The 60,948-nt window shown below is 42.8% G+C and overlaps 1 protein-coding gene across 1 annotated transcript; it reads left to right on the top strand.

Annotated features, from left to right (window-relative positions):
• Positions 1 to 7,167: 7,167 nt before the first annotated feature.
• On the top strand, positions 7,168 to 32,587 carry ACE2 (angiotensin converting enzyme 2). Its single transcript, XM_058018447.1, has 18 exons — positions 7,168 to 7,350; positions 10,731 to 10,889; positions 12,788 to 12,881; positions 13,522 to 13,665; positions 14,983 to 15,095; positions 15,590 to 15,698; positions 16,421 to 16,518; positions 18,030 to 18,199; positions 19,246 to 19,472; positions 20,251 to 20,395; positions 21,873 to 21,971; positions 22,610 to 22,732; positions 23,069 to 23,241; positions 24,117 to 24,175; positions 29,233 to 29,333; positions 30,284 to 30,400; positions 31,646 to 31,840; positions 32,467 to 32,587. The coding sequence occupies exons 1-18, from the start codon at positions 7,168 to 7,170 to the stop codon at positions 32,585 to 32,587; spliced, it is 2,430 nt and encodes an 809-aa protein (XP_057874430.1).
• The last annotated feature ends 28,361 nt before the right edge of the window (positions 32,588 to 60,948 follow it).

The following is a 60,948-nucleotide window of genomic DNA, read 5'->3' as shown; positions in this document are numbered from 1 at the left end:
TCCTGTTTGTCCAGGTGCAACATTTGCTTCTGTCATACTGATCTTCTTGGACAACTCTTTCCTAGCTGAGCCTTCATAAAGTAGCACCTTTATTGTACATTTTGAGGGAAGTCAGTCCATTGTTGCTGCTATTATTCACTAAAAGGATGTGTGAAATGGGCTCAAGAAATCTCAGGGCAGTCTCAAGCTGTGAAGGAACTCACAGTTCCTTCATCACTGCGAGTACAAAATAATTCCCAAATTAATACAAATCACATTTTAGCACAAGAGCTTTTGGTTTGATAATTTCTTTCAATAACTGGATTCCAGTTTTGACCAACCAAGGAGAGTTACCACACCTTGACAGAAAGAGTTTTTCATGAGTAAACTCCCACATTTGGGAAAACAAAAAAATTTACTTTTGAGGTCAGGGAAGAAGTGCAACAAAGACATGAAACAACTCAGTGAAAAGTGAAAGTTTATGATTCTAGATACTCTTAAAACATGGCTCAGATGCTCTCAGAAATTTGGTCGGTTCATCAGTGCAGTAACCTGTGACTCATTAAATAAGCTTCTTTAAATATGCTGGGTTTTTATAGAAATGCATGACCAAATGTCTGCAATCCATTAGCAATGAACAATCTGTGCTTGGCTTTCTATGAGCGGCTCCTTTTGGCCTCTCATGGTTTTTGTTTCCTTTTAATGTGTCATGCAAGAAGGGAGGTGTGCAGTGGAGTGACACCACAGCTTCCTACAAACAGACAATTGCTAATGAAAAATTTGCACAGTTAGATATGCCTAATTCGATGGACTGAACTTGCTGTTTTTCAAACCACATTAAACTAAAGTACATCGACAGTGATGAGTGGGTCACTCTTGCCAGCACAAACACATCGGTATGTTCAGTTTTGTGAATACGTTAAGCACTGTGGATGCACTTCACATGAAAGCCTTGTGTTTTAACTGGATGTTTTGTGTCTGCATTGATGTTTGCATCAGTCCAGAGTAATTCTGCACTTATAGCCCAGATCCAGCTTTGTTCTGAGTAAAGTAAGCAGGTTCAGTAGGAACTGAATTTGATCTAAGATGAAAAAGTAAAATCTGATTTTGTTAGTCTGTCCTCTTCCTTCCTACCACGTTTCCCTTTCCCTTAGAGGTGGGAATTTGAAGCTGTCAAAGCATCTTGCTAGCTACAGCAATGACTAAATGGAAAGCATTTTTCTAGCTACAGCAATGACTAAATGGAAAGCATTTAATTTTGGAAAAACTGCAAGAGTGTTCTTGCATTATTTCTCCATCACCTTTGCTTTTCTCATATAATTTGAATTATACTTACTACAAATGACAGTATGTAGCTTTTATCAGTTGTGGACCAACAGGAATTTTAGACTTTGGACTAACATTCTTGACATTCTTGATGACATTGTATCTAAACAACTTTGCAGGTGCTGATGTGTGAGCACATGCTCACTGTAAAATGAACTGGGACCACTTGCTTAGTAAAACTGAAGTGAGAAACACACATTACCTGGATGCAAAGCCATGCTTCAGAGGATCAATACCTTTCCCTTCATTGTTGGGGCGAGGGTTTTTTTTGTAAAGGGCAATGTGTAGGGGATGTAGAGTATTGTGCACCTGAGTGGTTGCCTCTCCTCTGCCTTTATAGTGTATGGTTTTGATTTTTACTGTAGCCTTCAAAGTAACATGTTATGAAACCCTGATTTATCCTGACAGTTTGTACACTCATCTTCCTAAAAATCATTCATCTTCTAAGCTTTCTCCTAAACTTTGCAAACACACTTTGGTTTCCTGATGCTTCAGGAAACTGACAGCATCTTTACACAGCTCCTGATGTGCCCAGATCTGAGGCTGGCCCCTGTGCACAGGGCACTGTCCTTTGGCAATGCTGAGCACTCTGACTTGGGAAACAACCATCAGCCTGTGACAGCCTGGGAGTGCAATGGAGCTGAGTGGAGGTGGCAGCTTTTTTAGGTCTGAGAAAGAGAAGCAGGGAGCAAATGGGAGAGGAGGTTATGGAGAGGTATGCATTAGTTGTCCAAGGCATCGGTCCCAGGCTCGGAGCAGTGGGGTGCAAAGCCCCCTGTGCCCCAGGAGGTCACTGGGCGGTGGCTGGCAGTCGAACCAGGTGGGTGCTCTCCAGGTAGCAGCTTCCCCTGGCTTCCTCTCCTCACAGACAGAGATTCTGACTGTGGTGCAGCAGGTGGGGAGTCTCTGGCTGCCTTTACCTCCGTTGCTGCTGGGCAACAGGGAATTAATCCAGCCTCCCACTCATCTGCCCTTCCTCGTTCCTGCAGAGGACGAGCCAGCTAAGCCCAAACTGCTGATGCTCAGGCTGAGGTTTGGTGCTGGGATGGGCCCTTGGTGGCTGGGATGGAGCTGGACAGGGGGTGTGTGCCTGCAGAGGGGGAGAGATGTCCCCATCCCTGTCACACAGCTCCGGTCCCCTGAGAGAGTAGACACGGGGATCTCATGAAAGCCTCCTCTTGCAGACAGGGATGTGTCCCTGTGTGGGGACACATCCCTGTATGGGCAAAGCCACTGTGGCATGGGCTGAAGCTCACAGCTGGAGAGCCAGGGAGTCAGGGAGCTGGGAGCAGGGGAGTTAGGGAGTCAGGGAGTTGGGGAGCCAGGGAGTCAGGGAGCTGGGGAGTCAGGGAACAAGGGAGTCAGGGAGCCAGGGAGTCAGGGAGCAGGGAACAGGGAGCCTGGGAACAAGGGAGCCAGGGAGCAGGGAGCCAGGGAGCTGGGAAGTCAGGGAGCAGGGAGCCAGGGAGTCAGGGAGTTAAGGAGTCAGGGAGCCAGGGAGCAGGGAGCTGGGAAGTCAGGGAGCAGGGAGTTAAGGAGTCAGGGAGCCAGGGAGCAGGGAGCCAGGGAGTCAGGGAGTTTAGGAGTCAGGGAGCCAGGGAGCAGGGAGCCAGCATCCCAGTGCCAGCACTTTCATCTGAGAGGAGGCGGATGGCACGCATGCAGAAGGGTTAGTCATGTGGGAAGAAGGCTGCCCAGGGGATTAAAAGGACAATTTGCCCAGCCCCCTGTTCAAAGCACGAGGAGGAGGAGAGGATGGGGGATTGCTGCCCAGGTGCAGCCGGGGCAGCACGGCTCCTCGCCAGGCGCTGCTGCAGGGACCTGTGCGGAGGGGCTGAAGCCACCCCTGGGCTGTTCACTGCCTCCCCAAAGCCACTTTATGGGAGACCTCAGAGCAGGGATCTGCCAGGATTCCACTGAAGCGAGCTGCTCTTTGGCAGAGGAGGAGCAGCCACAGCCTTGTGCAGGTGGTGAGGGGGCCCTGGCACGGCAGCTCGGTCTCCCTGGGGATGCTCCAGGACAGGCAATCCCTGTGCAGCCACAGCCTTTCAGAGCCCTTCTGCACAAAGTGGCCGCTGAGTAACGCTTCTGTCTGTCTTTTATGCACTAGGCAGAATGACAAAGTGTAACAGAGAGCTTAAACAGTGCTCCTGTGTGGAAAAATTGCCCTGATAATGGTATTTAAAGCCATTTTAAGGGTGTGTGGTGCCCAATACACAACACAGGGGTTTTTATTGAGGCATGTCCTAAATGCAATTCTCTGTTATTGCAGTCCTAGTTTCATAGCACAGCTCAGCCAACAACATGAGTGGTGAGGCAGAAAACTGCTCTAACAGAGCCAGAGGACAGATGAACATCGGTGGGCAGCTCTCTCAGCAGATGTCAGCCAGCTCGAACCCTGGGGACAGGACTGGGAGCACCAGGTAGGAGCTGGGAGCCACAGCTCTGCTGCAGACGGGAGGGCTGGAGGGGAGAATGGCACTGGGAGGAGAAGGAGCCTGTGCCAGCATGCCAGGCTACAGCAGCCTTTGTGCTGTGGCAGTGGCAAACTCACTCAGCCCTTTGCTCCTGCCAAGCAGGCTGGCTGCCATCACACACAGCAGGATTCCACTGAGACACGGTTTAAACCTCCAGCTGCTCCTCTCTCACCCAAACCCATGGCTGCTGCCTTGCTGCCCTTGGAGGTTTGAATTTCCTGAAAAGGCTCGAGGTACTTCCCTTCCTCAGCTGTTTACTGTGTCCTTTTTGCTGTGGTACAACTGTCTTCCTGCTCTCAGCAGCCTTCCAGGCCAGCATAAAGGTCCACCACAAGAAATGCCCCTCATCCAAGTGTGGATGTCCATCCCCATCTCTGGCTATATAAACCACTCCCAGCTGAGAGCCTGGCTGCTCTGCAGCAAGCCTGCTGTGCTAGTAAGGCTGACACAATTGAGTCTCCATCACCCCGGGGGTGGCTGGGCACTGGAACAGGCTCTCCAGGGAAATGATCACAGTACCAACCCTGTCAGAGTTCACAGGGGACTCAGATAACACTCTCAGGCACATGATGTGAGCCTTGGAGCTGTCCTGTGCAGGGGCAGGACCTGGACTTTGATAATCCTTGTGAATCCCTTCCAACTCAGGATATTCTAGGATTCATAGATTCTACAAATCTAGTGTCTCCCATATGTCTTCTCAAGGGGAGAAAATGCATCCATGAAGGTTTGATGTGCTTGAGGCTCGGTGACTCCTCACTGTTCCAACACAGTTTTTCAAAATGTAGCTTTGTGCTAATTCATCTCACAGTTTAATTTTTCTCTTGTGCAAAGGCAATGGCAAGAAAGGTGGAGTGTAATTATTTCATTATTCCTCATGTATGATATCAAGGTTTGCATTTAGGTATGCAATAGAAAAGAACTTAGAAATAGGGCTGAGAACTTGCAGCATAACTCAGTGTCACTCTGCCTGCTCCATTTCCAGCTCACTACAGTGCTTGCACACACATTTAAATGCAGGTGCAGAGGCAAGCCCTATACAGCTGCACCCGGGGGTATCCCCCAGAATTATTCCTGCTATCTGGGGGCTCCTGGGCCGTGCATGTATCCCTTGGGGCTCCAGGCTGTGCACGGACAGGTGGCTGCAGCAGGTGGGAGTGAGGAGCAGAGGTGACTCCTGCACCACAGCTACCAGGGCTGCCTCTGGACAGGCAGAGCACTGTAAAGGGGGGAAAATGACACCTGCATGTAAAAATGGAGTTTTGAATCAGCCAGCCCTGTTTCAGGACCCTAAAAATACCCAGTTCAGTGATTGTGCAATTAACTTGCCAGCACAGAAGAGAAAATAGGAGAGTTGAAGTGAAGGGTCAACATAGTTCCTGTTCTCTGCTGAAGAAGAAGAAATCAAGGTAATAATAGGCATAATTCTCTGCTCTGACAGGCAGCAGCTGAAACAACAGCACATAAACCTTTCATCATTTCACCATGTGACAGTCTCACTGGCAAACTGAGAAGCGATGAGCAAGACAAGAATCACAAAAGGCACATAATTACTTAGAAAACAGGCTTTGTGGTTCTCAGTCAAGAATAGGGGCATTTTAATACCTCTCCTGGGCCTTACTGCATGCCATATCATCTGGATGTGGGAAGAGAAAATCCATCTATTAACAGGTTTTTGGGCATTGCCAAGCACTGCCAAGGGAGTCCTTCAAAGGATTACAATTCCAAATGATCATAAAATTTTGAAAAATGGACTGAAATCACTGTGATGCACTCCAGCCCAGACAAATTGACAATGCAGTAATTGGTGCCACCCTGGAGCCAGATGTACAGAGACAAAAAAGGGAATGGCTGAGCAAGTAGCACTACCAGGAAGGTCTCAGCTGGAATATGAACTGATGTTGGCTGATGTCACGAGAAGGAAGGTGTGTATCAGAGAGGCTCTGTGTGTAAAGTGTCCCAGTGATTGGATTCCTGGTCACTGACACAGTTTCAGTTGTTTGCAGATATGGACACCATCACTAAGGAAGCACAAGGCTTGGCAAGTCTGGATGACACCAAGAAGGGTGACACGAAATTCAGGGAACATGACCTCTGGGAAAGGGTTGAGTGAATGTTGTTAACTTTCACCCAAAACAACCAATTGTTAGAGGATTTCACATGGACGAGAGAGATCAGTCACCCCTGGCCCACAGGACGTGGCTACCACAGCATATTGAAGCTGGCTGTTCCCTCAAGCTCCCTGGTTTTGGGCTGTGCTTGCCAGGTGCTTGTTGCTGGTGTTGCTGCTGAGGCTGTGCTGGGCTCCCAAGGGCTCCTGAGGGCTGCACCTCCTCCCCATGGTTGGGCTATGAAGGGCCAATTCCTGCTGCTCCCCTGGAGGCAGGCTCATGGTGGTTTCAGAGAACTCTCCTGGGAATGGGAGATGAAGCCTGTGGATGTGGCTTCAGAGTTCCATCTCAAAACAAGCCCTGACAAGACCCAAAACAAAACCATCCAAGTGATCCTGAACAGAAATACGCTAATTTAAAAAATACTAAGGCATTGTCTGATCGATAACACTCAACCCAACCTGCATTTCCAGAGCTAATTCATGCATTGATTTTCCCATTGATTTGCAGTAACTGCTGGGTTCCTAGCTAGATTAGCAAAGGTATTTAAATATTAAGATGGAGTTATTTCAGTAGCCTTAGTCACCTTACTACTCAAATCCAGTTGATTTATAGCTCAGATTAGGTCTCTACACAAGATGCTGTGATCCTACAGTCTCTTGCTGCTCTTTGATGGCTCAGTGAACACATTTAAAATTCAGGTTTTATATACCCCCATTACTTCGAAAATGAGGTCTTTTCCCCAAATCACCTGGGCTTTCAAAGCCTTTAAAAACATGTCCCTGAACACCCAACCAGCTACCCTATCTCAGACTCACTGGGGTTTCTTCCTGCCTGGGAGTTAAGGTTCTTGGCTTGGTGTTTCAGTGAAGTTTCTAAATATTTTTACAGCTTATCGCCAACCTGTTAAAGGATTGACAGATTCTGAGCTACCAGAGACACGGGTAGGCTATAGATAAAGTGACCAGCTGTATCATTGACAGCACATTTGGGAAACATTAACCAAAAGTAAAAGCCTTTTATAAGAAGGCCATAAAATGGCAGGAGTAATTATGTTTTTCCAAAGTTAATCATTGACTTTTGTTTATTTGGCTTTTTATAAAAAACTTTTTCCTTTCTCTCCTATAATGAATAAAACCTATAAAAGGTCCAGCAAATTGGATTCAGCCTTTCTTCTTCACGGTGGCCATGCTTGAAGGCTGATGAGGCAGAGGCCAACAGAGAAGCTTGCCTGAGGAAACCTACTTCACTGAGAGGTTTTCATCCTGAACATGAATATGTTGGTTCACTTCTGGCTTCTTTGCAGCCTGAGTGCTGTTGTGACCCCTCAGGATGTCACACAACAAGCCCAAACGTTTTTAGTAGAGTTTAACAGGAGGGCAGAAGATATCAGCTATGAGAACTCCATTGCCTCATGGAACTACAACACCAACATCACTGAGGAGAATGCCAATAAAATGGTGAGTGCTCCCTCCTGCATCCTTACTGTTCTCTTAGGAATCTGACACTTTCTGGTTTGTTTTGGTTCCGCCAAGCTTGTCTGAAATTGGAGTGTTACTTCTCTGGTAGCTGTGCTTCATTTTGGGGACGGTAGAGGAGCTTGCTTTAGTGTAGCAATGCTCACTGGATGTGCCTGGGCCCCTTCCAGCTCTACAGCCTTGGGGTAGCACCTGGAGCGCCTGCACTGCGGAGGGATGTCCAGAAGCTGCACTGTCCCTAGCCATCCCTTCAGGTCACTCCAGTGAATGGAGGGAAAAGGCAGGGGAGCACTGCATGTTCATCCTGAGAATCTGTGTTGGATGGAGAGAGATGCTTCCTTCTGCTGAGTGCAACACCACCAGTGCCTCCTGGTGTAGTGTTTCCCTGTGGGGTTTCCCTTTCCAAGAGCAAAGCATTTCCCTTTCCTCTGGGAGAGGGCATATCCTGAGGGTGAAGATCCTCTCCAAGGGCCTGGGGTAGAAGCTGTCTGTGGTGCAAGGAAACAGGATCTGAACCTTGCACTCGCATGAGCTCAGGTCTCCCACTTTCCCTAAAAGCAGACAAGCACTGGGCTTTTTACTGACACAGGCAGTTGTTTCACTTCTCAGCGAGTATGCAAGTATTTCCTGGATGCAGGCATTCTGTTAAAAGTTTGCTGATGGATTTATAGGCCCACACCAGTTACTCAGTGGTGGACATTTCCCCCTGCCCCCATCACTCTTCTCATGGTCAGGGCTGTTGGTGGATTGCCTGGAGGTATTAGACCAGGAAAAATGAAGTGAGATCACAGACTAGCAAATGCCAACAGTGGAGGTTCTATTACAGTGGTCTTGTGTGTTGGTTTGAAAGTCCATTTCCATCTCAGAGCACTTTTATTTATGCTGTCTTCCAACACAGTTCTTGCTTCTCAACACCAGCCTCTGTCTGCCCCAGCCCTGGGGGTCTCAAGCAGGAGCTTGTCAAGAGCAGCCTGCCATGGTCTGGCTGGTTACTGATACTGCCAAGCCTCAGCTCAGTATCTGTAAGCTCAAAGCCTTTCAAAATGAACAAAACCACCTTGAGTTTTGCTTTGTTTTGAAGCATCACAATTTTTAAAGTTAACTCAAGCCTTAGAGAAAACAATTCAGAGCATAAAAATGAAGCTGGACATCCTACATCTATTTTGCGTAATGGCCGGTCTTTCACTTTGTGGTCATATAACTTAATTAAAACATGTTTTAATTATCATATTTCTCAATTAAAGCAAGGAGACTGGTTGCTGGAAGAAATCCTAATGACTAGTCATTGTCAATCTGGAATTTTTTCTGAGGCACCAGACACTTAAACTGTAATGCTTCCAAATACATAAAATGAAAGCCCTATATAGTATTTTCAGCATTAATGAGATGATAATAAAATACATGAGGAGATACCAGTAATAAAACCAATTAGTCTAGTGTTCAGAGAGAACTTTTTCTCTCTCTTGATCTCTTCAGCAGTGCTGGCAATAAACCCACTGATTCCCCTCCTCCCGTTCTGCTGGAGGAGAGTTAATGAATACTGTCCCTTCTGGCTCCTTCACATCCATTTGCCTTCTAAATTGTGTCACAAACCCTACAACTATTCCTCTGACTTACCAACCAATTTCTCTAATTGTGGAAATATCAGACAGCAAGATAACTGCTTTCCCCTGGCTTTTGTGGCCAGCGAGCCCCCTCTTCTGCCCTGCCCCTCCTGAGGCCCCTCTGTTCCTGCTCAGGACAGGGAGCTCAGGAGCACGCTGGCACAGCAATGCTCCTCTCTGGGTGCTTATCAGGCTCTTTCCCACTGGGCTCTGCAAGCTGCTGAGTAGAGTCAGGAGTGTACCATGAAGGGGAGAGTTTGGAAAGCTGTCACAGACATCTTTTATGAGAAATCCTTTCCTTAGGATTTTTTCCTCCTGAGAAGTTCAGAGGCCTCAGGAACAAAATGTAAACAAATGGTTATCTTCTGCTGTGGAATGCAACAGGTGCATCTGTGATTGGTCCATGTTGGTTATTTCTAATTAATGGCCAATCACAGTCAGCTGGCTCGAACTCTCTGTCTGAGACGCAAGCCTTTGTTATCATTCTTTCTTTTTCTATTCTTAGCTAGCCTTCAGATGAAATCCTTTCCTCTATTCTTTTAGTATAGTTTTAATGCAATATATATCCTAGAATAATAAATCAAGCCTTCTGAAACATGGAGTCAGATCCTCTTCTCTTCCTTCATCCTAAGACCCCTGTGAACACCGTCACAGAAAGCCTCCCAGTGAGGGCTGCCCTCCTGCAGCTAGGATGGAGGAGATGTGGGGCTGGGATCACCATGGGTTTACACCTGCCAGCACCCCTCTGTGCTGGAGCCTGGAGCAGTGGGTGCTGTGCCCCTGTCACACATGGGGCTGAACAACTTGGGCACAGCCCTGCAGAGAGTGTTGGTCCTGCTGTGTGTCTGCCAGGGGTGGAGGGTGCCTGAGAGAGCTCCCCAGGCACAATATGGCGTTGGAGTTCCCTGATGCCTCAGCACCAGAGATGGGTGTTACAGGTGCCCTGTCCACAACCTGGGAAGCTCTGCTGTAAGCACAATTAAATAAACTCTCGCAAGGACCCAGGTTAATTAGTACTGTTCTTGTTGCCATTTGGAGTTGCTGCTGATGTGTTAAACTTTGTACAAACACATTAGAAAAAGGTGAATAAGACAGTCCCAACTCTGAACTGTGCTCTAATGCTGCTACTTTGTGAACTGAAATTAGGGGGTTTCACATATCATGCTCTGTAATTGCAGAAGTGTTAAAAGCAATCTCATGCAAAATGTTGAGATTTTGCACACCCAATTTGGGCACCAGTTTAGACCCTCCTTTGCCCAAGTATAATTTTTTATTTGCCAGCATTTCAGAAGAAAGTGATATTTGCCTTAAAAACAGACTCAGTATCACTATCTTGGCAGCTGAGTGTTCCTGCTACTGCAGCAGAAATGGGGACTGACATCTGGGTCACAGATCTCTTTGTGCCCTGGCTTATTTCTTCACAGGTGGGTGAAGAAAAGCATTAAGGGAAGAAAACGTGATTTAGAATAGCAGGAGACACAGCCAAGTGATGCTGGATCAATTATAACAACCAAGGTGTGAGTAGACAGTCATGCTTTTTGCTGTTCCCAAAGAAAATGGCTATCTGGATGTGTGAATAAAACAAAGCCAGAAAGCTCTCTGGCCATTTCACCAGGTGCTTTAAGTGCTCAGCCCTCAGTCCAGGGGTGTTTTTCACAAATGAAGTTCTTCCCAGAAGTGATGTTTTTGTTCACTGAGTGCATCAGGCCACTCCAGTGCCCTGGAGGGACTAACTGAGGGTTGTGTGACCCCTTGCAGAGCGAGGCGGGCGCCAGGTGGGCCGCGTTTTACGACGAGGCCTCCAGGAATGCCAGCAAATTCCCAGTGGACAGCATCACGGATGAACTCACCAAGCTCCAGATCCAGATTCTCCAGGAAAAAGGATCATCTGTGCTATCACCAGAAAAGTATAACAGAGTAAGTTGTTGAACCTAGTTCATCATTTTGGGGGGTGAGTTCAGCTGCCTCTCACAACACCCCCGAGCCAGGGCATGGTGCTGTCACCACCGTGCTTGTTTTGGGATGATGCAGTGGATGGTAGGGGAGTGTACCTGTTCTAGGTGTTCACAGCAGTACAGGACTGGGGCTAGTCTGGCCTAGGAAGCTGTTGCCACTTCTGTCAGCAGTTTTGCCATGGAATAAATTTCAAACACGCCTCAGAGCAGTCCTTGCACTTATAGCTGGATTAGCCATAAAACCAAGAAAGGACATGTGGTAAGTGCTTGATGAAGTCCAGACCTAGGGCAATGAGCAGAAAGAGATGGGTACAAGGCCATTCAATGAGTCAAAAAGGTGGAGATGGAGGAAGTCTTTCTTTCTCTGAACATGGTACTTTATCACACTGGGAAAAAGAAGGAATGTTTCATTGCACTGGGCACCCTGGGGAGGTGAAAATGGGGAGGGTTCCACAGAAACCTGCGGAAGGCCAGCAAGATTTGACAAGAACCATAATGAGATTTGACATTTGCACTGACAAGCTCACCTAAGAGGCAGATATATGAATAATGACGATATATGAAATTGGAGTGAGCAGCTATGCAGACTCAAAAGGGATTTATATCCAAAGACCTGAGAGTTAAATTACTTTCCTTTGGCTGAAGATCAAATTGAAACATAGCACTGAGTCATGGGTACCTACAGTCCAGGATCCTACAGTCCTAATTACAGAAGAATCCTGAGATTTCTCTGCTCAGGTCAGCAGTGCTAATCACCATGCAAGGGAAGCAGCAGATTGGCTGGATCTCTTGTCTGATCCAAATCAGATGCATTTCTGAAAACCAGATTGTGTTGGTGGGAATGCTGGCAGTTCATACAAACAAATATTTATTTTGGATCACAACAGTGCACTAATGGAAATGTTGTCTCTGTTGAGGAGATATGTTCTTCAGTATCCTCCTTGTTTAGACATTTAGAATTTCCTAGATAATGGCCTTTGGGGCTGAAGTTGTTGATTCATGTTTGAAAAGTGATTTTTTTATACAGCCTGATGGGGTTCCATAGGAATATCCAAGTCTTCTTCACTGGCACAAAAATTTGCCTGGGCACTGATTGATTTTAATGCTGACAGAGGTAAAGTTAGAGGTACTCACTAATTACCCCTCCCACTTACAGCTCTTCAGAGTTCTGATTTAAACCTCTAAGTGAGAACTTGCATAGTCCTGAAGGGACAGATAAAAGTGGTACATGTTATCCTTGAGGCATGAAGATGTGGAAATATTAAAAAATATTTAAAACAAAGCCATGTAGCATAGGTTCTGAGATGCAGCTGAATTATTTCAGGTGCATTTTGCCTTTCAACTGGCCCAAGGCATGAGCCATGGCTTCTCTGTGGTGGAGTCCAAGCAGATCCATGCCATCAGTGTGATGTGAACACCCACAGGCAGCAGTCAGCCTGGCAGCACTTCCAGAGGGGCCCTTTGTGCTGCCACTCAAAGCCACAGCCTCCCTGCAGAGTCTGTGTGGGTCCATGCTTTTGGAAGCACATTGATAAACTTTATGTTTTTATTGCTGCTGTGTAGCGACAGCTCTCTCATGGCAGTCAGTGCTCACTGAATCCAGAGCTCTGTCTCACTGGATATTATGAACCTGTATGTTATAATCATATATTTGGGAGATTATCTGTCTTTTCCAGCTAGATCTGGTTCAGTAATGCATTTAGGCAAATTCTTTCATTAATCTCTCCTGAGCTCAAACATATGCTTAAATATTAAGCTGGTGGGTGAAGTGTTGATTCTAGCTTTTAAGGAATTAGCATAATTGGCTGTTATTTTGCACAGAGTGGGTTTCTAACAGGCTGTCTTGCATCTAACTTGCAGCTGGGCACTGTGCTCAATACAATGAGTACCATCTACAGCACTGGGACCGTCTGTAAAATCAACAATCCATCGGAGTGCTTGGTGCTGGAGCCAGGTATGACACCAACCACTGCCCTACCGTGTTCTTTACCCTGAGGGTGCAGAAAGAGAAAGCCAAAGGGTGGCCTCTGACTGCAAAAGAACAGGCTGTAATTTCAACAGATACTTCCTGCTATCTAAAGCTTAGTCATAATTTAATTGCACCTTGCAGTTCAGGCACTTCCATTGGACCTTCTGCCCACGAGACATAGTGTCTCCTGTTTGCAGCAAAAAAAAAAATAAATTGTGGAGGGCTGCTCAGCTTGTTTGGCAGCCTGCCTGTCACCTGGGGTTTGCCTACATCACAGAAAATCTATTTTTTATTCCCTGCCTTCAGTGGTGTTGGACTTAATGTTGCATTGAGGCCAGTCCTGAGAATTCTACCAACTTAAGGGAAGCTAATGTGGAGAGGGCATTTGAGACACTATGAGTCTATGAGGCTATGGATGTGCTCCATGCTTCTTAAAGACAAGGGGGAAATCTTAAATTAGGAAAGGATGCACTGAAATAATGGGATCTTTATATACTTTCAGTATATCAAGTACAAAGTGTTTTTTTCTCTGTCCATGTATTTCTTTCACTTTGGTTTGTTTGCCTGTTATGAAAGAAAAATTCTGCTTTTTCAAAGGCTAGCACCTATTTTTTTGTTCTGACAGGTCTGGATGCTATTATGGCTGACAGCACTGATTATAATGAGAGACTGTGGGCCTGGGAAGGCTGGAGAGCTGATGTTGGCAAAATGATGAGACCATTATATGAAGAGTATGTTGAACTTGAAAATGAGGTTGCAAGGCTTAATGGTAAGTCAATTTTTGTTTTCTTTCTGTTTCTTTTTATTTTCTCCTTCTGGCTTCCAGAAACTAGTAAATATACTGCAGTATACCAAATTTTCCCAGGAATTCAAAACACATACATAATTTGCACATAATTTGCTCTTGGTGTGCATGTCTCAAAGTAAGAGGCAATGCAGACAGCTGCCATTGACCAGTTCTTCCCAGCCTGGAACAAGAGGCACCTTTTTGGCCAAGTTGGTGCCCTTCTTGGTTGGCACTTTTCCCAAAAGCCATAATGTATCAGTGCCCCTCATTACATAGCACCCAGAACTGCACCATTTGTGATTTATGGACAAGCACGCTCCATCTAAACAGCTTCTGAGTGTTGCTGAGTTTTGGCAACATCTCTTTCCTATGGGCCTTGACCTTCTTGCAGCAGCACAGTACATTTATAAGCATTATTCCCTAGCTGGAATGATCAGGTTTGGTAGGCCTGGGACAGCAGGTGCAGCTGGGTGTTCAAAAAGGATTTTGTACTGAGGGAACTGTGCTTCCAGCCTGAAATCTCCACACAAATCATATGGAACTCTTTTCAAGGAACAGTAGCAGCTGCCTTCTGATTTTCTTTTGAGGTCTTCTAAGGTAACTTCTGAACTAGCTTCTGTCTCTTGGCCAGACTGCAGCTGTATCAGCTGCTTTCCCATCCTCCTTGTTTTGCAAAAACTGTCAGGCTGCAGCTGGATAAGAAAATATGGCCCAAATAGTAAGACAGGGAAAAAAGCCAAACATTAAGAAATGGTCATTATGGCCTTCCTCTGTAGCACTAAGGAAGAGATTCAGCTAGGAGCCATTTTTACTCCAGGCTTGATGGAGCTGGGTGGACTGTAAGATGTCCTGGAAGTGGGAGCTGAATTTCCCTGCTGGTGTCTGCATCTGTCCTGGTGGAAGAGGGGGGCCCATATTCAATGTGCACCAGTTTATTCATTCTGTGAGAGCCTGCTAGCATCCAGCCCGAGCAGAGGCTGCTGTCCCTCATAGCCCAGGAGCTCCAGTCAGGATTCCTGATTTCCTTTGACTTCCATCTCTGGGCTGAATGACCCTAACTAGCAGATAACCATGACATCAATTTCTGAATTTCTTGGAAATCTCCCATACCTGCATGTTCATGAGGGACACCCTCAGGGAGGCTTTTTCCTCTCTGCTAAACCCAAACTATCTAGAATTTTGCTGCTTTGCTTTGGGGAAAGGCTGCAGATGTGCATGGGATCTGCAGGGAGCTGCACTTTTGCAGACCCAAGCAGTGCCACTTGTGGGGTCCTCATGTGATGCATCCGTGCTTTACAGGTTATTCTGACTACGGAGACTACTGGAGAGCAAATTATGAAGCAACGTCTCCAGAAAATTACAAATACAGCCGTGACCAGCTGATTGAAGATGTGGAGAAGACATTTGAGCAGGTAGAGGCAGGAAGAGCTCTCATCTGAGTTGCAGGGTTGTGTTTTGAAATGGGCTCATGTGCTGATGTTATGAATGAAGATGAAACCTGCTTTAAACTGGCTGATCTCAGTCTTTGTGGGTTTAACAGAAACAGATGTGAGGAGACACACACGACTTTTCTACCTCTGCATCTGTTCAAGGACCAGCTTGGTCCCCAAAGCTGGGAAAGAGGGAGCTCTGCAGCTCCATGGGGTAGATGGCATCCTTGATACTCCAGCTCGAAAGTCAGCAATGCTCCCTCCCTCATACCTGAGCAGGACTTCTGTGGCTGGAATCTGGATTCAGTGCCTGAGTCCTGAGGCAGGGGGCAAAGCTAAGCTGCAGGTTTGGGGTGCAGTTACCTGCCAGGAGCTTTTTGTGAGAGAGAGCTTCAAGGCTCTCTGTTTAAGAGTAATGAGCGGAATAGAGCTAAGTGAAAAATAAAAATGGTTTCCTTTTCCTCCTCTGCCTCCAGATAAAACCTCTGTATGAGCAGCTGCATGCCTATGTGAGATACAAGCTGGAGCAAGTGTATGGCCCTGAGCACATCAGCTCCACTGGAGGCCTGCCTGCTCACTTGCTGGGTATGTCAATGCATCCATGGCGTGCAAGCCTGGCTTTATACACAGGACTGTCACCTACAAGGCACATGGGTGGAGAACAACCTGACTGTTTAATCAAGATATTAACAAAAAGGTTGCAGATAAAAGAAGGGTAGAGGAGAAATGGATAAATTCCTAGCAGAGGTGACCCAAGTGCTTAGCAGTAGTAGCAGGAAGGGAGGGCAGGTATTCTCATCCTCATCAAACCTCACATGGCACAAAACTCTGGCACTTGGCTGGGACATTTCCCTCCTCTCTGCAGCACTTGTCTTCCTTAGAAATGAGAGTTTCAGAGAGACTTGTTTTTCCTTTCAGATTTTACTCTAAGATCCCACATTTCATGACTTGGCTTTCAAATCATGCAGCCTTAAGCTGCCATAAGTGTTGTGTACCTGAACATGGCACAACAATCATGAGGACTAAGAAAAGGATATTCGGTTTTCATACACCTTTAGGAATGTCATCAGTCCTGAAACCATATTATCCAAGAATTGCTGATATTGGGTAATAAAAGTATCCTTGATCTGGGTTTTTCCTATGCATAACCTTCTAGAACTGTTCCCCTACACATCTGGATCAGGCCTGATTAGATGAATAGGAGTCCCTATTTTTGACACTGCACAATTTATAGACTTGTCTGGCACCTTTGAGCAATACATAATAAATAATTTAAAGTTTTTCTTTGTTTCTCTCTTTTTCTGAAGGTGATATGTGGGGTAGATTCTGGACAAATCTGTATGCCTTGACTGTTCCCTATCCAGCCAAACCAAACATCGATGTAACTTCTGCAATGGTTGAAAAGGTAAGACATGCCTTTATGCAATATGCATTATGTAAGAAATCTAGAAGGTATAAAAATTACATACATACATAAAAATTATGTACCACATATCAGCTGCTCTCTAGAAATCCATGGCTGCCCTCAGGCAGACACACTGCCAACAGTGTTTCTTTTCCCATCGTTTTTTTGCTGTTCACTTTTAAGCATTTATGCATTTCTCACTGTACCCTTGGCTGTTCTCTGTTTTCCTCTACGCTCTTTGACCCCCTTAATCTTGTCTCCAAGTCTATTTTCCTCAGAGACTCTTATCCATTAAGAGTTATATTTTGTACTTATAAATATTTCAGGACTCCTGGAGCGGACTGGTATCAAATATGACCTTTGCCAGTCATTACCATAATCAAATAGTTTGTATATCACAGTTTGTTTTATTTTTGTCAGCCTTGTTTATTTGGATACAGCTGGAGAAACTGAAATGCTGGCTGTTATCTTTTGATAACTGCATAGCAGCATAAGGTCTGTGTTTGGGATCTGTAGAGATAACAGCTGTGACACCACCTTTACCAGACCAAGAACATGGGTGAAGATAATTCCCTGTAGTCTTGGAAAAGCCTTATCCTTTTTTAAACTAAAGGGAATTTGTTGGAACTAGATGGAATTTGATTTCTGAAATGCAATTATTCAACTGAAATCTACTCTCCTCTCGTAGGCAGCACTCCATGAAAATGTTATGCTGGTAAGAGAAGGAGTAGTTGAATTTGATTCCTTAGCAGTTTGCGCAAGTCTGCATTAGTCTCACCTCTGTTTTACACTACTGACCCACTTGCAGTCATAAATTTGTGTCTGTTGAAGTACCACTGCAAGAAGGGAAGCATTATTTACAAAACCTTTGAGCAGTGGGAGGGCTCATTCTTGTTGGTGGGTGTGTCCCATTTGGGATTTTCATCCAAACGAGCTGTTTGCCACCCAGGTCTCTGTGGGAGCTCATTTCAGTAAATGCAGAGCTCCTGCTGGGTAGAACAATAAAACTGCTGAATGGCAAAATTATCCTGAACACAACCATGCACTCCTAATCTGATAAGCAGCTCCCAGAGATACATTTGCCAGGTTTTATGGTTCTGGCTGAAGTCTCTTATGCTCATCTGCTGGGAATGTAGCTCCACTTCCTCAAATGTGTTGTCCCCAGGTTGAATGAAGTGACTGAAGGGTCAGATCACAGATCTGATGTACAGGAATGCATTTTTTATCTTACTTTATCTTTTATTGAGAACTTCTCTAGCCTGGGTCAGGTGCTATCTGCCGAACCTCTGGGTGCAGAAACCTATTTTGTTTGCAGGGAAAACACAATTCAAGTTCCCAGCAGAATTCACAGAAGTGCCAAAGGCAGGCACTACTGACTTGCTCTTGATAGGCCAGGTGCAGGTGGGAAGCTCCTGGGAAATATTTTAAGTCAGCTGCCCTGCATCAAGCAGAGCATTGGGAAACAGGCTGCATGCAGAAGCAGAGGTTAATGGTGGCATTGTCTCTTTCAGAAATGGGATGAAATTAAAATATTCAAATCTGCTGAGGCCTTCTTTGTTTCCATTGGCCTTCATAGCATGACTGAGGGCTTCTGGAATAACTCCATGCTCATAGAGCCGACCGATGGCAGGAAGGTTGTTTGCCATCCTACAGCATGGGACCTGGGCAAAAACGATTACAGGTACTGGAATTGCCATGACCCCTTCTTGTACTGCCTCCTAGAACAAACATATCTTCACTACAGGTGCATCATGCTGTCTTAAGTTATAATTTCTCCTTTATTTTTTTTCTGGCTGAAAAGAGGGGGAAAGAAGACAAGAGAGCAGGGATCCTGTGGGACTGTAAACCTTTCTGTATAACTTTTCCTGTGAAGATCTACTCAAACTTACTCATAGATCTACTCTCAAATTTTAGCTGAAAAGTGACTAATATTTTTATGAATTGGAGAAATAATGGCTATGTTCTGGGGCTTAAGGGATAAGCAGAAATGCAGGTGGATACCAGTGATATTTATGGACAATTGCGCATTTTGCAGCAATGGCAGCGGGTCCCTGGGTAGCAAGGGAAAATCTCCTGACAGTCCAATATCTGTCTTCAGCAGAGTTATCCAGTTTCATGGAAATCCATCAGTCTCTTCCATACTTGGGAAAGAAGTGGGACAGCAAGTTCCCACACAATGAATACTTCTCACAGAAATTCTGACCCCTCTTGCAGCCCCCACAGTTACCCAGGGAAAGAAGCTGGTGCACAGCAGAGCCTTAGTGAAACACATCAGTGTTCCACCTCAGCAGTCTAGGGAAGATGAAAGGAAACCCTCTTTGGAAGACATTCCTTTAGTAAACCCTACACGAGGATGAAGTAGCAGGAGTCACCAACACACAGGGTTTCATACATTACTGTGTTACTAAGACTGGTGGTTACTCACTCCCACACATACAGTGAGTTTATTGCCAGGTTTTAGGGAACAGCTGTTTTCACAAAACAGCAGTTTTCTCTTATTCCCTGGACAATTTCAAGGTGGCTGAAGGTGTTTTGCTGACTTCCCCAGAAGTATTGCTGTAGCAGGAGGATTTGCACTGCATACCAGGATGTAGCTGCCCGAGTTTTGCAAAGGGCATTTGCAAAGTGTGGAGGGGCTTTGCCCCATGGCTGTGGCACACAGGGCTCAGCTAGCCTTTCTCTGGGCCACTCTCTGTCTAAGCACAGACACTTTATTCTGCTGTGTAGGATCAAGATGTGCACCAAAGTGACCATGGATGACTTCCTGACAGCACACCACGAGATGGGGCACATCGAGTACGATATGTCCTACGCAGTGCAGCCCTACCTGCTGAGGAGCGGGGCCAACGAGGGCTTCCACGAAGCTGTGGGGGAAATTATGTCACTCTCTGCAGCCACGCCCCAGCACCTGAAATCCCTTGATCTGCTAGAGCCAACTTTCCAAGATGATGAAGGTAAATAAATGCAGTAATATTATGCATTTATGTGAAAGCACTTTCTGGCCTTATTTTGTAGCACAAGATCGTGCCTGCAAACTCAGCAATCAACTGACAGGCTTCTTACTCCTCTAATTTACCAGAAATACTATTTTTTCCCAAACTGCATTGTGAAGCAAGGATCACTGCTTTACAGTGCTGTTATATAATTTAAAAAGAAGTAGCTAGGACTTCACTACCTTCAATACTGAACAACTCATCCTTAAATCTTCATAGTTCATTTAGATGAGTCTCCAAAACTCTTTTCAATCTCTATTGCATGAATCCATACATATCTCTATCAATATATGTATTTAGTACTTCAAATGAAACTGAAACCTTGAGATTTGCATCTCCCACTTAAGCGTATATTCAGTGACAACATAGGTAGGCCCTCATTATAATGTATATATAGTTCACCTGGCTTCTGAGCACTGCCTTAGATGGATGAAGATGCACTTTTAATACATTTTGAGATGTCTTCAGCTCAGAATTCCTCAGAGACTGGAGAGGTTCTCAGTAACTAAATGTAAATGTCAAAGGACTAGGTTATTTAAGAATTTGTGGGAAAGAAACAAAAAATTTACAATTCCTAAATGATCTTGTGTTTTTTTCAGTAGGATTCTTCTTTCCACTTTTTCCTTAGTGAAAATCTGTAATTCAAACAAGATGTAAGCATGAGCTGTTAGAGGAAACAACCATCCAAACAGATACTAATTGCTACCATAACCATTACCTTAACTGCTTCTCTCTTCAGAAACTGAAATCAACTTTCTGCTCAAACAAGCACTAACCATTGTTGGAACAATGCCTTTTACTTACATGCTGGAGAAGTGGAGGTGGATGGTGTTTCGGGGTGAGATTACAAAGCAGGAATGGACCAAACGGTGGTGGGAGATGAAGTAAGTTTGAGAAACAAAGGGGATTTTTTTTTTTCATATGAACCTGCAAACTCAACCCTAGTTAACATACTGAGGTGTTTGTTCCCCCATAGGGATCTGTGTCTCTGGGTTTTTCTGTAAATACCAATAGAGTGCTAGATAGAAATACCCAACTGTGGTGCAGACAATGTCTCATAATGCCTCATGTCAGCTTCCTGATAAAGACAGCCCGTGGCCTTTGCATGGCCTGTTCCAGATCAGCATTGCTGTCTGCCTGGCACATTCCCCAAGAAACCTTCACAGCCAAAGTACAGCCCTTCTCTAAGTCTCACTGGCCTCATTGTGCTCTGGTTTGCTCCCCACATCCTTAAGGACAAGTGGAAAGTGAGGTACATTGTACTTGCCAGAGAAACGTGCAGATCTCAATTCACCAAGTATCTGAGCCCACTTTCCTTCAGACTGTGTGGTGCTTTTTTGGAGGCAAATTGTCTGAAAGATTTCAGACTGAATCTTTCCTTCCTTGTGTACCAAGATATCACCTTTCTTGGTACAGAAAATACAGTTCCCTTGGCAAGTAACAGCCAGAAGTGCTTTTTCAGATTGTGCCCATCAATCGGTCTATTTTCAGCACCTTGGAGCACAAGATTAAAAAGAAATGTGATTCAGACTGGAGTTTGTAATTTCCCAGGTTGGTTTTAATATGAGGGCAAAAAAAAATGCAAAGAAACCAAACAAGCCCCACGCTGAAAATGGAGCCTGAACTCTAACACGAACATGAACAGCAAGCCTCCATCAGCAAACAGAATCTATAATAAAAGTTGATATATGCAAGCCTCCTGACCCACTGTAAAAATCAATCAGCTTCAATATATTCAAAAATAGCAGAGATGTCAGAGAAATAGAGAATGACAAATTGTTTAGGGAAGCTTATCACATCTGTTGCAGTGGCACTGCAAAGCTCTCTGCTTTAAATACAGGTTTATGAAAAATATTTCCATGGAAGCTTGTTACCATTTTCAGAACTCAAGGCATGGGTTTGTTTCTCAGGAAACACAGTCTCAGGAGAGGAAAATAAAGAGAAATCTTATCTCCAGCACAGTGGCACAGGAGACCATCTACCTTTTTGGGTTGCCTAGTCTCTGCATGCCCTTGCCAGGAATGAAATACAGGTCTCTAAACTTAGGATGGCCCAGGGTATGAGATGGTTGTGGCATGTGAATCTCATGTCTTGGAGATTATTTCACACCATTAATTGATCCCTGCACATCTTGCCATCATACAAGTCCCTTCCTTGCATTATGAGTTTCCTAACAGCTTCCTCTCTGTGGTCTCCAGCTGTGGAGCAGAACTCTTGGTGTTACTGGGAGCTGTATGGAATTCTTCTGTTTGCAAGGGAGAGGTGTCCATATGTATCAGACAAAACAGAAGAAAAGCTGAGCCAGATTACCTCTGCTTATTGTCTATAAACAGAAGCCCTGTGTTATTCCTTCTTCTCCAGGAGAGCCATAGTTGGTGTTGTGGAGCCAGTCCCTCACGATGAAACCTACTGCGACCCTGCCGCGCTGTTTCACGTGGCCAATGACTACTCCTTCATAAGGTAAGGCAGTGTTTAATTCATGACTCAAGTTTTGTCTACAGAACAAGCCCCAGCTACCTAAAACATCTGCTGGATAGTCACAGGACCCAATCTTATTTTGTTTAAAGCCCAGACTGAAGGTTGCTGATTTCACTGGGAGTTTCTCTGCACGTCAGGGGTTGTTCCACAATAATCTCTGAGCAGTGAGGAGGCTGCTGACCTTTTTACTGAACAGGAAAGTTTCATGCTGCCATCAAACCTGCAGGAGCACTTCTGTATGAGGTGTTTGCCTCCTGAGGGATCAGTGTTCCCCATGTCATTTGGGCCATGTCATGCAGCCCTGGATGTCCCCTGTGTCCCAGCCGCCTCATTTTAGAGGGCTCAGAGCAGAGAGCTGAACCTTAAAAACCTTACTCTCTTCTGATTTATGTGGCAACAAACAGATTTGGGGCTCTTCTAGTCCACTTGATCTTGGCATTTTGCTAGATTTGCGTTAGCCTAGCCTGTAAGTATCAGCTGGCCTCTGTCCTTGCAGTGCAGTCTCCCAGGCAGGAGTGACAGCTGATGCAGCAGAGCTTTACAAAGGCCAAAGGCTTGCAGGTTTCCTTGACAGACAGCTAATGAAACCTGTGCCTCCCTTTTCCTTGCCCTTCCTTTAGGTATTACACCCGCACCATCTATCAGTTCCAGTTTCAGGAGGCACTTTGCAAGGCAGCCAACCATGTTGGCCCTCTTCACAAATGTGACATTACCAACTCCACTGCAGCTGGGCAGAAGCTCAGGTAACAAAGCAAATTTCTCACATGTAATAAATCAGAGTGTAACAAAGCTTCTGGAGTAAATGATTTTGTATCAAGAATAAGCCTACCTTGGAAATTTAGCCTATACCTGCTCAATTCATTTTGACAAGTTGACTAAATTTATGTACATTAAGGTTCTAAACATCAAAGGTTTAATTATTTGTTTGTGGGAATAAAATATTTTATTAATAGGAGTAGTGGGAGCAAGGAGTAGATTCAGAAGCAGAAAGAAGAACACCTTTGTACTGATCACAGAGTGTTTTTCTCATCTAGATGGAGCATGGCAATAACATATTACTTCTTGTTCCACATATACAGAGAATTGCTGGAATTGGGGAGATCCAAGCCCTGGACTCAAGCACTGGAAAGTATAACAGGAGAGAAATACATGAATGCAGCCCCCCTGCTCCACTACTTTGAACCTTTATATGAGTGGCTGAAAAAAAACAATTCTGGAAGATTCATTGGCTGGAAAACAGACTGGACACCATGTATGTATGGCTTGAGGGTGATTCAAGGACATGAGTTATTCTTCACAACCCTGGGTTAGCAAAGTGCCTCTCTCTTGTAGCTGTTGGAGGCTATTCTCCCTAAAAAAGCAGGGTTATGGGAAATAAACACTGAGCTGTAAGTTTTACTGACAGGAAAACCAGCTGGCTTCCTCATGGCCAGAGCTGAAGAAGTCAGCATGTGTGTTTGTCAGAGCCTCACCCAGTCCTCAGAAATTGAGGTGTCTTTTTTTTCATGATGACAGCCCCCAGAGTGTGGGATGGCTCTACAGAAGGAGAAAGATTCAGAAGCTTGGTCTTGTGTGGCACTTTCCTGAGAGCAGTGTGCCTGTACTGCAGAGCTGTCCAGGGGGCTAGGTGTAGGGGCAAACCAGTACAAAAATATCACTGCTATGGGTTTGCTGACATGTTAGTCAAAGAGGGGAGCTCAAGGGGAGGAAAAGGAGGAGACTGTAGAAAAATGCATTTTTCAGCTCATTGTGACAGTGAGTGATGAACCAGACAGGTTATATTTGTGTAATCATTGCTGGCACTAGAGAGCATTGTAACTCTTACAGCCCTGTGCCAGTCTGATAGTGGGATTCACCTAACCAGGCACCAGCATCTAAGCTGCTCATTCCCAGTGATGGGAGAGAGGAATTTTCCTTCAATCTGAAACAAAACCAGACTTGGGAACTGACAGCTCAGATCAGTGTGTTTGCAGTAGAGGTGACGGAAGGGAAACAAAATCAGTCCCACCACGCTCTCCAAGGGGAGCAGAGGAGCCTGTAAGGAAGCTTTAGCCACCTCAGCATTTCCCAGGAGCAGACTTTCTGTTGCAGCAGCTCTAACATGGCCCTTGTTTCTTTCTAAACCAGATTCCAGCAATGCCATCAAAGTGCGCATCAGCCTGAAGTCAGCTCTGGGGGACAAGGCGGTGAGTGTGTCTGTGCTGTGGCACCCTCCTTACTGCTTGGGCAACAGAGGTGGTGTGTGATGGCTCAGAAAATGAGTCAGGGCATGGCTGATCTTTGTGTCTGAAGGGTGGCATCAGCTCAGCTGGACGGTCATCACATATAAGGTGTCTTGTCTAAGTTTGTGGTCAAGGCTGCCTCTAAAATTAGTGGAGGAATTTCTGAGCGAGCCCACCCATTTAAGAAAAGGCATCTCAGCTAGGTGAGTCATTCTGTAGAGATACCAATCATGATTTTCCTCCTCCTGCAGAATAGACCTGGAGGGCTAACATTGAGGAACCTGTGTACATGAATATTTTCCCCAGATTTGCTGATGTCTCCACTTAAAGCTTCTACCTAATTTCTTCTAATTGCCATTATCGTGGCTATGGTGGCTGCCTTCAAAAGTTATTAGAGCAGCTGACTTCACATTTAAAAGCAGGGTGGTGGATCCCACTCTCTGTCCTTAAATGCTCTTGATTTCAAACTAAAACACATCTGTTAGCATTTCTCCATAGATTTTTGTTTGGCTGTGTACAGTAATATTTCCAGGCCCTGATGTGTTCAGCTGCCTCCCTGCCCTCCAACCCTGATGCAGAGACAGCTTTGTTATTGAGATTGCAGGGGACAGTGCAGTGCAGCTGCTTCTGTTTCAGATGAGGCGAAGGGCTTTCATTCCCAAGAGCTTGTCTGCTCTGCCCAATTATACCAGCTGGTCCAATAAAATGTATTACAGCAATGAAAAAAATCTCATCAAAGCTGAAGATGGCTTTTACGATTTTAAACAGAGCATTGGCTTAGCCCATCTGCTTAACCCAGGCTGCAAATTTACTCCTTATTCTAACTCTTCCTCTTTATGCTAATCTCATGGAGGCAGTGTAGAAGGTTTAAGTGCAGACACTTCATTCGTGGTAATAGCCATTTTCACCTTGCAGGACATTAGTAATTTTGCAAGAATGAGTGTGTCATCAGGCAGGCCATTTAGAGCTGCGTGTTGGAGCCTATTGCACTAGCAAGGACACAAAGCACGGGCCCATTTTTCATGAATTGATGCTCTTGCTTCTATCACTCTCTCACACGCAAGCCCCACTGGAGTTTTATTGCTTCCTAGACTGCCTAGTCGAGTTAGATACAATTCAAAACTGATACCAACAGCATAAAAAGGTTCCATATTACAACACGTTTATTAGTCATTATGGTTAATGTTTAGCTTAATATCATTTTTATGCCTGCCTTTAGCCATCATAGTCTTTTGTTGTGCAATTGAGCAGCTGTAAAACAATCTCATACAGATTACTTAATTTGAATTATTGCATGGACAGTAGGTTCCTAAGCTCTGAAGAGCAAGCCATACATTTTCCTCTCAAAACCAGTTCACATCACCAGTTCACTGACTTGCAAGAAACCTTTTCTGTTTGGTTGCTTTCTGCCTCCCCACAAATGTGCCTTTTGTGGAGCTGAATGCTGGTATGGCAGCAGCAGGCAGTGGTACATGTGTGAGCTGGCATAGAGAAAAGGCAGGGGGAATCTCAGGCACAATCTCAGCCCAGCTACACACAGTGATGTGTTTTGGGTGCTTTGCACGGCTCACAGTGCCCAGAAGCTCTGGGCATTGTTCATTTAAGGTGTATTTTGAGTTGCTTTGCTCTGACCTAACAGCACAAAGCACTCAATATATCAGCAAACAGTTTTGCATTTGTGCTCGCTGGCTCTGGAGAGAGCAGGCAGGGAAGGATTGCTGCTCTGGGCTCAGGCAGGGAAATATTCCTGCTCTGGGGCTCAGGCAGGGAAAGGCTCCTGCTCTGGGGCTCAGGCAGGGAAGGATTGCTGCTCTGGGGTTCAGGCAGGGAAGGATTGCTGCTCTGGGCTCAGGCAGGGAAGGATTGCTGCTCTGGGGTTCAGGTAGAGAAGGATTGCTGCTCTGGGGCTCAGGCAGGGAAGGATTGCTGCTCTGGGGTTCAGGTAGGGAAGGATTGCTGCTCTGGGCTCAGGCAGGGAAGGATTGCTGCTCTGGAGAGAGCAGGCAGGGAAGGATTGCTGCTCTGGGGCTCAGGCAGGGAAGGATTGCTGCTCTGGGCTCAGGCAGGGAAATATTCCTGCTCTGGGGCTCAGGCAGGGAAGGATTGCTGCTCTGGAGAGAGCAGGCAGGGAAGGATTGCTGCTCTGGGCTCAGGCAGGGAAATGTTCCTACTCTGGGGCTCAGGCAGGGAAGGATTGCTGCTCTGGGGCTCAGGCAGGGAAAGGCTCCTGCTCTGGGGCTCAGGCAGGGAAGGATTGCTGCTCTGGGGTTCAGGTAGGGAAGGATTGCTGCTCTGGGCTCAGGCAGGGAAGGATTGCTGCTCTGGGGTTCAGGTAGAGAAGGATTGCTGCTCTGGGCTCAGGTACAGCTGTGCTGGGGGCCAGGGAGCTGCAGCTCACACAGGCTGTGTCTCAGCCCCAGCAGGGATGGTTCAATAGCCCCCAGTTGTGGCAAATTAAGCATCCAGACTCTGGATGGGCTCAGTGCCAGCTGTAGCAGAGCGTGCTCTGCCGCAATTACCCTGCTAATTGTTCTCAGGCTGATGAGATTAGAGCTGCAGCTGCAGCATTGCTGGATCACCGGAGCAGCTGATGGGGCTGAAACATCCACAGCTTTCCTTCAGCTGGGGCTTTATGGAAGTGCCTGCACAAGGGAAACTGCCACAAGATCCCCACTGAATGCCTTGGGGTCTGTCACATTTAAAGTAAATGGTTCCAGGAGTGCCAGCCCCTGACTGCCACTTGAAAACCAGACCCCTCTCCAAAGATTAATTCAAAATTCTCTACCAGGTCAATGCCATATGTGTGATCACATTGTAAAGGACTGTCACACGAGACGGTGTTAGAGAATGGAGAGCTGTCAGCCTGCAGGCATTTAGATGTATTTGACAATGAAAAATCCTTTTTGAATCAGAGGCCACACTTACACTGTCTTTCAAATCACATACGGGCTCTCAGAGTGAACACACTGTAACAGAGCAGAGGTGCCTGGCAGAGTTCATTTCTCTCTGAAAGCAAAGCAGCTTCTGTAAGGCACAGTGTGGGGGGGGGGGCTGCCTGGGGAAGCCATGTGGGTAATAACAACTCAAACACAGATCAGAAACCAGCCAGGTACTTCCCCTCCACACAGCCAGTAATAGTATTTATAAAGGCAATTGAGAGGCACAGTGGTAATTAGAATACATTAGACTGAAAAGACATAAGTTAGAAAAATGAATAAACGATTAAAAAGTTAACGTGCAAAGTACAGAAAGCATCAGTAGAGGAATCAAGCTCAATTAGATCCTGGTAAAAATGATAATAATAAAAGAGCAGCACTGCAAGCCTAAAGATGTTGGGCATAAATAGAAAATTGAGAAACCCCAACCATAGCTGTGAGCTGTGGAAGTGAACAGTGCCAGCTGCTGGAGGCAGCAGCAGTAACAAGAGGAGCTTCAGTGCAGGGCTATGCCAGCAGGAGAAAGCTGGGAACATCTGCCTTTCACAGGGAACTCAGCCTCAGCCTTTCCTGGTGGGAACAGCCAGGGCTGGCACAGCCCCTGCCCTCCAAGTGCCCTGGGCACTGCTCTGATTGCCCTGGCTTTGGGTAGCTGTGCCTTGCCTGGGACTGGTCCTGAATGGGCTGGCAGCAGTGCGTTCTTTCTGCCCCTCCTGCCCTTTATTAATAGAATCAGAACTCTTTAGGTTGTGAGGGACCTTTAGAGATCAGCTAGCCCAACCCAGCTGCAATGAGAAAGGACATCTTCCGCTAGGTCAAGTTGCTGTAAGCCTCACCCAGCCTGACCTTGAATGTTTCTGGAAACTGAGTATCCACCACCTCTCTGGGCAACCTGCTCCAATGCCTCACCACAGTAAAGAATTTCTTCCTAGTAACTAATCTAAATCAATTCTCTTTTAGTCTAAAACTATTACTCCTTGTGCTATTGCAAGAGACCCAGCTAAACAGTCTATCCCTGTCTATCCCTGTCTTCCTCATAGATATTTATACATCTCTCTCATTTTACATCAGTGTCAAGAGGTGGACACATCTGGAAAATGTAGCTAGGTTTTATAAAGCCTGTTAAAACAGAGCTGACTTCTACCACACCTTCCTGAATAATGCTCAAGAAAGTCAGGAGCTGACTTTCTGTCACTGACAGCATTTATGGACCTTCCTGCCCAGGTACCATAAACACAATCAAATCTATGCCTGAGTGGAATAAAAAGATATTGCCACAGAGTTCAGCTGGGGATTTTCCCTTTGTGCACACATGCTATCTCACAACAGACCAGGCTGCTTTCTCACCTCCTGTGGTGGTTTTTGCCCCCTGTACAGCTCTTGGTCCTGCCCAGAGAAGCTGTTTTTGTCTTCCACTGCAAATAACTTTGGACTCATAAGGCAGGCCAGGAGAAGCCTGCACACAGGCAATACATTGTTTTTAATATCACCTATCTATTCTCCAGGGGGAAAAACCCCAAATGTGTGCTGCTGCAGAAGTATTGATGCAAAGAGTTTTTTGATGTATTGATGCAAAACAGACCACGAACAAAAATCTGAGCTCAAGCAAATATATTAGCCACTTTCACACAAAAGCTCTACCAAAAAGGTTCTCCTCCTTAACAGAACAGCTCTGCAAATAAAATTATATGATTGAACAAGACCTAAATCATGAAATCTTTAAAACTCAAAGAGGATGTACAATGTTTAGTAGGAATAGCCTTGCTGATGCCTCTTCTTCCTGTAAGGCAGGGAGGTGTGCTGGGACTGCAGCATCTTCAGCAGCCCCATATAAAGGTGCCAGAGATTGCAGAGGGACAGCATGATGTCTGGCAGCAGGGATGCCTCCTTGGTTATTCTCCTGCACAGTGCCCAGATTAACAGACCTAAAGGGTTTGGGTTGGTTTCTGATGTGCTATCACGGCACAAATAAATAATACTGAAGTGCATGCCAAGCATCACAGCTGCTCTTTCTTTTTAGAAGGATTTCTTAATGTCCCTGATTTCTTGGCATCTCTGAGGAATTTCTCTTGTGCTGTTTTGCAGTATGAATGGGATGAAAGCGAGCTCTTCTTGTTCAAGTCATCTGTTGCCTATGCCATGAGGAAATACTTTGCAGAGAAGAAGAAGCAGAAAGTTGCCTTCGAGTGAGTGGCTTGCCTCATTGTGGCAGCTCTGCCTGCCTTGCTCCTGCTCAGCTAATGGCAGGAACTGGTGGGATTAATTGTGCTTCCTGTCAAATGTGAGGTGGCAGAAACAATGTCAAACATTGTCTGCAAAAAGGCAAGATGACAGCTTGGGTATGTGAGATCTTTTCCCTCAAGAGCCTGAAGTTTAGGAATAATGTGCTAAGGAGAGGTAAGAAGGCTTTGTCTCCTGCAGCTTATCAGTGATGGAAATGAACTTTTACAGTTTGTGCCAAACACACATATAGAAATATCAGGGAAAGTAGACTGATTAGGAATAAACATTTCTAGCAATGTATGTATATCATACTGAATATCCAAGAGGTTTGGGGCTAAGGAAAGATAAACATGTTGACTATAAAGCACTAGAATTTGATACAGGCTTATTAATCTTATCTAGATTCAGTTACAAGCATAAAATCTTTCACCTGAAAGTGATTTTGGTAAGAAAAACAACTCTTTTGATTAAGTATCTTCAATAATGTCCTGAAGCTATCTACTAAAGCTATTAGATATTACTTTATAGAACTACAGTAATGTAATATCTAGAATCTACTCTAGAAAAATAAGGAAGAAAACTATTTTTTTCCACTTTGTACTTCATACATCACCTCATTCATGAGATAAACCCAGACACTCCCTGTTCTGCAAGTGATTATGTGCTATGGAAAATTACACCAAGACTTGTCTTAGGTCTGAGGGACACTCTCTCAGCTCAAGTTACAAATTAGCACATAGAAAAAGGGATTCTGGCAGGAAAACAGATTTCACTTCCCAGCTCATTTCACTATGCCCCCAGTGTAAGCTAAACCTCTGGCATTGTCAATCAAACAACTGTTCACTGGCTTGAATTTAAAGCTTAATGTCATCTCAACAATGAAAATAACCTTTTTCTTCTCTTTCTCCTTCAGCGTTACAGACATTCATGTTGGGGAATTGACAAAAAGGATCTCCTTCTACATTACTGTCAGCATGCCAGGTAATATCAGTGATATTGTGCCCAAAGCTGACGTGGAAGGTGCCATCAGGTGAGATTTTGCTTTCTGGGAAAAAAAAACCCGACCAACCAACCAACCAGCCAGATGGAAGGCTGGAAGGGAAAGCAGTGCTTAAATTAGCTGAGGCAGAAGCAGTGACAAAAAAGTAAATTCTGCAGTTAAAATGAAAATAGTGGGATGAGAGCTACTAGGATGAAAACCGTTATGGCAGAAAGAAAATAGTCCATCTATCAGATGGTGTCTTGGATAACAACCAAAGTAAAATGCTCCAGGGTGTTGCCAAAACACATCTCATTTGCATCAGACCTTGCCAGCCAACCTAATTGCTCAAACTTTGACAGGAACTATTTTATATCCTGAAATACAGAATACAGTAATGATGTGTGCATGCACACGTGTGTTCTTCCTCTCATTTTTGAAAAGTTCAGTGCAAGAATTATTTTTAACAAGGAGTCCAGAATAATGGTGTACTAGAAAGACAGCCAGATGTATTTGATTATATAGAAGAGGTCAGAGCAGGAACTAGTTCCCACTTACAGGTCAATAAACAGCTCTTTTATAGCATGGTGTGGCACCACTCTAAGTCATTGCTATAAAAATGATAAGTAAAACTGCAACTCTGCAGAAGATCATGGGTAAAGTGCAGTGGGAAATGAAGAGGGCACAAATCTAAAAGCAGCATCAACCTGAGATGGGGTTGAAGGAGCAGTGAGATACATTGGTGAACTAAGGGACAAGAATATGGCTGTGAAAGTGACTCTTGGGTTAGCACTCAGTAGCAGATGTGGAAGTTTAAGGAAAAACAAGGCACAGATGATACACCAGGAAAAGGGGTTTTAGGGCAGGGAGAAACACACTAATCTAAATTGTTTAAGATTGTAGGAGGGAAACAGGTAAGATGTCAAAGCTGTGGTTTTATGTGGTATTATTCTTATAAATAAGAAACTTTTCAATAGACAGGAAATGGTAAAGAGAATGAAGGGCAAAATAAAAAGAGAGAAGGAGATCAGCAAGTTCATTTAATAAATGTTAAGACTGAGTTTAAGAGTCCATGCAATGTCTGAACACGTCAATTAAGCTACAATAGGTTAAGGGTTTAAGTTTCTATGGTTGTTACTCACATGCCAGAAGGAAAATGGGTTTAGCAGTACCTCCTTTGCTGCCTTTTAACTGAGGTGTTCAGGGGAAGCTTGCCATGCTGAAGATTTATAAAAAACTGAAAACTGTTCCTTTCAATAAATGTGTGAAAACCTTTGAACTTGTATTTGCTGGCAGTTTGTCTCGAGGACGAATGAACGAGGCTTTCAGACTCGATGACAGTACCCTGGAGTTTGTGGGAATCCTTCCAACCCTGGCTGCCCCTTATGAACCACCAGTAACCATCTGGTTAATTGTATTTGGGGTGGTCATTGGTCTGGTTGTCGTTGGAGCTATTGCCTTGATCGTCACTGGGCTGAGAGATCGCAAAAAGTGAGTAATAGTTTTGGACACTGTGGTCATGACTACTGGGACATGTCCCTATAATTGAACAATCAGGATTTTTTTACAGTTTAGGCTTCAGTTAGGCTAAAGCAAGTTAAGGAATGAAAGCCTGTTATCCCTTTCCCATCAACAGTGGTAGCTAAAGGTTCATCTCCCTGTCTCTGAGTACAGGACAGCTTTGGCAGCTTAATGCAATTTCCCCATCACCATCAGTGTAACCATTGCTTTGGCCACAGGGAGCTGCAGAGTGGCTGCTGCCAGGGAGGAGGGGATGTCCTGATGGGATCATGGTGCCTTCTGCAACAGCAGAGTTGCCCACATTCACTAGCACCTGCAGTTTTCTTTAATCTGATTGTAGGCTGTTTAGTAATGACATTTTCCTTAAATATTACTGCATTAACAAGTATAGCTTGGCGGGTTTTCTGTGTCCCTCCACTAACAAGGTTACTAAGAACATAGCAGATTTACAACAGTTCTTCTTAAACCTAGCTCGATTTCTTTTATATACATATCTCCAGTTAACCGCAGTATTATTTGCAGTCAGGGATTCTGGGGATCCAGAAGGACTTGGAACAGAACAGGGACCTTCTAATATAAATGAATTTTCGTTACAGGAGAGCAAGAGAAAGCAGAGGGGAAGCAGGATCAAATCATGAAGAGATGAACCCTTATGCTGAAGAGGGAAAAAGAAACCTGGGCTTTGAGCCAGCTGAAGAGACACAAACATCATTTTAAAAGGTGTGGGTACACTAAGGGCTTCTGGTTCTTTTTTAAATTTCACTTTTAACAATAGTGCCTTGCAAAGGAGCAAAACCCTATGGATGTCATCAAACAATGTCTTCTGGTTAACCATTAATCTACTGGTTCATGGCCAATAGCAACTAAATCTGCTGTTTATGTGGTAACTAGAAAATATGCATGGCTTTTCTATGGATTATGTGCATAACATTACACTCCATTTGTGCTGCTTTTCATGTGTGTGCTGCATCCAACTTCTGTTTCCTGTGTAATGAGATACAAAAGCTTGGAAGTGTACAGTTTTATACAGACCAAGGCACACAAAACAATAACTCATATACTCCCGAAGAACATCTTGATCTTTCCAGATGGAGACGTCAAAAGTGTTTCTAAAGACAGTGATGAAAAAACCCTTGACTATCAGAAGAACCTTAGTGATAAAGAACTCAATTTGATATAACTGCAATTTTTGCACCTTCAAGAAATCTGTATCAATGTAAAATGGATACTGGATGAAGACTAACAAGCACTGGAAGTTTATTAGAAAATTATAAGTTATTTTTCTAACTGTTTGCTTGATAAGTATTGTAGAGACAAAATAGCCCATGCTCCCTCAAAAAAAAAAAAAAATCTCTCTTATGTTGACATTAAAAACGGAAACTTCCTTAATACTAAATGATCAAAGTGGTTTTGGTTATTTTTCCCTATACCTTGCCCATTGCCTCCTCTATTACAAATGCTACATTACAAATGCTGCCTACGACAAATACAATTGTGCTGTTACACACAAGGGGCAGTAGATTGAGGCTTGGGAAATTCTGGTTTTGTTTTGAAGAACAAAATCCATTCACATGGAGGATAGAGCAGCACTGGACCAGGCTGCCTGTTCTGTACTCTGGGAGGGGCTGTGGGATCTCCACCTTTAGAAGTGCTCAGAGATCAGGTAGATGAAGGTATGGATGATGGAGCAGTGGAGATAATCCCACTCTGACTGAGAAGTTTGGCTAGATGACCTCCAGAGGACCCTTTCAGCCAGATTTTCTGTGATTCTGATTTCAGGTCCCCCACTGTAGCTGCAACCATGCCAGTGTGTTTTTTTCTGTACATACCCAGTCCCTGAAAACCACAAAATTTTCTGATACTCAGTTCTGGATTGCAAAAGAGCCAATAACAAACGTGATCCTGCATGAAAAATGCTCAGAAATGCATGGACTCTTAAAATCAAGGGCCTCCAAAAAATGACCACAATCTGTAGAAAGCAGCCAAACATATATCTGAAAAATACATCTGGGCTCTACAGGTTCACAAAACATTGTTATAATGCTGCACATCCATTTCCTATTTAAGAGACAAGACCCGTAAATGAAGCAGTTCAAAATGGTAAGCAGATGATACTAATTAATGGCAAGCTAGACACTAATGCTAAGGAATGAAAATACTTTTTTTAAGTTGCTTATCTATATCATATATTCCATTGCCATAACAGCCCCAAACCTTAGTACTTGAGCTGAACTTTTAGGATAAATTAATCAACTATTTGTGGTCTTCCTACTTTCTTTGCAGTAACACAAAAAAGAAATGGCAATTCTGGAGACAATCAAATAAAGTAATTAGTCATGCTGGCCATCTTCAGATTTGTTGTTAAGAGTAACTTTTTCATTATGACAACGCTTTGATTTCAATACAATTAATTTTAAAAGCTGTGCTCTGAATCAAAAAGCACCATTCAGAATTGTCAGAGCCGCTACAAGAATATAGCAGGGTGTTGGAAGAACATTAAAAAAAGACAATGTTTATATGAAAAAAATCACCTGCATGCATTAGGGCACACCTGTGCTGGGGGAGCCCTCCCTCTCCTACTTTCTCAGGCTCAGTGCTCCTCCTGACCCATTCTCTGAGTCGCACTCCTGGCCCAGCTGGGTCCATGGGCAGCATCACACCCTGCCCCTCTCTCCCGTGCAGCCTCCATGGCCCCCAGGCCTGCACAGGTCCCCAGGGATGCATTTCCCTGGCCCCAAATGCAGCTTTCCCTCCAACACACCTGCAGCTCCCCGTGACAGGGATGTGCTCCCTGAGCCAGCCCCCAGTGCTGGCACCAAGCAGGGCAGGCAGGCACAGCCTGGGAGCCTCTGCCTGGCCAGAGACCTTCATTTCTCTCTGCTCTTTCCCCACATGGCTGCACCCTGCATTTCTTATCCCTCGGGTTCAGGTGAGCTCAGAGCAGAGCTGCAGAGAGGCCCCTGGTAGGGCTGGGCCAGCTCCATCAGGGCAGGGCAAGCAGACATCACCTGGACTCTGACCAGCATCACTTGCTGAACTAGCACAGATATGGGGAGAGAAAAAAGGATTTATTTCAGAAATTACTTTGTTTTAAAACATCTTTATACATACTAAATCAGCATTTTACAACTGTTAGTGTCTAAGTTTAGATGCCTCTCTTTTGTAGCTTCAGATGTATCTGTATCTCAAGACTTGCTGAAGTTAGCACTAATTTTTGTAGTGCTGTGCACATTTGAAAGTTGGGTGCTCCTATTTAAGCACTAACATCAGAAGCCAAATTTCAGTGTGTCAGTAGTAAAATATTTGGCTAAGCAGTTATATTATTAGCATTTTCATTTATTTTCAAGTTTTTGTTTCTCAAGTATTATAGAGATCAGCAAATTTACCATTTACTGTTGCAATGACTATGGAATTCTGCAAAAAACCATTTTCTTTATTTCTACCTATTATTGCAGGAAGCAATAACACTCTACTAGATGCTTCATCTGTTGGTAAATTGAAAATATCCTAAATATGCAGCTTAGAATGAATTCCAAATCAAATATACACCCTGAGGGCCAAAACTAGAGTCAATAATACTGCTGAGAAAACAGGTATAATGTTTTACCTGTAGTAATTTCTAAGTAATTGAAAGTGAGACTATATCTATTTATGTTGGTGTCACTTCCAGTAGTTCTAAGTTCAACTTTAGGTGTCAGCTTCAAGTGATTATAAAGAAAAACCACATTCAGATGAGTTATGATAATCAGAAAACCCACCAAGCATATATTTCCCTGTTTACACTTCCAGTTAAGGGAAAATAATGACAGTTTGGAGGCACTGAAGGAGTGCAGATAATTGGTATATATATCTCAATATCTGAGATGCCTTTTGAAAAAATGCTAACAAAATAAATTATATTCTTGCGCAGTATTCTTCCAAATTCTGTCACCCACAGTGTCAGAAATGCTTTCTCCATATGGTCAACCCCCTGATTAAATGAGAAGAACACTAAAATACAGAATAATAAGGGTGGCTAATGTCAGACAGATTCCAGGTTCAGCTCCTGTAGAGCAGACAGGTGATGTGGAGCCAGAATGCACAGTCATCTGTTTGTCAGTCTTATTTTCCAAGCTCTGTTGCCTTCTCTTAATGCCTCAAAAGAGTGGTAGCAACTGATAAAAAGCAGGGCACTGTTCTGGTAGCTAAATGAAGCAAAGATGATAGGTATAGTTATTTAATTTTGAAATCATTCAGAAATTGTAATTTGCATTCTTTTTTTTTTTATTAACGTGCAGAAATTCACAGATGGTGATGTCACTACAAATTTCTGCGTGCTAAAATAAAGTTGCAGGAGGTAAATAAAATTTAACTTACTTTTTATATCTATCTTACATTGTGTTAGGTTAATCTTCTTTCTTTGCATTAATATATCCTCTAACATAAGTCACTTTACTCATTTTCCTGGCAATTATATTAAAAAGCCCAAGAGAACATCACAGACATTTCATGGTGTCATCAATAATGTGCAAAACAATTCTTTATTGCTGGTGAGAAACAAGTCCTGGTCGACAGTCAGCTGATCAAAATTTAGGTGAAGAAGAACAATAAATCAGGATAATTTTTGGTGCAGAAGATGCAGACCTCAAAATAAAACCAGCATGAGCAGCATTTGACTTACAGCCCCTAGAAGACTCATGGATGGGGTAACACATCCTTCTGTTGTAAGGGCAGGTTATTTCACACAGATTTATCTGTCTGTAAAACTGGAGGTCTTTCTAAGTCTGCTGTTTGAAATCTCTGTACAGGAAGGCAAATGTCTTTTATTCTGTTGCTGCTAAGAGAGAAGGGGCAAATTACCACGGGGAGGTAACAATAATAGTCCTGTAGTTGTGGAAGAAATTTAGACAGTTAGTTTAGCTCAGCACACAATTTTTAAACTGTTAAAATTAGGAGAGAGGATCCTCATCCTGTATCTGTTGATGTTGAAAGGTGTTATGCTCAAATAGGTGATTCTGGAAAGAAGGGAACCAACCTGCCTTTGTGCCTCATCTCCTGTATTAACCCTGTCCCAAACTAGGTAATATGGAATGTATAATTTACAAGCAATGGCTTTTATTAAAGGGTATTTTCATGATGAGCATCAGTTCAGCTATCAGCAGGGATTCCTAGTGCCTCCTATTCTTTTGTTTTCTCCAGTTTGTATGTGCAGATGTAAATACATACTCCCTACCAGCAGCTGTCCATTGTCTGGTAGGTGATGTTTGAAACCTGCTGTGCTCTGTAAAGTCGGAATCCTTGAGAGACTTTCTGCCATCATCATCAAGCACATGGGGCTGCTTTCCCAAAGTGAACCCCTCCCACATTAAGACATGAAATGTATGTCAATTAATATAAGTCCTTTTTCACAGAACAAGATACACATGCAACATAAAAATGATCAGACTCTGAGAATATTGTCAAAATAAAAAAAACCGACAAGTGTGATTCTGTACCTGAATGTAAAACAACGCCTACTGCATACAAAGATTAATTTAGATGATAAAGTTAGTTACAAAATATATTTAATGGAGACAATTAAATATATTGGGCTGAATTTTCTGCAGATCACATGCAAACATCCTCTTAAGTATATATGTGTACAGAGAGGGAAGGAAAAACAAAATGACAACTATAGGTATCTATGTCTTTATAAAATAATAAGAAAAAAATTACTGATTTTTCTGAATGGGACATACACTTCTTTGGTATGAGAAAGATTTCCCAATATTTTCCAGTGTCAGTTGTATATATAGCTTTAAAAGCTGGAATACACAGGAGCAATAGAAACACAGAATAATATAATAATTACTAATTCATAATTATAGTCTTGCAAGCCACAATTTTGCTTGTAACTGTATATATGTGATAAATATGCCTACCCTAAAGTAAAAAAAAAAAAAAAAAAAGGAGAGAAATATTTATTTCACAATGATATATAATATTGGCTGTAATATTCTTTTTAAAGGAATTTATGGGATTTTTGATTTCACTCCAGCTTGAAGACTGGAGCATTGTAGTGTCACAGTGACACTAAAATGGCATCCAAATCCCAGCTTTCCTTGATGAGAACATAAAAAAAACCAGGATTCTTTGTTCTCTGACATCTGCTTTTGGGATATGAATACATCAGTTCTGTTCTTTAGCCCTTTAAAGGCTCATTAGTTAAAAACAATCAAACAAGAACTGACTGATCCCAGTCCCTTCGCTTCCTCTGCATCAATGGATAGTGTTAAAGTCAGAAAAATATCTTCTAAGGAAAAATAAAATTTGTCATTGAAGTTAATGCCAATATTGATGTTAATGAAAGTAAAGCCTAGGGCCAGGATTTAATCAATAGGAGCAAAAATAAAAGTATCACCACAGAATCCAGCTTCTGATTTAATTGGATATATTATAAACAACTTGTTGAGGACATGAATGAGTTGTTTCTCTGCCAGAGTGGTTAGCACTGGGAGGCTAACTGAGGTTAAAGATAAGAAGCAACCCAACATTCAGAAAAACTTTTATCTGCTTTATTCACTGTGGTTCAGTGCCAAGAACAGTGGGTTGCCAATCTTTCATCACTTTGACAGCTGCCAAAATTTTCCTTCTGGAGGAGCAGACCCAGATAAGTGGAATTCAAGCCTGTTCACAAAAGGTTCCCTTTCCTTTGACACCTTTTGCAGACTTCTAGAAACACTGAACGGACTCCAGGGATTTGGAAATCACAGCTTGAAACCACTGAAGTGGAAGTTCAAATGTTTGAATCTCCTGGTGGGAAGTGATCTACAAACAGATACACTTTTTTTCTGAGATTCAGAGTCCCAGCTCCCAGAGAGTCTTTTCCACAGCTGGGTAACACTGATTTATGGTCTAGACAGACCAAAGACTTGACTTGATCTCCACTGCCAAAGTTTACCATATTAGACACATATGAAGCAAATGTGGAGTGGGCAGAGTTTCTGTTTGCCTAAAAGAAGAATCCTAGTGCTAAAAATCCAACTATGACAGGGCTTGTTTGCATAAAAATATTGAACAAGAACACAAACTATAACTGCTTTTTATAGTCCTTCAGTGTGTTAAATGTCTAACATTTCTGCTTAACAAGTTGATGAAATCCTAATGTAATGGCATATATACATGCAAACTCACATGTCAAATTTCATACATACCAAAGGCCCATGCACCTGACCTGCTGCTAAATTTGGTGTGATGAAAAACTTCTGGTGCTGAGGACTTCTGTGGAAACTTGTTTCCTAGAGAACTTATACACAGCTTATCCAGAACACACCTAAAAAGCACAAACCAAACTTGGTTGCGACCCAGTTACAGTGAAATACTATTTACTGCTTCTTGAACATCAGAAGGTTCCTAAAGAAAGCCTAGGCAGAATCTCAGGTTTGCAAAGATACCTGATAGAGGCATTGCCTATAATCCAGAACAGATCATTGCTAGCATCTTACTAGGGAAATAATGCAGAATCACAGGAACTCACCTGTTGTCAGGCCAGTCTAGCCCAGCTTTCTGCTCCAGGAGGGTTACTCCCAACATCACAGCAGGTCAGCCATGGCTCTCTCTTGCTAAGTCTTAAAAGTCCCTAAAGACTGCCATCTCCCTGGACAGCATGTTCCACTGCTCCACCACCCTCCTGGAGAATCACCTTCTCTTACCATCCAGCCTGAACTTCCAGAGGTGCAGCCTGTGGCCAATTCTTGCTGTTATGACCTGGCATAGATAAGATTCCATTGGCTTTGTAACTGTAAATTGTAGGGGGATACAATATAAGTAAAAAAGGTGGTATAGAATGTAATCTCACCCACTAAAGCATTGCAGCTGAGCCAATTACTAGAGATTAGGAGCAGGCCTGATGTTAACAGGCCACAGCTGTAGCCAATAAGGAGAGTGTTATAAAAGAGTGGATTGGTTGGCTGAGGGGAACTGGAGTCAGTTGCTGCTGTGAGGACAAGGAAGAGTCAGGGCCTAGAGGAAATGCCTACAAGAAACATCAAGGAGGTACAAAACTCTACTAATGTGGAACCAGTGCAATGTAGTGACAACAGAACTCCTGCACTATAATGACAACAGTAAGTGACTCTAGGCAGCTTTTAGATCCCTTCCTATGCCCTCTTCTTCAGGCTAAGCAGCTCTCTCCCTCAGCCTCTCCTCAGAGGACAGGCTCCATGGGCTGCTCATCCTCTCCAGCTTCTCTCCATTGAGGCCACTGGTTAAGATGCTTGGTCCCCAAATGAGGTGCAAACCTTGTGCTCAAAGTAAACACTGAGGTTTCTTTACAAACATGACCAGTGAAATCTCTCAGCTGTGATTTGCCTTTAAGCCTTAACTTTTGGAGACAGCTGTGTGATTCAATTTTCTCTTTTTTATTCTTATTCCATAATAATTTATGGTCATTAATGGAAAGAAAGCACAAAGTGCTGTATCACACCCCTGGCAGCCGGCTGCAGCTGATCAATGCCGGTAAACTGAATATCCACCAACATCTGAGCTTCTGATTGTCAGGCTCCCAATTCTTTCACCTACCCTGTCATCCCAAGGTCAGATACTTTCACATTAAGTTTGCTGTCAATCAAACAGTTCCAAGCAGCCTTTGGTGGAGAAATGAAAAGAGATGAGTGGAAAGAACACATAGAGGACCAAACAACATCAGGAGTTTGGTAATAATTACTGTCCTCTAGCATTTCAGTGAATGAGATCTTTGATTGATGCAATTAAGTTTGAAACTGTGAGGGAATAGTAAGTTGCTCTCTTGTTTCACTTTTTGACTATTGAAACATTCTGTAGCACTATCCCAGCTTAAAAAAAATAAGGAAATTGAAGGATGAGAAGCAGAGGTGAGAAACCCACATTCATCTAGAAAAACAGCAACAGAGCAAGAAGCTAAAGCCCATCTTTTAAAAGGCTTCCTACTCCAAGCTCTTTTCAGTAGTCTCAGAATTTACCAAGGCATCAAAAAGTGAAAAGCATTGATTGGATTATTTGCAGTGCATTACAAACAGAGTGAAAGGCAATTTAAATAGCTTGATTTATGAAAAGTTCCAAAGAAGCCTATTTCTGCAAATGATCACTTGAGAACATTTGTCTAGATCTGTATTCTCTGTGTGCATTCTCATTAACTTCTGTGATACTATTTGCATCTACAGTTTTCATCCTGAAATCAAGCTCAAGTTTTACTTCTGCTTTCCCATGGTGCACAGCCAGTTATTGGGAAAGTGACTTTATATTTACAGCTTGAATTCTCCTACGTAATTTGTCTGAAATTCCTGATTTCTGAATCAGTTTGTGAAAACTGGTGAGCTGTGGATTCAACAACTTTGTTTACACATGGACAATTCTTTAAAAGCATCAACCGTACAACTGAAATGCTACTTGAGGCAATTGCACCCCTATTGAAAAATGAAGCAAATCTGGAACATAAATTGTCAAAAATCTTCCAGCATGTTTTTGTTGAAAGTTAGAAGGCAAAATATTGCTACTTACTGAAACATAATGCAGCAGAAATATGATTGTGTTCACTATTATTAGGCCAATAAAATACTATTATATTTCCTCAATGAAGGAAAGCATTTTTGAAAGCTAAGTTTTGCATAAACTTTAGGTACAAGTCCTTGAAAGGACTGATCCCCTCATCAAAAGCAACTTGAAATACATGCTTGCTAACTGGCAGATAAATATAGGGCATTCCCATCATTAAGGACACACTTTTGTGCTGCTAAATCCTGTTTCAGGTTTTGGCTATAAGACTCTAATTTTATCAATACTGAGTCTTCTTTTGATTGTCATCAAAGTACTAAGCAGAAGAACACTCAATCCTTTTGAAATGGAGTATTTGAAGTCGGAGTTATCCAGTTTCAACAATTTCCTTCAGAACACACTATTGATATTTTGAATAACAAAACTTTGAGAAACGTACAATAATTTCTATTTATTCTTTGATTATTTTCTTTTTTTCCCCTGTATTTTGGGAAGCTTAATCATCCCAAACACTATGTGTATGCTCAACATTATACTCCATCTATTTATTGACTGAATACTTGTCTAATGGCTGCTTGGTCAGCTACCTAGGGAGTCATGGCAAGGGACCCTTTCTACCCTTTACCTTTCTGGGAGTATTTTAGTGTTTGTGCTGAGAAGTGGCACATCAATTGCTGAGACTGAGCCCACAAGGGCAGGCAGCACAGCAGGCAGTGCTGTAGATGTGTTAGCTCCCCTCTGAAGCAGAGCACTGCAGAATGCAGCATATCCTGGGCTAGAAGGGACCCACAGGGACCATGGGGACAGTGCTGGTGACAAGTGGCTTTAGTGCTTTCTCCAGAGCTGCTCTGGGCTGAGCCAGCTGGGTGTCAGGGGGCAGCAGAGCCCAGGCTGGTCAGGGTGAGGACCAGCATGGGCAGTGCAGCTGCGGCTGATCCCAGGGCTAGAACTGGCCAATGCTGGGTCATGCCCCTGCCTTCCCCTTCTTCTGTGGGATACCTCACAAAATCTCCCTGCCTGAACTGACAGCTCTCCAGAAACAGCACCAAAAACATCCTAACATACTTCCAGAAAGCTAAGTTGTGCTGCTGGTATTGTCTAAGTTTGGGGATTGACTCAAAGCAGTAACTTTCATTGGGGTAGTCAGAGGTTTGTACACATTTAATGCTTAACTGCTTCTTTTTTACTAGTTAAAATGCAGTACATGTCAAAACCTTGCAAAATGCCTTCCAGCCCTTGTGTTAGTAGATTAGTTAGCTGTTGCATGAGCTGCAATGCTCCAGCTGGCCAAATAACAAAATATGTCATGGAAGTCACCAGGAAAACTGTTACATTTGCCTCAGCCTGCTTTTCCCTCCTCAGCACCTGGGATGTGCAGCACAGGCTCCCAGCCCATTGGAGGTTCCTGCAGCACGCTCTAATGAACTCTGAGGGTTGGTACTTGTCTCCCAACAGTCACATCTGGAGCAAAAGACTTTCACATTCTGCCCTTGCAATGGTTCTACATCCCATTTCTAGTGCCTTCCCTTCCTCCCCTTCCCTTCTTCCTTCCCCTACTTCCCATTCCAGCTCTCATTCCCATTCCCTTCCTTCTCTCTTGAGACTCTTGAGACTCCTCCCTTCCCCTGCATTTATGTGCCTGCTGCATGCCACTGTTTAGATGAAGCAGCTCTGGACAGTTCTGTTTTCCCATTCAAGGTCAATGAATGAAAATGACCTGAATGTGCCCCAGGTTCATTTTTAACACAATGTAGGGATTTTGTTGGTGAGCAGTCACATCAAGCATGTCCAGGGCACACTCACAGAAATACTGCACATTCACTGGATACTTAGTAAGGAACCTTGTTGAATACAGACACTGAACATTCCTGCCTGGCTAGACTGAATCAGGAAAGCACCTTCTTTTCCTTAATTAAAAAAAAAATAAAAATCAATTAATAACTTGCAAGAAACAAAGAAGCAATCAGGTTGAGATTAATTTCAGTCAGCTTTAGGCTTTTATAGCATTATGTCCAGAAAGAATGAGACATGAATCACCTGATCTCCTTAAAGGACTACATTAGGACATGATGAATTATGCCTTAGAAATATTTCTTTCCACTAAAGAGAGAGTCTAGGAAAGTGGTTGTGGTATCCCACTATAAATATTTAAAATTAGATAAGTTCTCCCCCAGCCCAGACATGAAGCAAGTTGTCTGCAATTTTGTTTTGCTGCACAGATACAGATTTATAAGTGGGGAGATGAAGAGTTATTAACCTCATGTCTCCTCCAGAGGCTGCAGAGTTTAAAAGACCCAAACACTGCCGCATATAAGAGCCCCATCCACCACACTTAGTTTCTTTACATTAAGAATAATATATTTTCTATTGTCCAAGTATTTCTGAAACACTGAATAAGTAAAAAGATTCTCGCTGTACTCTGTATTTGCACTATTTTTAGTCTTTATGTGGTACTCCAATCCTAACTTGTGCTATCCAGCTTTACTTCTGTTAATGGTTTTCCTGCCATACTGGGCTGGAAATTCTGGTTTTCAGAGCTCATTTAACAGCTCCACCTCTATATTGCAGGGAGGAAAGAAGAAACCCAGAAGTTCATTGCTGTGAAGTTTGAAGGAAATTTCCCGTCCCTAAAGTTAAATAGAGCCAGTGGTATCCAGCCTCTTTGAGGACGGGGCCACAACTGCCTTTCCCAACCTTTTGGTCACACCTGAGCTTCATTCTGAACCTCCTGTACTGGTCCAAGGAAAAGAAGAGTGAGCCAAGGCTCCCAAAGGATTGTGTTCCATCCAAGTTCTCAGTGGCTGAGTACCACCAAGAGTGAGTGGGAGCAAGTACCAAGCCACAAGAGGAAAACACGTTTACACAGCATATCCTAGAGGAAAGCGTGGATAAGGCTGTGTCTGTTCCAGAAAGGTCCATGGACATGAATTTCTGCAGTCATCTCCTTGTGCACCTGACTGGTCCTGTGGTGCTGCCCATCCTGCATCAGTCAGTGAGCACAGGGCTGAGTTTGCTCAGGGCTGTGTTCTTGTCTCGGTGAGCTGCTTTTCTCCACATTTTTGTATTGTAAAACTGTCTCAGAGGATTCTTCTAAACTGACCTGCAGAAAAAGCCACACTGGGAGCAAACAACACAGAAAAAGAGGTGAAAACAAAAAAAAACAGAGCTTGAGGGGAAATGCACTCAGTGTGGCTTTGTTCCAAGCCTTTTTTAGAGGTGCAAAATTTGTTCATTTCTGTAGAAGAGGCATTTTTTTGAAATATGACTATTAATACCAAGTCAGCTCAAGAATTTCTAGCATTTCATAACACTACAGCTATTTGAAGAGCATCAGCATCCTCTAGCTACACAGTAGAGCAAAGACTACACAGAAACTGTTCCATGGTTGCTCATATAAAAGCAATAAAGGATATTTAGAGCCTTCTGACAGAGCAGCTGTTCAGACTGGCCATGGGAGATATTACCTGCATACCAAACTACAAAGAGAAATATTTGGCTTTTAATTCACTGGCTGGTTTCTGAATAAAGTGCAGCAGACACACAAAAAATGCCAGACATTTTAAATATTTTCAAAACTGCTTTTAAAAGTCAGAAGGTAGATCTAGGACTTGTCTTGCATGTGATTATTTGCCATGAGATTACAGGGAAACCACTGGTTCCCTTCTGCTTCCCCTCATCAGGGGCTCTCCTTGCCCTAAATATCTGGGTTCATTTTGTGACATTTTCTTGGGGTAACTCCTTAGAGGAGGATCCTGCTGCCCTGAAGTTCTGCCCAGAGCTCTATCAGGAGCAGTTTGCTCTGTCTCCTGCAGACCATGACACAGCTGTCTGCCTTGAACCTGGAAGGTTCATAGTTCTCCTCTAGCCATATTGTTATTATTATGTAACCCTCTGGTTGCATAATATTTAAGTAAACTAAATAAACTGAGAGTTGCCAAAGGGAGAAACAACCCAAACATGCTCTGTCAGATCAGTTCAGGGAGCACCAATGAAAGTCCTTAATAGCAGCTCCCTTTCATGAAGCATTACTTTAGTCCACAGACTCATTTGTCTAAATGACTTTTTCTTTCCCTGAAAATAAATACCTTCATGCCTTCAGAAATCTGTGGGCAGTGAGGTTCCCAATGACAATATCTGTATTTATTGTCATTATTATGACAGCCATACATAGGATATCACTGCTGTAGGTATAGTGGACATGTAAAGTGGATATGCAAGCTCTCCCCAAAGAATCTTCTGGTTCTTATGAAGATGGGTTCTGTAAATCCACTCATGCTTAGCAATACTCTGCTTTTCTGGCATTTTGCTGACATTGGAGTTTTCTCTGCAATGAATAAACAATATGTTCAAATAGTGAAGAACTTGTGCCCTTTCAATACTTAAAATGGCTTATCAGAAGGATGGAGACAGACTTTGTACTAAGGCCCATAGTAATGAGGCCAGGAGTGGTGGTGTTAAATGGAATGAGGATAAATTTAGACTGGATGTAAGGAAGATATTTTTCATGAGGAGGGTGGTGCGATGCTGGAACTGTTTGCCCAGAGAAGCTGCGAATGCCCCATCCCTAGAGGTGTTTGAAGTCATGTTAGGTGAGGCTTTGAGCAACCTGATCTAGTGAAAAACATCCCTTTCCATGGCAGGGACTAGGTGACCTCTAAAGGTCCCTTCCCTTGTCCCTAAAACTCAAACCATTATAGGATTCAATGACTCTATGAAAAATTCCTTTCTTGGATTAAAAGTAATGCTGCATATACCTTTTTTGAGTAGTTATGCCACGGTCTAAGGTGAATATTTGAAAAAATTGGCACATCTGTAATTGTCTGGATGTTTCATCACTTGAACACTTAAACAGCCTCACTCCTCCTCTGTGCAGGATGTTGGAAAGTCAAATATCCTCAGTGCAAGCCCTAACAGGCAATGACACCACATATCCCTTGAGTAACCTTAGGAGGAGATTGCATCTACCTTTTCAAACATTACAGGGAAGCTTTCCAAAATTGCACAACCCTAGACTTCCCAAACAAATGTCCTTAGCATGACAGATGACAGGAATTCATGTGACAGAGAAAGAAGCCTCTAAAATAACCTCTTCTACACCAACAATAAAGATTGTTATTTAAGATTCCTTTCACAGGATAATAGAAGAGTAGAGATTTTTCAAGGAAAACTCTGAATTTTTTCCAGTATGGTTTATTATAAGAAACCTTGTTCTGTTTCATTTAAATAGTTTGGCATGCATCTAATGCTTAAAATATCATATCATCTTACTGAAAAGGGAAAGATGGATCTGATCTGGGCTCCCTTTATGCTGCACTGGACTACTGACATACATACATACATACATACAAAAGCACAGGAGTACTAGCAAGGCAGATTTAATGTTGAAATAAGAGTATAAAGATTGAAATTCCAGCATCTGTGATGTCAGTGACAAAACCCTACTGATTTAAATGAAACCAGGATGGTTTTTATTAATGTTTGAGTCAAGAAGATAAACTTTATCCGATTCTAAGCATTTCAGGAAACATTATGCTTAATACTCAGGAGGTCATTTAAAAAGAAAAATATTCAAGAAATGTTGCTTAATCTTTACTAGACTGGTGTGGAAAACATTTAAGCAGTAGATGGCTGCATATTGATTACCCTTGGCTTATCATCATTCCAAGGCAGCTTTCTCAAGTAAGCACTTGGTACAAATCCTTCATTCCCACAAGATAAGCAGTTCCTGGTTTAGATATCGTACATGACTGCATCTTAAATTGGTCACTTAACACAGGAAAAGAGATTAATCAGAGAGCCACTTCTTAGAACATTACAGAAATGCTCATGGTTAAAACATTTCTGCCTTTACTTACCATGCATAAAAATACAGAAGCAATTTGTTTTAGAAAATTGCACTTCAATGAAGAACTCTTTTTGCTAGTCATGGAGTGGTTTCCTCCTCCGTGGTTGGTTTCATCGAGTGGGAGGCTGGAGCAGCTGCTCTGGGATGTCCTTGTGTGCCACCTCAGGTGCTGTGATGGACACCAGTGACTGACGCTGCCTGCAAACTACCCAGGGTTGAGCACAGGGGCAGAAGGCAGACTCAGCTCTCTTCCCTGCACAATGCCAGCTTAAATTGAGAAGCTGAGTGATTATGGACACTCAGGCCAGCTGGCATGACAGCTCTATGTCACAGGGGCTGGCAGGCATCTGTAGAGTTAAGGTGGTGGGCTGGATGTCGTGTCCATCAGAAAAATAAATTGTATATTTGAGTATGAGTAGGCACAGAGGAATAAGTTCCTTTATCACTGATCTCAGTAGCACAAGAAAACTGATAGCTCATAAAAACAGATGAAACAGGTAAGTGCTGATGTTTATTCTGACTACATTCAAGAAATTGAGATCTTCATTCCTTTTTTCAAGCAGAATTTAAATCTTTTTTATGGTGTATATGTGACTTTTCCTTATACAATCAAGACTGCAAAAGTGTCAGTTTCTCTACCCAAAGGAAAAAACCTGTAAATGTTCTGCCTTTCTCTGGATGTCTGTCTGCTCCTTCATCCATCTTAGAGCCCTCTAACCAGGCTCCATAAGCAAAGCTGCCTGTATCATATATTTTTACATAAGCATAAATGAAGGTGTTTAGGAGCACATGTCAGCTTACCAATTTATCATTTCTTTGAGTTGGTGGGGTCATGTGCTGCTTTTTTCATCCACAACTGTTTGCAATCCTGAGATTTACCTCAACCTAAGTGACTTTTTAATTGGTTTTCTTGTAATTGTAAACCTAATCATGGAATTATGAGTAGATCAAGTAATTTCAGTCTGTTCCAAAGCAATTTGAGCATCCCCTAGCTCAAAAATTCTTGTCTTCCACATTTCTATCAAGCACACAAAATTAAACTCAGCTATTATCCATCATGAGACACACCAGGAACCTTCTCTCTTCTAGGCATCTCCTGCTTGTTGTACTGCCTTGTTTTCCAGTGAACTTCTGAAGCTATTTCTCATTTAATAGCTTAGAAAATGTGCTCTTTCCTGCCCATGATGGATATTAAACAAAAATATCTTATTTTAATTTGCTGAAGGGAATTTCTCCATTTGTGAACCCCTAAAAGCATAATAAATCCTGTGCAGAGTAGGGATGCCCTGCCTTTGGGGAGAAGTATTGCTAAAGCTGAGTTGAGCCTGAAGTGACAGAGGATTCATGGCTCAGCAGCTCTCACTGCTCTCTCATGCTGTCTGTGCTGCTGCAATTGCAATGGTGCTGATCCTTGGCTTGCACACACACACGAGGCAACATTTGTTAGGAGAGATTTTATATTTTTATTCACATGAGCTAAATAATTGGAAAAAATGTATATGTTCTGCATAAACAAGTCCTCCTTTAGGCACATATGAAGAATAAGGCCATTGGATATCTTAGCTATTGCACTAGGCAGTGACTGTTGTAAATTTTATTCAACCTGCCAGCCAAGGATGGTAATGAAAATGGAGTTGTACAGAAGATAACAAGACTTGAAGAGCAATGTTTAAATCTACAGAGGTAATTCTAACATAGATCCTGAAAGGTGCCAGGACTGTCTGCAGTCCTGTCTTTGAAGATGAGATATGTGGAAGACTTTGGTCATGGAACAAAAGCATTCTGCAGGACATATCTACCCTTCCAAATCCCTGACTTTCCACCAGTCAGAATGGTTTTCTTGTGATACACAGTATTTATTGCTTCTGACAAGCTGGATAGCTGAATTTCCTCTGTGTTCATGGCTGCATGGAGCCACAGCCATATTCAGGGCTGGCTTGTCTGGTGGCAGCCCCTGGGCAGGACAGGCTTCTGCCACTTCTGATTCTGAAGACAGATGACATAAATGATAAGGTGATGCACCACAGGCTGCAATAAGAATTAACACATGACATGTACATGATCACTTGTATCTTCAACATATATAATGATTAATCAAATTAATCAAAGCCCTGAAGACAGGCACAGATATGCAGTTTTTTTCCTTTATCCTGTTAGAATGGATGAGGAAAACAGCCCAGCCTCTGTTGTCCCCATGTGAGAGACAGGTGAAGACAGGACCAAGTTCCATGATAATGACAGCAGAAGCAATTAACTCTGAGTGGAGACTGACACTGCTGTAACAGCAAGCCCTCATTACCAGGGTTATGGGATGGACCTGACTTGTGTCACAATCCTGCCACCTCTCTGAACTGCTGCACTTCCTGCACTCCAAACACCACTTGACCAAGTTTTGCTTTACTGTAACTGTTGTATCAAAAGATACCATCAGAGTATTTTAAAAATAACTTTGGGATTATTTTTTTAATGGCTTTTGATCAATAGCAATGTTATCATCAAGCACAACAGGCATTAATCAACTCTTTATTACTAATCACTGAAAGAAAAATCTCTGCCAATTCTAAATAACTTCGTTTACATGCTTTTTTGATGTTTCTCTGCTGAGCATGTTGGATATAAGGAATGTCACTCCTTGGTGCCTAACTTTGGGCAGAGCTGAATGTAATTGGTGTGTGACTATGGGATTCATCTTATGAGACTTTGACCCATGTCTTCACATGAAATATGTCATCCTACAGAAGGGTCTGCCTCTCATCAGGGATTGTTGAGGATGTCTGCACAAATGACTTGGATGAGAAGCCTGGCAAGTCATGGGCAAAAGCCTATCTAAAATGAAGGCACTGAGATGCATTTAGAAATCAGGGAAATGTCAGACATCACAATTCTTTAATTAAGAGCAGGGAAAACTACACTTGAAACACTGACAGCTAAGGATGAGAGAAAATAAGAAGGACTTAGGAGAAAAGGCTGCAAATGCCATCTATTTATTTATTTATCACTAAAAAACCACTGTAATGCATTGTCAGGAAATAATGCCAAGTGTCCTTCAGCAGGCTGTGATTTCTTTAAATCAAGTCCAAGTGATCATGGCATTGTATGTATGCTTGTTTTCTATATATTGACATTTTTTAATTTAAACAAAAGAAAACAGAGAACTGGGTTGAATCCACTGAGCCAGAAGAAGACACACATAATCTCTTCTGCAAACAACAAATCTCAATCTCATCTCACCCAGCTCCAATGAGATACTCATTCTTTACAGAGGTATCACTCACAGAAGATCCTCTTCTCTTGAAAGTAGATCTGTCACTCAGCGAATAATGCTACTCCTGTTGGTCATATCTGACTTTGGTGGAAAGGACCTTAGAGCTGAGGGCCTGAGTTATGCAGGACTCAAATCTTAAGCTGCCTTTGTGGCTTTGAGGAATAATGACTGAGTTGTCTGCAGTTGTCAGAAAGATGGGAAAAATATAGTACAGGGATTAAATTGTTTTCTCTTTAGAGCACCTAGTGGCATTAGAGCAAAGTGATATTCAGTAATCATATTTATGAACTGATATGCACCTCTGATACTAGGCCTTTGTAATTTTTGAAGAGTTCTGAAGATTAAATTGCTCCTTCAGTTTCCTGTGGGGGTTTTTTTGGACCTGATCAGAGTGTCATCATCTGATGGAACTTTCATCTTCTTCTTTGAGCAAAAGAAACCAGAAAGCATTGGGAAAAGTAAATGGTGTATAGAATTATTATAATGAAAGCTAGTTTTTCTTTGTCCAGCCTGCCGGGGAAAAGAACCAGTCCAAGAAGAGCACATCTGTGTTTCACTGCTGGATGTATGTTTGACTGTTGCAATATTCTGGACAGACTCCATCTGTAATCTGGTAGACATTAATGTCCTGATTTGTGTCCATATATAAGCTTTCCATGTCCAAAACTGGCTGAAAGCCCCAGAGCATTTCCTGAGTAACTGAGTGGATCTTGTAATTTCCTTTACGCTTGCAGTGATGTTATTGTGGTTTTCATAATGATGATTGTGCCACTGCCATCTACAGAGAGCCACAGGTGACAGCCGGAGATTCAGCTCTGATGTGCACATGAGCAAGGGTTATTCTCTGCAGGACTGCATTCCTATTGTACATCTGGAGGTGTGTGCTGGATCATTTCAGCTTCCATAGGGCTTGTCCCTTACATAACAAAGGGAAGATATGTGTGTTCACTCAGTGAACTTCCCTCTGCTCTGCTCAGCATTGCTCTGACCTGCACAAACCACTGTCCATGGCAAAGGCAGAGGATGCCAGGCACCAGCAGAGGTGAAAGTGTTCCTCCTGCTCCCTGTGGTTATCAAAGCACAGAGGAAGAGCCCTCTGGCCCCCATGAAGGGACCTTTTGTTCCCAACACTCTCTGTAATGGCATCACTCTTTAGGCACCAGCTGCTCTGTGGGAGATGAGAGGAATAATGCTGAACTGGGGAAAGAAAGGGAGCCATCAAAGGTGCAGGATGTGAGCGTGCAAAAGTCATGCCAAAAGTCATACAAAACAACACCTCAGGTCAGCTGGGAATAAAGCAAGGGAGGAAGGCTTGCAGAGGCTGGAGAGGTGAGGGCCATGAGCTGAGAGGTTGAAAGAAGGCTGGGGATGGCGACACCTCTGATGATCAAACTGAAGAGATGAAAGGACAAAGTGAAAATGTGCTGAGAGCTTATGGAAGTAGCTCTGTGTCTAAATATAGACTGTTCCTCACTATGAAAAGTCAGTATTAGCCTTCTTAACCTGATATATCATATGGCTTTGGAAAATTTGTCAATTTGTTCTACCCAGATGTGGTAATTATTATAGCTTCATTTACTGAACCTGTTTTAGAAGTATCCATCAGAAAAATGTTATGTCCCTGCTTTTTAAATTTTGCTTTCAAAATATCTTCTCTGAAATCAAGCAGGTAGTAGAAATGAATTACAAAGGCTTAGCAGAATCCAGAATGTTCAGCAGCAGATTTGCTTGGCTGATGATCCCTCCAGATAGACAAAGCATCTCCTGATGGAACCCAGGCATAACAGACCACAATATTCAAAACAAGTTATGCTGCTACATGTCCACAATGCTATTGCTTTCAAATCTATTAGAAAAAAATGTCAAAAGCTTCTTTGTTCATAGCTTCTCTCTAAGGCTTTATTATTATTTCTTCTCAAAGCTCTATTTTACAGCTCTTGTGATTTTGATCTTCTGTCTCTTGACAATCTATGTGTCTCTTAAAGCCCTGGCTGTTCATATCAACTGCATAAATAAGAATTCCAGCTCTCTTTTTTCTTTACATTTCTTTTTGATTAACAGAGAGAATCTGGGAAATATACCCAAATCTAAATATTCAGAAAAGAAAACAAATTTTAAAAAGTGCAGGAAATACAGATTTTAAGATCCATGATTGAAACACAACCTGGTAAAATTTGTTGGAAGCTTTGTAGCAATGTATGAATACACAGTCAGACCCTACTGTTAGTCCTCCTGTTTAGGAGATGAAAACATCATAACTTAAGACTTTTGTCTCTTCTCTTGGTATTGTTACCTCCTTCTCACCTACAAATGTCAATAATTAAGTTGGGAAGTTAAACTAAGGTCAAAGATATCACTATTGCTGTAGCTTTTGTCCAGGAGGAGGAGATAGATGAGGAAATAAACAGAGAAGAAAATGTTCAAATTTACTTCTATTCTTAACTCTGTCAGCTCTTGACCTTCTTGATCAAGCAACTGCTGTGCTGTAGGGCTCAGGTCGAATTGAGTGTGAGCAGTGCTTTTTGGCACCCTGGTGTCCTGTTTGTCTCTGGCTCTGTGAAATCCTGCCTTTCTCAGATGCACAGCACTGCCCAGCAGGTGCTGCTGGGACCCCGCACTCTTGGGTTTCTGACTGATAAAAAGTCTGGATAATGGCAAGAGTATGAAAAGAGCTGAGATGCACCTCCCAGTTCATTAACCTGGAGGCTGCTCTGTAAGCTTGGGCTGAACAGACATTCCTAAGAGGGCATCTGTGCTCCTGAGCCAAGCCCAGAAGAGCAGAGCTTGAGACTTGCCTGAGAGAAATGCAGCTCCTGACCACTTCATCACCCTGCAGAGCAGGCAGGGCTGTTCACAATGCTCACCCTGCGCTGATTTCACTGAGGAGGGTGGTGGAGAGGAGATTCTGGGATCTCTAGGAATGGGGACTCCCTACACACTAGAGAGCTAATTTTGATGTATTCCCTGATCCCTCTGGAAAAAGCCTTTGATTTAATGCACATTTTGGCTGTAGCCAGTATTGCTACCAGCATTGGCCTTCTCATCCAGCTGGGCACTCAGTGGCTCATGTTCAGCTGGCTTCAATTTTGTTGAAGGTTTTTTCATTGACTCTTTTAGTGTATGAATCAGTGATTAAGAAATACTGCTTTGAATCATCCACAGGTCACAAGCTCAAGGCTTGGAGCCATCCCTACACAGACAGTCTCCCTGTGCTCCACACATCTCTGTTAGCAACACCAGGAGCTCATTTAGGAACAAATTTGGAGTAGACACAGCACATTATCATGCATACATTATTATCTGACATAACTGAAATGTTCAATAAGCAAAAGTTCTCTTTTTAGTTCCTCTCTTGGGTAAGCCAGCCATGACTGGTAATGGAGTATTTTCTTGTCCTTGCAGCTGACTGGGGGTTTCATGGCCTTATTTGCTGTTGTAACAAGTGATTTTGAAGGTACATGAAACTCTTCAAACTACTATTACAAATCAATTGAAAACTATGTGCATTATTAAGTATTCTATAATGATAAAATCCATGGTAATAGTAAATAAGCCAGTATCATTAATTTCAATTTTCAAAATGGATACAGGCAGTCTCACAATCATAAATCAAGTTCCCAACCGCTCACATCTACATTTTTGGATTAATTTTTAATTTTGGGCTCATGCTTTTTTTACTTTTGACTGTAAATGGTTAAGACTAATCAATCTACCAGTGTCCTACAATTTCAAATAATCAAACTTTAGAAGGATGAAGCCAAAATATCCATTACCTACTGTTCCCTCTACCAAACATGTCTTTCACTGTTAAGCATGTACACAGACACGAGAGAATTCCCTTTTGAAAATGGAGCACCTACTGGGGTACTGTTGTACAAATGTTTCTCTCTAGGTCTATGCAGATAAAAACTAAAATCCTGAAATAGCTGCAACTAAATTGTACAGAAAGTATGTCAGAAAGGCATGTTAAAATAAATTATGCAAATGAAATCACATTATTTAGAAAATATTAATATAAGAGTTTACCTTCTAATACCTTATTGTTTTACACTCACCCATATACTCTTTTTTGCTCAATTTCTATTGCTCCTATCTGTCCAGCTTATGGGACATTATGACTAGAAGGGTCTTGCAACCAAAGACTAGAATTTAAGTAGAGATATTAAGAATAAAGACAAAAATAATTCCATCTGGTTTATTTCATAGCTAGAAATGTCACTAACTTTTTGATCAAACATGGCAGATATAATGTAGTGTTCTATTTCCCCTTGTTGTACTAAAAGCTACATTTTATAGCAGCTATGATGTTAAAAAAGCTTAGCACACTCATGAAAAGATATAAATTTAAATAATATGTGTACTGTCTTAGCCAAAGTGTCCTAGAGAACAATTGCTGAAAAAGGATGGCAAATATTCCTGGATATTCCCATCATCTGTGTACAAAACACCTTATAGTCCACATGCAAATTTGTTCTTTCCACTTCAGTTTTTCCACATTCATCCTCCAGTTTCTGGCTCGTGTTACACTAGGCCAGATCAAACACTCATTGAGTCCAGGAGCCTGTGATCCAGTAACAAATGCTGAGGGGAAATAACTGCTCCAGGCAGCTGTAAAGCATCAGAGAATCCTGATCCAAAGCTGGTGCAGTTATACCTGATAACGATTGAGGGGTAGATTTCTACTCTGAATTCATTGTTACCTTTTAAAGCAAATAACTAGAATCTATAACATCCTTCAGTAAGTATTCCCACAACTTAAGTACTACTAACAATATGAACAATCAGCGTTTTTGGCCTGTTTTTAGACTATCTTCCTTCAATTCCTACCTGATAATTACTAACATCTGCTTTGCTTTTTAGATCATGTTTAGTACTGGCCTGTCTCTGTGTGTGTTTGTGTTGGGTCAGGGTTTCATTTCGCTTGAGTACATTGCTTTTCAGTCATCTGCACAGCATTTCCAATGCCACTTTACTGCTTTTGTGTGTTGGCCCAAAGAGCTGCTGTTAAATGTTTGCTCCTCCTGGTGAGTGCACACTCATTGATCAATGGGCTCCCTGTCTCCTCATGGAGCACCTTATCCATCCAATCCATTACTCATTGCCAAGCCTCTCCTTTGACATCTGCTCAGCTCTCAACATCTTTCTTCAATTACAGTCACCAGAACTAGACACAATATTCTTCTCTTGGTGATCACTGCAGCGTCAAAACATGTCCAGTGCTTTCACTCAGAATGTGCCTGCTTCCATGTCCAAGGAGGCATTGACTGCTTTGGCCACAGCATCACTGTAGGAATTTATGTTCAGCTCTCAGGATCCTAAAGTCTTTTTAAGAAACACTGTTCTCCCAGTTCCCCATCCTGAAACTATAGCATACACTTTCCCCCACTTTACTGAATAATGCTCTCCTGAGATAAATACACTGATTTAACACAATTGTGTTGTTTGGTGTTACGCCATTGTGGGAGGGAGAAGGAAAAAGGAAGATTGGAATGACACCTAGAATCAACCACGCAGTTAAATGTTAAGTATCTGTCACGGGCTTGCTCTTGGGCAAGGGAATTATTGCAGGGTCAAGAATTAATGCACTATTCAATAACCTGTTACTCACTGTGGCATCCTGCTTCTTGTGGTGGGGCAGGCTGTCCCTGGCACTCCAGCAAGGAATCTGTGACCACCTCCACATCTGCTTGTCCCACTGGCCTTAGAATTGGCATTGAGGGAGGCTCCAGGAGGAACTTGTCAGGCATCAGAAACTGATGAAAGGCAGCAAATTTGAAGTTATGCTTTTCTCATGACATTTAGTTCTTGAACAAATTTGCTTTGTGTGGCTGCATCTTCTGATACAAGGCACAGCCTTGGATTTCCTGAATGTGGCACATATGAATGGTAATCAGGAGGTCAGGGGGCAGATCCTGCTCTTGGCATTGAGGCCAAAAAAGAGGAGTGGAATTAGACAGAGAGAATTCAAATAAGATTTTTATATGCTCAATTATGCTTTAAATAGATATATTCCAGATAAAATCAAAGCAAGTATCTGATAGATTTGTGAACATGAAAGAAACAAGACTTGATTTAAATTCCATTACAGTCAACTAAAATATTTCAGGAAAGTTGCACCTTCACTAATAGGGACTGGTTCTTTCTTTCCTGTAAATATCTTAGAATAACAGAATTGTTTAGGTTGAAAAGAGCTTTAAAACCATTGTGTCCAACCAGAAAGTATCAGTATCAGCATCACTTAGAAATATCAGGTTAGGACAGGGACACAAAGGGTAACCTTAGGATAAGTGGTATATTTCACAAGAAGCATAAATGAAACAAATTCCATGGCCAACCTAAAAAAAATAAAAAAACTCTTGCAGGAGGCATTGTTTCCTTGATATTCACTATCTTAACAAATTGGATTTTCTCTATCCTAATTGACCCCCCTGCACTTTCTTCTTCCTAAGGGAGACAACCACAGCAAACTGTGGACTAATGCTAACACAATATAAAGCATTACAGTTGGAAGATTTTGTACAATTTTGTGCTTCAAGATGTATAAGCCATAGCTTCAGATTTGTCAAATTTAAAGAGGAAGGTAGTAAGAAATCTCCTTGATACCCTACCTGCATCTAATATGTGAATCAAATTCCTTTCCAAGTCAGTGACAAGACTCAGCCCTCCACCTGAGAGAGCATCTGCTGTAGCTGCAGGAGGGCAGGGCAGAAGGGGGGAATAGGAGGAAAACAAGGGGGAATTAAGGGGGAAACACCTCAAGTGCAAGCCAGAAGCCTACCTGGGGCATTCCTAATTTTGGCAAGGCAAAGGAGTTTATTGTCAGTGAGCTTCCCTGCAGTTATGTAATGGGATGTAACTGACAGCAGGAGCTCAAATGTATGAAAAGGAGCAAAACAAAAATTAAAATAAGTTGCCTGGAACACATATTCCCAATGAGAGATCTTTTGGGTGAAAAGACACCTTTTTGTGATATACAGTCATTCCTTAGGAAACAAGGATAGTTTAACCATCTGCTTTGTGCAGCTGAGTATGAGATTCTGCATTAATTAGACCTCATACAGGTAAATTCTGAAGCCAGTTATTTACATCAGTTGAGAGCAAAGCCTCAACAAGGAAAACATCCCTATCCAAGGCAGTGTGTAAACATATGCCAATGTTAATTACTTGCTGAAGTCCTTCTTGGAAGGACACAAACAGATGCTCAATAGTAAGCACAACTGTAGGGGTTCTTTGGAATATAAACATTCTTAAGCCTGGGAATCAGTGTTTTCCTGAAATGAAACTAGGATTTGATACCTTATAATTAACTCAAAACAAACTACACCTGTTGTTCTAACACATAATATCTAATCAAGTTTCAAAGGAGAAAATGGGAGTGGCACTGGAAAATTTTAAAATAAGTTCTTTAAAAATATATTTCATATGCCTTTGTCATATTTATAATCAGAAACACTTGATTTTGTCAGAACAAAGAACCTTTTCTTGTAATGGATTGGTGATATTTTACTTCTGTTGTGACTTCTTTAAAAGTTCTTCCAGAATTGTTTTCTTGTCCATTATATTCCCTAAAATAACATCACAATTACCTTTATTGTCATTATTAACTAGCGCTATTTATTACTACTATTCTATTACCACCATTAGCATGGTGGTAAAAACAACTATATAAAATGTAAAAATAATAATTTTCTTCTGTATGTTTTATGTATGGGCAAAGGAGGAATAGCCACCCCATTTCAAGAAATTTCCCAGGCATTACAGGGCAGGTACTTGCCCTGACTGGCTGCAGCAGTAAATGGTATAAAGCTAGAAGTTAGTTCATCATAGCTTAGAGAAGCTGTCTTTGCAATTAAAATATCAGGTTTGATAGAAAATGTAAAAAACCTTGTCATTCCCACTGAAGTTCATGGGGCTCACAGGGGTGCAGGGTTGCATTTGCTACTGGATCCAGGAAAAAGGATGGGGGAGATGGAACTTCAGCTACTTTTATTTTAAAGCACTACTTGCAGGTCCTTTTTCTGGGATTGTCACAGTGTGATCTTTACAAAACATCCTAACCTACTGGTGCTTGGATTAATCAGATCAATTCCTTGAACTGCCTGGGCTGATAACATTGAGCATGTGAGACCAGGTGCCAAATTCACATCAGCTCTAACACTGTGACCACCAAGACAGAATCAGCTGAAGCCACATGGAATCACTATAACCTACACTTAGTGGGGCTTAGAAAATAGGCCAAGTACTTCCATTACTACTAGTGGAAACACTAGCAAGACAGTCTCTGGGTTTGACAAAGCTGAGTAGAAAGAAATGAGTAGAGACAAAAGGATTTATCATAATATGTAATTTCATTTAAATATTAGAACCTTATGTTCTTTAAACTGTACCTTGAAAAACTTATTTATTAATAAATAGCATTAAAATGCAGGGATATGTGTTAAATATATCAAATAAAAGTTATGAAACAGTAAAATCCTACAAGATTCATTAAATATATTTATATAATAAAATTATAAGTTCAGTTAAATATAATAGTTAAATTTGTGTTTTCTTGATAAAAGAGACATGCTCTTCATTCTAAGGTAATTAGCTGAAAAATATTCTGTTCAATTTAGGTACCTGGTGTCTGTGGATGTGCCCTTGCACAGTAAGTGACACACTGGATCACCCTGTGATCTAAAAGCATCTTTGTCTGTGAGCCTGTGGCAAGCACATCACCTGGTTCTAAGGATGCAGTAGAAGGTTAAAAGTACAGGTTAAAAGAAACACCTAAAAGACTCAAAAAGCCTATACATCCCTTGTTTTTCTGAAGGAGAATACAGAGTATTCAGCCTTTGAAGGAGCAGCTGCCTACACAGCAGCATGTATAAGCCACTCCATTACTGCAGTTCTCTGGCTGAAGTTTAAAAAAAATGTTACCCAGATTTCAACTTCTCATTACAATTCAAGAAAGAAAACAGTTTCAATCTCAAAAAAAAAAAAAAATCTTGACTGAGAAGCTAAACTATTTCCTGTCCAGATCCACTGCACAATGGTCTTCTTTTTTCACTTCTGGAAAAGAAACCACAACAGCAGAAATTATGCCAGATGAAATGTTCAGCTTTTCTTTCTCTCTCTTTTATTTTTTTTTTTCTAATGAGGTGACAGGTCCAGGAATAAAATATGTCTGTGTTGCACTGCCTTCTTTCCTGCCCAGACTGCCCTTTCTCTGTGAGCAGCCTCCTGTGCTGAGTCAGGTCATGCTTGCATGGTTGTGCTGAAGGGAATGGATGATTCTTCAGGGCAGAAAGTGCAAAGAGTGGCTTGTGCTGTGTACAAATTTCTGCCACGTATGATAACCTCTCTTTTTTCCGGATGTAGCTCAATCCCTTCAACTGTGAAATCTAATTTCGCCCTGGAAGAAAAGAAAAAGCCATGTGGAATCAGCTGTGAATGTTTGTTCTCTATGATTTGAAGAAATATGAAAGATCTAAGGATCTCTGATTATTTTTCCAAACTTGAAATTGTTCTGAGGAGAGATGCATTTTCTTTGCCTTCTGTAAAACAAGAAAAAACATCAAAGGTTTGTTCCCCCAGCAAAGCTGGGCTTGGAAACTTTTCCTGTCCTTCAGAAAGGTGGTGGTTGTGAGACAGTTTCATGGAGTCACAGAATCATAGAATATCCTGAGTTGGAAGGAGCACACGAGAATAACTGAGCCAGCTCCTGGAAACTGGCAGGAGGGCCTAGGGCATCCTGGAGGTCAGAGATATTTCCTTGGCATTCTCTAGCTGCTGCTGCTGCTCCCGTTTCCTCCTCTGGCACAGTGCTTTGGGTATGGTGGCCACCTACACGCATTTTCTGGTGGCAGGATGCTCTGGCTCCTTCCCTCCTGGTAACCTCCTGCTGCAGGAGAGTGGGCAGCTGGGAAACTGAGATGGAAAGGGACGGCAGTCATAGCAGGGGAAGCTTGGAGAAGAATCTGACTAATTTAGGATGGCTGGCGGAATAGCCCTGTCAGCAGCTCAGAAATGGTGAGCTCAGGGTTGAGCTCCTGACTCCCAAACACACGGAAAAGTGTCCTCCAGCCAGAGGAAAGGAACAAACTGAACAAGGAGGTGCCTGTCCTTGTGGCTTGGCTCTACATCCCCAACAGCCCCAGCAGCAGGGGTGGGCTGGGGAGGGGTGTGTGGATGTCAGGGAACCAGGGCAGGATGGTGGGGTGGGACAGAGCAGGGACAGTGACAGAGCTGGTGGGCTGGGACATTGCTGGGACAGAGCAGGGACAGAGCTGATGGGACAGGGTGGGACAGGGCAGGGACAGTGGCAGAGCTGGTGGGACAGAGCAGGGGCAGTGGCAGAGCTGATGGGACAGGGTGGGACAGGGCAGGGACAGTGGCAGAGCTGGTGGGACAGAGCAGGGGCAGTGACAGAGCTGGTGGGACAGGGTGGGACAGGGCAGGGAGCAGAGCAGGATGTGGGACGGGACAGAGGAACAGGCA

Source organism: Melospiza georgiana, chromosome 2 (genome assembly GCF_028018845.1).
Source record: "Melospiza georgiana isolate bMelGeo1 chromosome 2, bMelGeo1.pri, whole genome shotgun sequence".
NCBI lineage: Eukaryota > Metazoa > Chordata > Aves > Passeriformes > Passerellidae > Melospiza > Melospiza georgiana.
This window is presented reverse-complemented; position numbering and strand designations above follow the sequence as displayed.

Coding starts and splice junctions, on each gene's coding strand:
- ACE2 (XM_058018447.1), top strand. CDS start 7,168: ATGTTGGTTCACTTCTGGCTTCTTTGCAGCCTGAGTGCTGTTGTGACC. Junction 15,096..15,589: donor TGGAGAAGACATTTGAGCAG/GTAGAGGCAGGA, acceptor CTCTGCCTCCAG/ATAAAACCTCTGTATGAGCA. Junction 23,242..24,116: donor GAAAACAGACTGGACACCAT/GTATGTATGGCT, acceptor TTTCTAAACCAG/ATTCCAGCAATGCCATCAAA.